The sequence below is a fragment of the Juglans regia genome, chromosome 11, assembly GCF_001411555.2.
Source record: "Juglans regia cultivar Chandler chromosome 11, Walnut 2.0, whole genome shotgun sequence".
NCBI classification, from domain to species: Eukaryota; Viridiplantae; Streptophyta; class Magnoliopsida; order Fagales; family Juglandaceae; genus Juglans; species Juglans regia.
The window spans coordinates 26,649,950-26,719,425 of NC_049911.1; the positions used below are offsets into that span (position 1 = coordinate 26,649,950).

Below are 69,476 nucleotides of genomic sequence, written 5' to 3' on the forward strand. Positions count from 1 at the left end.
CTGAGAATTAATGACTTTTTTTTTTTTTCTTTTTAATTCTTTCAACTCAAGTACTGTAGTACTTGTTGTGAAGAGAGAATTAAGCAGTAAAACTTAACAAGTCAGGATGAATGAAGCATCCCAAGTATGCATCCATTGTGCCCAGAAAAAAATAGTTTTGCTGACTTCGGATGCAAGCATGGGTTGTTCTCAGATGGATTAGTGAAAATACCCCACCATTCTTGCAAGAGACATTAATTCTCAGAGTTTTGATTAGACATATGCAACGCAGCTTGTTACCATTCCTTCTCATCTTTTTATACAGACAACTCCCTCTCTCTCTCTCTCCTCTAAAAGAAAAAAAGAAAAGAAAAAACTATACTGAAAAAAGTACCTTCTTAATTGAGTGTGACTTTTCTCTCTGGGGGGCTACTTCTTAGTTCTTATATATTAATTCAACTCCCTTTCTCAGCTGCTACTTCATTTTCTCAACCTCCCTGTCACCTCTCTCTCTCTCTCTCTCTCACTACATCTTTTCTACCAAAGCTCCCCTACAAATCCATTCAGAGCCACCTCCAGCCGTTGCTGACAGTTCACCTAGGATTCAACAAACTTGCTGTTTAAGGGTAGGATATCCCTCATAGCAGGTGGGACTTGCTCCAAAATGGGAAGGCACTCTTGCTGTTATAAGCAGAAGCTAAGGAAAGGCCTTTGGTCACCTGAGGAGGATGAAAAGCTTCTGAGGCATATTACCAAGTACGGCCATGGGTGTTGGAGCTCTGTCCCTAAGCAAGCTGGTAGCCTAATTTTTACTCTTCCCCTGTGTTTTCTTATTCTCAAACTAAACCTCTCTGCAATGTTCTGAACAAGAGAAATTTCTAATCGTCCATCTCCATGTGATGAATTGGCAGGTCTGCAAAGGTGCGGGAAGAGCTGCAGATTGAGGTGGATCAATTACTTGAGGCCTGATTTGAAGAGAGGCACATTCTCACAGGAGGAGGAGAACCTTATAATTGAACTTCATGCAGTTCTCGGGAATAGGTAAATTCTTACTCTTCTCCTCGTCTAAACATTTTCCCTATGGTTGGGGCAATCATTAATGTTGTTGAACATTCTTGGAATTCTGTGGCTTCCCCAGGTGGTCTCAGATTGCAGCACAATTGCCTGGAAGAACCGACAACGAAATAAAAAATCTCTGGAACTCTTGCTTAAAGAAGAAGCTCAGGCAGAGAGGCATTGACCCCGTCACCCACAAACCACTTTCCGAGGTTGAAAATGGAGAAGACAAAGATACAGCAGGCAAAAGCCGAGACAAAATGTCGGTGGTGTCTAATGAACTGAATCTCCTCAAGACAGACAATTCAAAGCAAGAGGCAGCTTTACTTGAGCAGAGACCATCTTCAATTGCAGCAGCACAAGGCTGCTACCCATTGGAAGTTCAGGGTCCTTCCAGCTCCAAGACAACAAACTGCAGGAAGAAAAACAACAATTTGATGACAAACACACCTAGCAAGGACTTCTTCCAAGATAGGTTTGTAACATCCCACCAAGAAAGTTCCACCATCGACTGCCAGGCTTCAGATTTTGTGGGGCATTTTCCGCTTCAGCAATTGAATTATGCATCCAATGCCAGGCTCCCCGCAACCTCAAACCCCATTCAGTGGTTCACCCAAACTGGGAGAACATTTGATATGAATTCCGAGTTCACCTCCAACGCAATATCTGTTCTTTCACCTTCAACCAGCTCATTTCTTCAAACGTCTATTGGTTACAAGCCTCCACCACTTACTTTTCCCTCCGATAATGTATCCATCAACTCTTTCGCAGTGAATGGATCCCGTTACTGGGAACCAAGTGCCACCAACAACAACAGCAATTGCAGCAGTGGAAGTAGTAGCAGCGCTGAGTTGCAAAGCAACAGCTCGTTGTTGGAGAACAGCTTGTTTTCTTGGGGATTGGCCGACTGTAGCACATCAAACAAAGACACCCAAATCCATCTGATGGAAAGCCAACAACCGGAAGACATGAAGTGGTCTGAATATTTTAATAACCCATTATTGATGGCGGCTGCTTTACAAACAACTCAAACTCCACAGTCTTTGTACAGCGAGATAAAATCAGAATCGCATTTGGTAAACGATAGTTTAAGTGCTATGTGGCCTCATAACAAGCAGCAAGGTCCTTTACAATCTTCTGATATATGTGGTAAGGATATCCAAACGCTAACTGCGGCCTTTGGACATACTTAGCAAGCCATTATTAACATGTCGAGCCTCTGGTCAGCGGCGGAAGAACAAAACTGCAGAATTTCAGTTACAAGAGGCTTCAAATCCTAGCCTGTTTTCTTTAGTACAGATGTGTGCCACATATTCTTCTCTTGTATATAGGTCAGAATACAGAACATTTTCTCAGCCTCTGGGTTTGATATATTTGTGAGGAAACATTCTTGCTATTACCTTTTTCTTTCTTCTTTTGTGTGAGGTAGAATTGCAAAACAAGGCTTGGCTTGTACCGGTGTCTTTTACTCTTCTTTTTTGTTTTTCCTCAATGCATATGCTCTCTATAATGTTGCAATTCTTTCTGGTGACCATTTTGGAAAATGTCTGTTAAACTTATTCATCCAGCTTCCAGTTACTCCTTTTACCAGTAATAATGTCAAATCTCTCTGTTAGACCATGGCTCTCTCTCTCTCTCTCTCTCTCTTTCTCTGTCTCTGTCTCTCCCCCCACCTCTCTAGGGCCTAGACAATTGAATATTACATGAATAATCCTCTTAATCCAATTTCTTTTTCAAGATTATGATTCAAATGGTTGCCTATCACTGTCTTCACGGGACGCAAATCTCATTCACCTTCATAACAGTGTTTTCGTTTTCGTCCTCGGACTATTTTGAGAAAATAAAGGAAAAAAATTATCATGACATCTGCAATACGTCTCATTTGCTTGATTTGCGAGACTCCGAGTTCGAGAGCAACTGCTATCTCTTCTCCTCTCTTCTTGTACACACGTGTGCATGCTCCCACACATGCGCGCGCACGAGCGCACACGCACGAGAGCGCGTTATGGGTGTCACCATATAGTCCAGAAGAGGGTGGCTCACAAATGAATTGAGAGTTGTTCACTTTGAAGTCCGTACAAAGAGATGGTGACTCTCAATCTAATAACGGCCATATGTTTTCTCCATGGCTTGTAGCTTCTTCAAGGCAAATAGCATTATCTTAAGGAGCACTTTGGAATAAATAAATAAATAAAAAAGGAAGAAACTTCCAAATGCAGAGGAAAAAAGGGATAAAAAAAAAAAAAAAAAGTCCAATAAGACTACTTATCTACCCAGCTTCTTGGATGCTGCCAAGATGCTTGGTATTAAAGACCAACCCCACTTGGTTGGCACCACCTGGAAAAGGTCTCTTCGAAATGCAAGACCAAATGGCTCGAACGGGAAGTGAGGAAGGGAAGAACACAAACTTTAAGAAGCAAAGGATCTTTATATTGCAAAATTGGTTTGCTTTCTGAAATCCAATGTTACTTTGTCTTGATCATGCAAGTTAGATGCATATTATGTGCTAAACCAGAATACATTGAATACAAGTTCTACAAAGTTATTGCGAATTGAACAAATAGCAACTTCCTTTCTGTCCATTAAAACTGTGGAGTTTCAGTTCAACACTTTGCGAAGATTTTGGGGGTAAAGAACATCCAACATATAACTAAATTTCCATAAGCAGAGCAGAAATTAATACATAATCAGGAAGCTAACTTGTCTAGGAAGACCAGAATGTAAGGTAGCTTCTACACAGGCAAACTTTTACAGTTGCCATCGAGGCATCTGAGTAATATTAAAAGATCACTCTGTTCTGCATATCTGTCTTGTTACTAAAAATTCTAAAATTCTGGTCTGTACTTTTGTTGCTCTACCCTCACTTAAGGTAGAGGGAAAAACCATGTACAAGAAAGAAACAGAAACGAGGCTGCTGTAAAGCAAAGCTATACAGTTTTTATCTACATCTGAAATAAGAGCAACCTAATCTGTTCAAGGCCACTACTTCTCTAGGAATACATCTTCGACCCAAGAAATGACAAGAAGTTCCCCCTCGCATCCCACTTTGCAAAATAATCAGCAACATCATTCACCTCTTTGAAGACATGATACACTTGAAGTGATAAGGAATTCATGATTTCCATAAAGCCTAACCGGTCATTATTGGAAAATGAAGCAGAAGCTAGAAGCAGTAAAACTAACAGTTTTCAGGAGAAATTAGCAGTTCCAGTTTGTTAAGAATTATAATACAAATAATAAAATCTACATATTCCCATTATCTTAAGCTTTTGAGACAAGTGATGATTGTACGAATGAGAAAAATAGCCTGCTAGTATGTATGGCTCGTATTTCATTTATATAGCATTTACAAGATACAAAAACAGAGGACAAAACAAAGGTTTACAGTTGTACAAGAAATAAAAGAAGGAAACTATACAGCTGTGAAAGAATCCTATGGCAATGCTATTTACAGTAGTGCAAGACTAACGTTATGCTTAAAATAAGAAAGAAATCACATCAGCTGTTAAGAGCAGAGATCTGAGGAGAAAATCATGGAGACCAGAGAATCATGGAGTTATGGCTGATATGTCTCTTAAGTGATTTCACACAGTTCTGTAAACTAGTTAAATTGTGGTAAGTTTAGAGACGTCAACTTCCTTCATGATTATCTATTCTTGCAAGACGAATCATGCATACTTTGAAGACTAATATGTAAGTTTCAGAACACCATTATGAAATTTTAATTGGAAAGTAAAAGTCAAACTCCACATTGAATTGCGGGTTTTAATGTCATGCATGATGCATCGCGCTGAAGTTAACAAAGGAATATGGCCTTAGCTGATTGCTCTTAAAAGTTGGGTAAAATACCCAAGCAAACCATACAATAGTCAAAGCAACAAGGAGAGTGCTTTGTCTTTGAAAAGTAACTCCTAGTAGCAGGAATAGGTTGATTTTGGTTTGCTTCTAATTAAAATGAAAATTGGAAATAATACTGATAACTTCTAACAGATCGAACGATATTGGTGTATTACCATAGCAATCAAGAGAACTCAGAAAAAAAAAGTTGATACTACTTTCTATCTCAATCTGATAAACAGTCTTTTCTTTACAAAATAAATATGTAAGACCATACCCATATTGAGTGATAAGAGTAGGTGGTTTATGGAATCCGATATTATTTGAGAAGGAAAAGTTCTTGTTTATAATAGTTTCAATAAAACTCTAATTATATCATTGGCTAGTCTTTTTAGAGTATAAGCTCAGTATTAAGGCACATGTTTCTTCTGCCTCAGATCTCACTGCCTCAAAGGAAGCTTCTCGTGAAATCGACTCCAAATCAAAACAGAAAGGAATAACCGAATCCTCATAGTGGAATGCTGTGAAAGACTGTAGAAATATTCTTTGTAACTGAATGCATTTCATGCATAGGATTTACGCCTGTAATAGTGGCCTGATATCGTCTATAAATACTGAGAAACTATGTACTACTGTAGCAAGGAAAATTCAGTTCAAAAATGAATTTGTGAAAAGGAAAGTCTGATTGAGCTATTTTATCAAGCACCTTTCGTGCACCTATTTTTTCTTTCCTCTTTACTCAGATATGACTTGGACCTCCCTTTACTCATTACACTAAATAAACATGAAACTGACAATAACCAAAGGATGCGAGTAGTGCCACCTTAAAATGTGTTGTCGCCTTGGTTTAGAAAAGTCTGTTGGAATAGTAAGTGCAGAGTAGATCGAGGATGTGAGGAAAGAAAAAAGTTAAAAAGAAAGAGGAAGAGGAGGAGGAGGAGAGAATTTTGGGCTGCCTTTGCTTGAACTTTTGGGCTGCTACAACTTGGCCTCAATACTTTTTTAGCATTTGTGTGGACTTTATTTCTCAGTTTGGATGGCCAATTGGGCCCATTGGGCCCCTTGTTTACTTCTCTACAGATAACCCCAAGTCCTTCCCTTTCTTTGAACTCCACATCCTTGGACCTTGTACCCCACTTCTTCTTTAGGAAAATACTTTAAACACAACAAAATTACACATCAATAAATTTATAAATTGATATAATTTGATGTGTTACATTATTTTATTAAATTATTTTATTGTAAAGTAGATTTAACAGATCTTACAAAACCATATCAGTTTATAAATTTAGTTTGTATAATCTTTATGTATATTGCAATTTTTTTTTTTCTAATTTGATTATTCATTCTTCTTCTATATTTGAATGTTTTAAATAAAAAACTTGATAAGTCTCGTTGCTACTATTGCTTTTCATCCCCATTAAGCAAATGATTTCATTGGCCAAAACAACCCCAACAACTAACAACTCGAGGGGGCGTTGGTCTATTTCTTCCTCATTAGATCAGGGACACGAGGCCATGCATACGTCTGGCATTTCCAGTCGACAAGCACTGATATTTATTATCACCGCAGTCCCAGAAAAACATCATATAAATTCTGCAAAAGGGCCTACGTTCTAATTTGTACCTTCTTTTTTTTTTTCTTTTTTTACGAGCAAAACACACAGAATGCCACTATATTTATTAGTAAAATAACAGTCTCCTTCACCGTCCTTCTATTCCTGAAAACTACATGAGCCTTCTTGATCGTGACTCTTGAGGAGAAGAAGATAATGCATGTGGGTCACCCATATCTTTAATTTGTTTAGAACTTTAATGGAGCCTTAAGAGTCTCAGACCAATATATATATATATATATATATATATATATATATATTGAATGCGAAGATAGCAGGAAAGTAACCTAAATATACTTTGTTTAAAAAATAAAAGAAATAATGCCACCTGTATGTACGTAACTATTTCCTTATTTATTTTAGTGGTTCTCAATCTGATTGAAGCCTCTTGTTGAGCATCGATTGGTAGCTACGTTAATATCAATCTGATCATGATCTTCTCAAGAAAGTAATGGTTGAAGCCTGGAGGGGCTTGCAGCTTTGTGTAAATTATATATTTATATTGCATTCTAGATGCAGCATGCATGGTCAAACTTGAGGAGTTCTTTCTTTCTTTCCTTTTTTTTTTATTATTTAATTTTATTAAGTCCGTTACGCGGTATGTACGCGGTCAATGCATGCTATATATGAAAAAATAGTAGTCTAATTAGGATATGTATTAATAGGGTTTAGACGACTCGGATTTATATATGAAATGATGATGAAGCTGATGAATAATTAAATGATAGAAAGCGATAACACAAAGGTGTACGTGTAGTAGTAGTACTTTATAAGGTGATTGAAAAATTAGGATCAGGATGGAGCTAGCACATAAACTTCTTTCTTGAAATACAAAGAATTTGTAACTTTCAAACTAATTTGTATTTTGCATGGATGGTATTCCTTAATTGGTCAAAAATGATCGTTATCAATGGATGTGATTATCCATCATGCATGACTAGTAGGATGGTTACACCTCTTAATTAATTTGCTGGTGCTATGACTTAATTGGGTTCAAATAGCTTTCAAGCGAGATAAATGGGTACGTATGAGTTAAGATCAGGATCAACTTAATAAGATCTTGAGAAAAATGTTTCATTTATCATGATTGTGAGTGAAGAAGATAATTAATTTACTTGATATATTTAGCTTTATTTCATTTCCCGATAATTAGTTATAAATAATTAGTACATGCGCGCGATTCCATATACACATACATATATATATATGTATGTATGTATATATATACATATATATATATATATATTCTCATCCCTCTGATCCTTGGAATTACCATAGTCTAAAACAAGTCTTGGAATCACCAAGAATTACAAGATATTTCTTAAAAGAGAAAATATATTTGTAACCGTGAATTGTGCAATTACTGGATAATCATTTTGAAAAAAATAAATAAAATATGAGATATAAAAAAAATTAATTTTTTAATAATAGACCTTACTTTTTTTCAAAATAATTACGCGACGTTTATGCATTTCATAATTATATATAGAATTACTTGATTGCACGAGTCCTATATATATATATATAATTCAAGTTGAAATTACTAGATTTACTAAACTACCAAATTTGTTTATTCCAATCTAAAAAAGATTTCATGTTTTATATTAAATAAATACTATTTATTATTTCAAATAAGATACAAAATATAGTATTCTCTGTCGACACTCAATTTATAGATTTCGAAAATAGATTTTGATATGACGTTAATTAATTAATATAATTCAAGGGTCGGTGTTTGCTGCTAATTTATATAGCAATCCCATAAGAGTTTTAGAGTATTTTCCAATAAAAAAACGTCGGCCAGATATTATAATTAGTAGTATAATTAATAATAGAAAAATGCAACATACACCAATATTTTTTTTTTAAGATTTGTATTTCTTTATTTTTTAGTATTATATTTGTTTATTTTTTATTTTATTTTTTAAAAAACATACAAAAAAATATATATTTAAAATATATTTACTCTATCGATATCGAATTCTATACCTTTTTTATCAGCAGCTTCAACACCTCCCTTAATAATATCAACAATCGATTCATTATTTATTTGTTTATTATTAAAAAAAAAAAAACAACAATAGTCGCAGATCAAATGTATGTGAAACATGGTGGACCCATATCTCTCAAATAAGGGCCAGGTGGGCATGTGTGATTGAAGAAGATGGTGCTGGTGAGTGGACCCAAGTGGGCCATGTGGTGTTGCAAATTTTTGTGTATAATAATGAAATAATTAATTGATTGATCAAAGGAGGGTTTAGGAAGACTGAAAACAGGAACAGGTGTCTCATCTTGATCTCCCCATACAGCAAACACGGTTCGTTCACACGTCCTCTGTCGGCGGGAGATAGAAGGGCCCAAAACCATGGATCCTGCTTAATGCACGCTATCTGGTTTCCAATACTTTTTAATTTCAAATACTGTTTTTTTTTTTTTTTTGGTTAGTGTTGCGTATACCTGTAATTTTATACTTAGGTCCTATTTGAATAGTAAAAATATTTTATTTTATTTTATTATTATAATTTTATTAAATTTTTATATAAAATATAATAAATAATTTTATTTTTTTAATTTTTAAAATAATAATAATAATAATAATAATAATAATAATAAATAATACTCAAATAATTTTTTATTCAATTTTCAATTTCCATCTAAATTAAACAGCACCTTTAGAGCATTGGCAATGATTTAGTTATTGACAAGTCTAAAATTTTAAAAGTTGAGGTTTTGATAGCCAAAACCATTGGAAGGGTTAATTCACATTAAACTATCTATTTAAAAGTTAAAATAATAATATAATATTAATTTTTTTAATATTAATTTTTTAATATTTTATAAATACACTTTATATATTAATTAATAATTTAATTTTTACTTAAGATTATTATTTTTCAACTACTTTTTTCATTAACCTAATTATTCAATAGTAGCCATTGGGAGTATTTTTAAAGTAAAATATTATTTTGAAGATAAATAATAGCTAGCTAAATTTGGAAAAAGTGATAGATTTACTGTAGGTCAAAAGTAGAGTCTTGAAGTTTTGACAATTCCAATACAGACAACTTTTAAACTACTTAGCTAAAATTTAGCTAAGCACTGGCCTTAGGCCAATGAAAGTGCTTTTATTTATTGATAGTCTCATTTTATTAGTATTTTTAAAAAAAATTTAAAATTTACACAATTTTTAGCAACTAACGCATCAGTATATATATAGTTATATAAGTAAAATTTATATAAATATAGATAATATTTTCCAATCTTTTTTCCAACACTGAGATTAGAATTGACTTCAATTTTACAAAGTTGTGAGCGATGATATTTCTTGAACAGTGAGTCTTTCATCTCTCCTCCACGTAGAAAATGAAAGGATGAATAATCCTCGAGTATGATCAAGTTCTTAATAAGGTCGATCACCCACAGTACCAGCTAATTAATAGAGCGATCGAGCTAATAGAATATTAGAACTGCAGATCAAGCTTCTACTAACAGATCAGGAAAGATCATTTAAAGCTTAATTAATTAATAATGAGAAAAAAAGGGATTTGAATGATCATGATATGGTTAAAAAGACTATTTATATATGTATTTCATTAATTAATTACCCTTATTGATTGAATATGAATTCAGCACCTAGCCTGCTAGAAATTAAGAACCTGGAAGGAAGTACTAATAAGTGTTAGAATATGTGGAGATGGGGTGCTTGTGGAGTTGGATGATCTTATAGAAGTTAATTAAGGTGTCATTCATACTCATGACGACCAAACCTAAACACAAATTCTATGATTTATATAGATAATTATTATTAAAAAATCCGAAATAAAAATAATTTTATAATCTACTGTATGTAATACAATAAAAAGTCGTGTAATTTAAGGGATTAATATTAATATCGTATGTCCTTATCTAATTCCAACTATATACATACATACATACATATATATATATATATATATATATATATTGGGCGGATTAATCTTTAGTTGAATGGCCAATGGTTTAGGTATTCGTGGTTGCAGGTCGCATTTATCTTCTCTTCTTATGTGCCCATGTTCACATTCAATTCTCAAGTGATATATATTTTGGAGCAATGTCCCACTCAAGACTGATGGTCCTAATATAAATGGTATTATATATATTTGTAATTTCTCATTTTGTCAATTTTATTTTTAAATTTCATAATTTATAACGTATCAATAACTGACATGTAAAGAATTAAGATTTTTATAAATTTTTCTTAAATACAAATAATATTTTTTGTCCTAATATTCCTTCATATAAATATATATAATAATAATAATAATAATAATAATATAGGAAGGGGAGCTACGTGTCTCTTGTCCAATGGTACATATGGGACTCTAGGCCAACATGGTCTCTGTATATATATCGTGAGAATTCCCTACACTATTTTATCTAAAAATACTTTACATGAGTTTGAAGATAGAAAAATAAAATGTAAATTCACCGTATTAAATATTATCGATAAATAATGTAAACATAATTTTTTATTGATGAAAATTAATATTATTTAATATATATAGATCACATCTCTCTATTCGAATTATAAAATGTATATAAATAATTATAGAACGTCAATACCCTAAATTTCCCGTAATATTGGCCAATTATCTGAGCGAGTCCTCTGCAGACCGAAACTATATCATATACAAGTTCTAACTTCTACCCCAACACGTACGTACATAGTTACATGACAACTACTACTGAATCTACGTTTACTCTACACTTATAAGTCGTAACTACACTATCTCCCTATTGTCACATGAGTCGTTTTGGTATGCTCTTTAGGACAAAATAAAAATGTAGTAATTAAACTAAAAAAAAAATGCGATTAGAAGATTTTTTGACCCTCAATTTTCAAAATAATCGAGATTATTAAACACCATCATACATTTATTTGCGCACGTAAATAGTATACGTATCAAACCAATCGAGCGTCAAATATTTCAAATTCTACATTCATTATCAATCATGTTGTGTTTCTACCCACGATCACAAATATGGATCAAATAGAGATAGTAATGAAAAAATATATTCATCATTTTATAATCATGTGACATTAGATGATAGGTTTATAAGTGAAATATAATAAATAGTCTCTAATTATATAATGTTATATAATGAGAGAATGATAAGAATTAAAATGATAAGTAAAATTATATGCAAAATATCAAAATAATTGAATACTTCCTCTTTGAATTTGGAATTTTTAAAATTTTATGTCGTATAATGGGGTTGTATTTGAGACGCTCCACCCCTTGTGCATGTTGTGGACTTATTTAAATAAATGAATGTCTGATTATTATATAAATAAAATATTGTACACATTGAGCACACGAGGTGACACCTAGAATCATTGATAATGGAAGCCACGAAGGCTGGAGGGGTAACTTGGGAAACAGGAGAACTGGTGCTACGGTATAAATAGGGTCGTTAGCTGCAGCTGTCGACTCTACTTCCATTTTCATCCTTTTATTGTCATCATGATTCATCAAGGCAGAAACAAATGATTCACAAAAGCCCAAACGCCACTCTCTCTTTCTACATTTATTATTCGCTCGCTCTCTCTCTCTCTCTCTACTCAGTTTTACTTTGATTCACTCGTAAACGCTTTACCTTCTTCACTTGTTTTCTTTCCAATATCTATTTTTCTGACTCGTGCTTGGTCTGGTGCTAGCACCAATAATTGATCAGACTTTAATTGTTTGGTACCAAGTTGGTATCTGCGTGGAGGAGACTGTTTGAGATGGCTTCAGATGAGACTATGACCATCCACTCTTCAACACAGGAAGATGACTACGATGAAGATATCTATGATGGGTATGATCATGATCAACAACCCCATCCCCTGATCAACCTGTCTAGGCTTTCCGTCTGTACGAGCAGTTCTAATTTGTACGAGAATGATCATGAAGATGATGATGATGATGATGATGATGATGTTGGCCATGGGAACTACTATCAAGCTGCAGAAGGAGACAATGGCATGAGGATGTTCATGTCACGCTTGTCCATTGAAAGCTTTGATGCAGACGAGGAATACTCCGATGAAAAAGAAGGCAAAGAACTAACGGGGTTGTCACCTGATTCCGACAGCGAACAGGGTTGTTTTTCACTCCCGGCGACACCACGTCGTAGGAACCGGGGTCACGGGCTGCTGAATCAGAATCATCAGCAGCTGATAGGGGTCAAAGAGTATGCGAGCGAGAATGAAGCTCAAAAGGGTCTTCTAGCAAGAAAGAAGACGAGGAACAATGTGAGGAGAAGGAAAATCATCAGGGAGAGACGTCCGTTGGAAAAAGCAGGTTGGGAAAACTTTGACTGCAACAAGATGAGTAAGAACAACATGATGATGGACATGGGCGGGATGGATGCCGCGGGGGTTAATAATTCCAATTGCCAAAGCGTCAGTGGGGAAAGCGACCAGGGCAGTGCGGGTGGCGGTGCTGGCGGCTGTAGTGGCGCAGGGGTGATGGTGATAACCAGGCCAAAGGGAGGCAGGAGGTCTCTGTGCATGGACTTGGAGGAAGTGAAGGCTTGCAGAGATCTTGGGTTTGAGTTGGAACACGAGCGCATGCTGGAGATGCCCTCTGGCCTCTCTATTTCCGGTTCACCGCTTGACACCAGCAGTGGCGGCAATTCCCCCATTGCCAACTGGCGCATCTCCAGCCCAGGTTAGTGCTCATTGCCACTCTCACATACGTGAACGCAAACACACAACAGGAGAACAATTATAATATGAAAAGACATTGTAGCTAGCTAGGCAATATGTTCGATTCGTACGTCTTGTGCACGCTTACATGCAATGCCTTCTTCTATCCATGTAACATTTCATTGTGTATGAATTTTCAACTGAAATTAGGATAATTAATTATGTTACATTCCTCCATAATTTAATCCCATACAAACTTAACGACAAATTTGATGATGGTGTTCATTGGTATAGCTAGCATGCGTGCCTAGCATGCGTGCTGTGGTGTGTGCATTTGAACCATTAATTCTTGATTGGCTTGAGTGAAAAGAAAGATATCATAGATTGCATATATCACGACTAATCGAGTGCTGAACGTACTGTGACTTAGGTGATGATCCACGAGACGTCAAGGCTCGGCTCAAGGTGTGGGCACAGGCTGTGGCGCTCGTATCAACATCTCGACAGGGAAGCTGACTACTTTTCTAACTTACATATATCCAACTTTTTTTTTTGTTATTTCTATTTTTTTTTTTTTTTCGAGCCTGTGTTTTAGTGGGACGAAGAATGTTGTTTCTTCATCTCTCTTTCGATATTGAAAGAGTGGTCCTTTTTTGCAGCGTTTCTTCAATTTTTTTCCTGGGATTGTTGGTATTTCATGAGGTGCAGTTTTCTATTTGGTTGCGCACTGCTTTTCAATTCATATGTAAATCTCCTCACTGTATATATAGCACTATAGCCAGATTGAGGATGGAACAGTACTGATGATAGACTATAAACACAGTTGATCAATACTAGTTAGATTTTCTGAAATTGTTTAGCTTTAGCATCTTGATTGACTCGATTACTTACTGCTTTGCTTGGGATCGCGTTAGAGTATAATTTCAACAATTAAATTTAACTGTGTCCGTCAGCCTAAGATTTCAAGACAAGTAGTGCTGTACATGTACACAACTCAAAACTCTTACTATAGACAATAATATTGTGAGTCAAGATGTATTGGCAAAGAAAATGCGCATCAGCTAGCAAGTAACCAAAAGTTGATGTGAGATAAAAAGGTGATGGATTAGACACAACTGCACAAAGGAAAATACCGTAAGTGATGCTATGTTTAATCTCAGTTTGAGGGTACTTTTATCGCATCATTCAATTTTCGAAACCCCAAAGGCGATTTCTGAACAGGCACCAAGGTGGTGCCATAGTAGTTTTTATTTCATTCATTGTAGTGAATGCGAACACCTGGGTACCGCTCAATTCAACACCAATGGTACACTTAAAAAGAGGAAACTGCGGGTGCAAATTTAGTTAGGCCTTGTGCTCTGCTAGTAATGAGTTAAAAAAATGAATGGATTTAAGCACCTTATGATATATAGCTCATGCAAAAACCGCCCCAAAAGTACAAAAGGTTGCCACTAACACTCATTATAGGCATTTAAACAACATGCTTAACCCAACATCCAACCTTTGGGATTCGAGGAATCACTTTCCCTACATCCACATCCATTACTACCAACATTAAATATCACAATTTCATATAAAAACGTAAAGAGAAATGTGGCTTGATTTGAAGATTTTGTGATGGTGTCAATGAAATCCATGATCTCTCTAAATGGAGATAGCATCAATCATATTCGACTCCCACGGGGCTAATTGGACCCCATGCGGGTACTGAATTAGGAACATGTTATGGGCATCAAGAAGACACTTAACAGATATAGGTGGGTAGAAGTAATCCTTGTGGATTGGGAATATGTCATGGTGGCTATAGCATCACTGCAGAAGAAGGCACTAATCTTAGTTTCTAACACCAAAATTGGGAGGAGAATTGAAAGGGTCTATCTAAGATATTGAAAGCCAAGAAACTCCGAAGACCATGAGCGTGTGATCTGTGTCTAATAACAAAGAAACTTCCTTTAGACAGACCGCACATGACGAATGACAACAAATTCGGTACTTTCTAGACTAAAGAAGGGTGGGTAACAGGAAACTCAATCACCTAGAAGATTGGTGCTTCAGAAATGGTAGGATGGGTACTTTTCTTTAGCATCATCAAATGCAAATCAATTCAATGGGAGAAACATGATACCACTTTGGTTTTCCTCAAGCCTTAAATTCTGACGTCCAATGTTTCTTCTCAAAATAACGGTTCAAAATTTTCATTTGCTGTCATTTAAAATCGGGCCACTTACAAATTACTTACAAGACCTTTGCTTCAGAACTACTTTGTTTTTTAGGTTCATGGAAGTTAGAAAGTCCCCCAGTATGGAAACCTAATTATCAGAAGTTGAAATCTCCTAATGGCACGTTCCATCATAAGTTTGACAGCTAATTGGTTGTTCTGGATTTGCATCTCTTAATTTAGGCAAACCCAGTTGGGTTTCTATGAAATAATACTATAATAGGATGCAATAGGTAATGCCTAGCCTAGGAGTTGGTGGGAGATTGGTCCTGTACGGTTTGGGAATTAAAGATTAACAATCGTGTAAACTCAAAGATTTTGAGGTCCTGTAAACTAATTTGGAATGAAATAATTCAATTGTCTCCAGTATAAGATTGTGAGGAGTGCTGAACTATGCTATGTTTGGGTCTGTGAGTTGCATCATTTCTGGACATTTGAGCCTGGGGAACCTTCAACTTCTGCTGAGACAACAGAACCTCATTCATAAATATATGCAAAAGAGATGAGCAAGAATGTGCTGGCTCTTATAGTTACACTCCTTGGCAAGCATGAATTTATCATTTCAAATTTCAATGAAATGAATTTTACAATTTCACAATTGAGAAATAGGACGCAGGGAAAATTAAGAAGATGTGAACAGAAATTGAATAATCTCGCACTCACTTGAAAACTAGATTGTGGCATGTGTTGTCACAGGGGTATGCACAGTCAATAGCTTTCACACCCACTCGATCAAAATACCAGTTTCCAACAGACTCTGCAATCCCCTGATAAATAAATAATGTAATTATAACATACAGTTCACACTAATAAAGCTTTTTCTTTTCTCAAGTACCAAAAACATACCTATATGTGTGCACGTGTGGAAAAGGAAAGCATATGTATGCATCAAGAGTGTTGTAAACATATTAATCAATTGAGCAGAGTCCACCCTAAATTTCAGAACTAAAATGTCGGTTACAATATATAGCAAATATTGCAGTCTGTCTCTATTCTCAACCCCGCCCCCTCTCCTTTTCTTTTTCTCTCGGGGGGAGGTTGTTCCGGTTTTGCTCTCTTGCTTTTTTTTAGTTGTTTTTCCAACTGATTTCATATTGGTGCAGCAACAATGGTTCCAAGCTTTGCAATATACCTAGTTGTGGATGTTCTTAAACATCCTACTTTTCTCCTGTAGCTTGTTCAGATCTCATTTACACATCACATGATACAAAAGTATGCTTACCAACCCTCAATTCTAAACCTACGGCCTCTTTCTACATGACCAGAAAATAAACGACGTAAAATTGCATATATATGATTTTTGTGATATCATCATGACAGTACAGTGACAGATTGCAATGGATATCAATATAGTGCAAACCTTATTTGCATTTTTTTTTATAATTAAGCATACCTTATTTGCAATTAGGGGAGAGTTGTCAGCGAACCATGTGTCCTGCCTCTCAGACTGGCAATGAGCAAAACAGGAATTTATGAATAATCCATTTTGACGGGACCTTGAGAAACCTCTAACGGCATTGAGCATTTGATTTCTAAACCCTGCTTTATAGAAGCAAAAAAGAGTGAAAAATAGCTTAATATGCCAAAATAAACATCTACATCCACGATTGATGCAATAAAGGAAACAAAACCAAAACAAAGTTATAAATTAAAGATTACCTTGGAGAAAATAGATCTGTGATGAACTACAAAGTGCATGGTTTAATTTGCAGTTATTCCAATAGCCACGAGGATCAGCTGAACGTGGAGCTAAGCTCTCTTGGAGCTATTGAAAACAAATAACATGAGATCTAATCATAGTAATTGCAGGTTATATTGGTTAGCAGAAACCATTTTAAGTAAGAGTATGATGATAGCACAAATGCACAAAGGGATCCAAACAATGATTGGATTGCTTGCCTCAGAGGTATTATTTTAAGCTTATCGGAAATCTACTGACTCTACCAAACTATAAGAAAAATACTCTGCTTTAGCAGTGCATTCATGCTAAGAGCCAGTACAGGGGACAGCTCAAAAGATGAATTTTCTAATACAAAGTAGCATTTGCAACTTGTGGGCAGTTCAGGAGGCATAGATAACTCATTCTCAATCCTCACCACTGATGTGGGAAGCATAGATAACTCTATCAATCATCACCACTGACATATAATTGGATGTAACTATAAATTGTTGGAAAGCAAAATAGAGCATAGAATTAAGCTCCCATCAAAAAAAAAAAAAGAGAGAGAAGGATAAAAAGGGTTACCTGCCATGCATCATAGGCTGCATTTAGAATAAATAATGGTGTCTTAACATTCGCAATCAAGTTCTGAGGAAAGAAGCACTAAGAGAGAGAGGGAGAGAGAGAATTCAAATATGTCAGATTCTCGGATTTTCTCTCTTAATAAAATTCACTCATGAAATTTCATTACAATCAAGAGAAGAGAGAATCACCAATGTTGGATCCAGGTGGTTGGTACAAGTATTCGGCAGATTCTTTTGCACTCCCTAAAAATTTATACAGATATCCATAAATGAAAGGTCAGACATACAAGGCAAGTGAAAATTTATTCAGAACCCATAAGATTTATATTGCTTCAATCAAAGGAAAAAAATCAAGAAGATGATTATTTGCGATTATAATACAATACTTCGGCAACTGAGTTTTACTATGTAAAAGGTAAATGCCACAGATATAGCTTGAAAATTTTCAGAAAAGAGCACTCAAGAAGTTAAATTCAAGTTTACAATCAAACCTATCAAAAATCACATGAAAAAAATTGTCTTAAGACTCTGAACTGGGTTTGACAACAATGGAAATGAAAAAATGATCATTACCTGTAAGTTAACCACACCTCCATACATATTCCTTAAAGTTCGCCCACCAGATACATCAACTCTATATGGTCAAATGAAATCATCAGTATACATTTTCCTATCAACAACTTGCATGCTAATAGAAGTTGTAAAAGATTTCCAAGTATTATAGCTGATTACGCATCAAGGAACAATCCAGCATCACTTAGACATTTCACTTTGGTAGTTCGTGGAAACAAGTCCCGAAACTCGTCACAGTGTAGTATGGAAGCTAGGCCCCCAGCAGAGCATCCAGAAAGAAGAGCCTGAAGATATATTTGGACAAAAAATAACCATTAAGATCAAATCTGAGTAAAAATAAAGAATTCAATGTTAAACAGTAAACCTGGTTAGCATTCTGCATTCCCTTGGACATTAACTCTTCCATAGCAGCTAACCAAATCCGCTGTCCTCGAAAATTGAGTTGTGCAGCCTAAAAATTGATAGTGGCACAGGTAGAAAGACCTTGTCAAACAATGTTGTATGATAATTGACATTGGAATGAAACTACACCTATTTTGGGGGTTATTATTTTGTAAATGACTGCATCTCACCTCGTAAATTAAGTGATAAAAAGAACAAAATACTCTGAAGGTCCAATTCATGAAACTGATGCCATGTATATATAAACGCAGTAGAAAAAAAAAATGTATCTAATGTTTCAGGAAAAAGTGTGAGGGCAGATTTTGTTCCAACCAACCTCATCCCGACTATCCCCATTGAAAGATGCCCCATCACAGTAACGTAGCTTGACTCTGTTCCAGTTGAAAAAATCTGCAAGCATAAGAAGCCCTCTGTAGGTAAATGCTCAGGAAAACAGAAAACAAGAACAGAGGGGAATAAATGAACCAAAGAAAATTGTTTGTGTTGAGAGAAAGTATCAAGGCTTTGAAAATAAACCGGGATTTTCTTCTGCTTTATTGCTCAATATTCCCGTGAATGGTATCAGTTTTTCCATAAATTTTGATGACCCGCGGCGAGTAGTTTTGCGGTAAACACAGCTTCTTATTGTATTACACCATCCCCCTCCCTACATCAACACATAATGACGTAAAGCCAGAAGCATTGGCCAAAACAAAGCATTCAAGGAATAGAGGGCAAGACAACTTTTAGTAACCACTTGAAACTACACAGAACCCATGACAAACAAGCAAACAAACACAGCCTTTAAAAATCAAACATGAATAGATATTCGAACCACCGTTCTTCAGAATATGAGAATTCCAACAGTTAAACAGGGTGCCACAGACCTCTAATTGAATGAGCCAACTGTTTGCACCAGATCCGCGACCACGATGCAGATGGTAACCAGGCAGCGTCCCATCCAAGCAAACTGTTGCAATAGAAGACAGCAAACAGAGAACTTATTTCCCACACAAGATTAAGAAGTTAATTAAATTTAGCAGCTAATCGGCACGTCAAACAATCGTGAAAACTTGAAACATGTAATTTCCTTCTTAACCAATGAACAGCTGGAATAGAAGGAAGGCCCCAGTTCGATTTTACTACATGAGATTTGATGCAGCATGTTGATGAGTGCAGCCACAAGTAGCGTGAAAACATTAAGCAGGACGGGGGAAAATTTTAGCATCAAAGCAACAAAGACATTGAGGCAGTGAATTAACAAGTTGATTGGATGATGATCCGAACCAACTTCAGTGCTGATAGCAATTAAAATTAATAAAACAATTAGAGCTGCTATGGCTCGCAAGAAAAGGAAATTGCTGTCCACAATCCCAAACCCGAATGTAAAACACGAAAAGTTATAAAAAAAAAAAACCAAAAAGAAGAAAGATTTTAGCTAGAAAGCAAGGGGTATGAACTATGAACGATGACAAGAATGACAGAATGACATGCACTTAAATATAATGAATATAAATTGCTTCCGAGTGAAGCCAATGTGCAAGACACGCAATACAAAAGTGTACATAAACAACTAGGCGCACGCACAGGAGAGAGAGAGAGAGAGAGAGGGAGAGAGAGAGAGAGAGACCGGCTCCTTTAGAAGCAGCTCCATAAATAAGAGTCAAGGGGACCATGAGGGGTTTGGGCAAGGAAGGTGATGCAGCTGCGGCATCATTCTCCAACAAAGAAAGCAGACCCTCCTTCTCTGTCTCTATTTCCAACTCTGTGACATTGAAGTCCTCAAAAGAACCACGTTCAGATCCGCTCAACACGAACCCAACAAAGCAAAAGGCATACCCCAGCACTGTCAGAATCTGAATCACCCTCATTCTTCTTCTCCTCTTCCTCTTCCTCCGTTTGTTGTAATTATCCAACCCCCGTCCTCACTACCCCTCACTCACTCCGTCATTCTTTACCACATGTTTACTATTATGTAAAGTAGAGCATAAACAAATGTATGCGAAATGCAACACAGGCCACCCTTTTTCAGTTTTTTGTCCTTGGAAATTTCACTCCCGCTGCCCCGCCCGCAATGAAATGCAAGCTGTTGGGAATAAATTAATTTGTTGGTGTTAAGTATTCGCAGGGAAACATAATCAAAAGGGTCCAAAAAAGAAAAGAAGAAAAAGAGTGACAGTCTGTTTGCTCAATGAAACAAAAATAAATAAAAGGAAGACCTTTGCCTGTCCCTCTCTCTCTCTCTACTCTATGATCTATCAATGGACTGTATGTAGAGCTGTAAAGCCACGTCTCAATCAATGCAGTTTTTACGTTTTTCTTTTGGTGTGTTTGCTTTTGGGTTTTGAATTTATTATTGTTTTCTGTATCCATCAACGGCCGTCGGCAGTATCCTCTTGCATCCACCATTGTTATTTGTCGCTCTCGTGCTCTAAAGAATGGCTACCGACACGGTAACATGGACTCTCGTCAATAATTCGCACTAGCATTTCGTCATTTTGTTTTATTATTATAATTTTTTTTAATTTTTATATAAAATATAATAAATAATTTAATTTTTTTAAATCTTAAAATAATAATAATATTTTTTTTTAATTTTTATCTTTTATTTAAAACCATCTAATTTCATCTCTAATTTAAATAAGCTCTTATCACTTGAATTTTCTTTATATGGAATAGGCATCCACATGGAAGATGGTGTGTAACTGAAACTTTTGGCAATTAATTAAAAGCTCTTGTTCTCTCTGTCCACATCCATGTGCATGCTTCTGTTGTGTGTTGTGATATTGATGTTTTTTGCTACCATTTTACAGTTATTTTGAGAGAAGAATATTTGCTATAGGTTATAAAGTAGGGAACTTTTTTATGCAAAAGCAACATCTTTTACAAAAGTGGAGAAGTTTTTTATAACAAAAACTATGACTCTTGAATAGTGAATTTTTTTAAATTTTTATATAAAATATAATAAATAATTTAATTTTTTTAAAATTTAAAATAATATTAATAATAAAAAATAATATTTTATTTTATTTTTATTTTATCTTCACTCACTGGCCAAAAGGCACCTATGACTCTTATAAGTGGTGTCCTGTGTTATTTTGCTATCCTTTTTTCTTGTTGGTTCTCGATACTTTGTTGTTGGTTTTTGGCTATGGAGTTTAAGGTCCTTTTTATACTTGGGTTTTGAGTGTTCCTTGTAGCTCCCAAGTATTTTTTTTTTGTGGTTCTACGGTTTTCTTTCACCATTTGTGAGGGTCCTTTATATAAAATTTGAGAGGGGTCCTTCAGACATGTGGCATAACTTCTTTCTAAAAAAAAAAATAATAATAGAGAAATCTTTATGATCAACAACATAAGGTTGTCGTGTTACAAAGTGGTAAAATTTTATAGCTCCACAATTTTTCTAGAAAAAAATAAATAAAATGAGAGGTGTGAGTAGCAGATGGAATTTTAGACGAGCACTATCATAGAATTTTAGATATTAATACGAGATTTGAAAAAAATGATAATCATTGAAAATAGTTTTAAAAAAAAAAATAGTTATAATTAAAACTAACGGAAAAACAGTTATATTATTAAATATATAAAAATTTTAATTATAAATTATGATAATGAAATAAAAAATAATAATATTAGAGAAATTATGAGGAATGAAATAGCGAAGCTGAAGCTGGTCATGTGCTCTCAAACCTACTTTGGATCAATTCAGCCATTTCCTTTTCTTTTCTGTGCCATTAATTATAGGCGTCTGATGAAGGGCAATTAGCGAGCAAACTGATGAGGCCCAGCAGAAATCCACGATAATTTCTTTCCTTCTTCAAGTTTATTTTGACAGAAACCTTGATTGATTGTTATTCTATTTTCTTACTTGAAATACTCTGCTATTAAGTCATTTTCTCATTAGAATGAGACTTTCCTTTTTATTGTCCTACAAGTAATCTGTGAGTAGGAAGAGAAGGGGTTGTTAATTGTTGAAGAAGACACAGCTCTTCTTGTTTTATTTTCTTTTTCGTCTTCCGCTATGCCACCAGCCTCCAAAGTATTCCATTTTGTATTTGATTATTTATTGTCTTCACCCTTTTCCTTTCCTTCATATCTACTCCCTACTCATTGCTGGAGTCTCATAAAATAAAAACAAAAACAAAAACATCATCGTTTCAACTTAATTTGTTGTTTCTTGCACTTCCATGTGCTATATCGATTCCATTCACCATCGTGAGAATATATATATATATATATATTGCTGAGTATTTAAATTAAAATTTGTAATTTATTAGAATTTAAAAAACGATGCATCAGATTAGTCATTTGTCAGTCTTGCGTAATAAATCATTATTTTGAAAAAAATATAAATTGCCTGAAATAAGTTTTTTTTTTTTTTTTTTTTAATATTATTAAAGTCTAGAGTTAATAACTCACTCTATTATACCTTTCAAACTTGGGGCTTACGTTAGAAGAGAGTCGAGACAACATCAATTCAATTATCAACTACAAATTGACAAGAGTCACTCGACACCACAAAAATGAGCACAATCATTTTGTTGATAAACAGCCAATCATTTTCAAAACTATCTTTAACAATCATATTTTAAATGAAGACCATTTTTATAAAATGATGATACCTTTTAAAATTATTTTATAAAAATGTATTTCATTTCAAACATAATTGTGATTCTTTGTAAAAAAAAAAAAAAGAATTGTGAAAATAGTTGTTTCTTGTGTACTAAATAAACAGTGTTTTGTTAAATTAAATTTAAACCCCAATAAAACAAATAATAATAAAAAAAATTGTTATTTGTAATGGATCCAATGCTTCCCCCAAAAACCCATAAAAATCTCTCTAATGATTTTCTCAAAAAGTTGTAGTTTTTTCTTTTTTTAATCTTGCTTCCATAGGTCCCAGACAAGACTCTAAAGTCTAAACGAGAAACCCGTGAAAGAAGCAGCTTCTTGAGGACCTGAATGAATTAAAGATCGCTTTTCAAGAAAAAGAATATGAAGAAAGAAATATTCCTTGTGAAAAGAAACAAATGAATCCGCATGAAATGCTTTCATAATGAGCCGTATATTTTTATGATATGCGGGTGGATCCCTCATCTGTGCGTCCCCATTGGCAAAATACGAATGGTCACTTTTAGACTGCATAAGCCTGGACAATGAATCCACATGGTCTGCCTCTCTCTCTCTCTACATTTTTGGAACAACAACAAAAATGTTCTATGATTGCCAAGATGAATAATTGCATACAAGAATTATTACACATGTAAGATAATTCAATTTGAAATAATTAAGAATACAGACATATATAAAAGCATTCAATGACTGCATCTTGTTGACATCTCAATGACGGCATCTCTATCACCATTTGCACATGCAATCACCTGATCAAACATATATAAAAGTATTCAGGAACATGGATCTCCGTCTAAAAAAGGTATATTGCTGTGATTCACAGTTAAAATACAAAGTTAGCCGCATTAATCCAAGTATCTAGCATAAACTTCATGGATTCTATTATAGTCAATCAAGAACTGAAGTTATCTATCATACACTGTCAACTTGATTCACCCTACTCTGAATTAATGTCAAAATCCACAGAGCCAAGTTCAGGTACTAGAGGAGTTTTGCAATTGCCATGACTGCAGGCCAAATATAATTATAGCGTGTGAACCTATCTTATTAATTTTCACTTTAAACTCATACAACCAACCTAGAATATTCACAGTTTCTTTGGGCTCTAGAAAAGGGCATTGTCATGGAGGTAGAGAAACACAGATTATTATAGAGAACTATATACATGTCCAACCCATTAGATATTGTCATTACATATAAGTAATGTCCAAGCTACTTGTGAGAATTCCACTTTTTAAGTATATAATAAAACACTATATTATTGCTACTTGGAAGTGTTCCAGAAAATAGGGCAGGTGAGTCACCTCGGCACCTCATATGAACACATGCAACCAAAAAAGAATGGTGACATCCTTGACATTTAAAGGAGAAAAGAGAATGATCGGTGCTCTGTTAGCTTCAACAGATTTCTTTGCAGTGAAGCACACGAGTATGCTTATTATTGTTTCCCTACTCCCTCTATTATGCCATATTTATAGATATATAGACGAAAATGTTATAGATGTGAACCACAAACTTTCAAAGGGGAGAGAGAGAGAGAGAGACCAAAAACCAAAACTTTGAACCTCAATAAGCTAAATGTAGAAAAAAAACTCACCATTCTTAGGTAGTCATCAACAAAAATTTTAGGGTAATCCTGAGTGGCTCCGAATTCAATAAGATTTGATTACTTTTGTTGCCTCCTCGAACAAGAAATTACTCCAATTAGGATCAGTCTGCACTTTGATCGAAGACAAAAATACACCATAGTTAGGGGGAAAATCAGCACAAGTGTCAACAAACATTAGCAGAGAAATCATGAATTAACAACCATATCAACCATAAAAAACCATGCATGTCAAGTAAAACAGATGCTTTCACTCTTGATATTACTAAGCGACTGAGTCAGAAACTATCAAAAATATAAATTGGACTAGATCACCGCTTGGGGCACTCCGCTAAACTGTAAGCTTCTAGTACACATAATCCATTCTTGTTCTAAGCAGGTCTGATTTGACTAGGGCTCCAAACGCAAAGAATCCATATCACCCAAAATATAAAACATTTTCTCATTTTATTCAGGGTAGACACCCATTTATGAGAATTATCTAGCCACCAACATTTGGTTGAACTGGATTATCCCAACATTTTCAGACCCATTCAGGCATTTAGTTTTGACTTCCCATCAGATGAGGTCTTGACACTTTTTGTCAAGCAAAACCTCCTAAATACTTTCCTCCATGCCTCTGTGATATCTTTCCCACCTTCCCAACTAAATGGTTTTCTCAACCAAACATCTTGTCTAGCTTTGTTACTCCAAGAAGCACTGCCTACACCTCTAATTACAATGTTCTAGCATGTCAACCACCCACAACTATCAGTGGATTGAAAGAATTATAAAGGGCATTTCTATTCCAGAGCATTATCATCATCAGTCATACTAGTTACTTTATAGCAGCAAATTTGATAATCAAACATGCCGTGCATCACAAGTGGATTTTTCTCCTAGCCTTGTCCTAAAACTTAATTACAATACCTGATCCAAAAACTCCAAAAAATTTCAAGTTCAGATGACTGACTTTATAATGATGCGTGTATAAATTTTCTATTAAAATGTGACTTTACTAAACAAGCGAGAAAAGCCCTTTCTAGCATATTGGTAAAGCAACAAGCAAGGGACTGAGCTTCAGGAAGCCGCTCATATTAACCACTGTAGGTATGAACAGCCCCAGTCATTGATAACAAATGCCTGAGCCACTCCTAAGGCAATAGAAAATGAACCATGTACAGGAAAAAGTTAAAGAAACTATGACAGAATACAAGACAAAAAATAAGAACGACTACACATAAACTAAAAAAACTTCATTATACACAAAGAAAAGAGTATGCCTGCATGAAACGGAATGCAAATAACTCCTTGAACGTGAGCTCCAGCAACTTTTTGCCAATATAATTACGAGTTTCCTAGTCTAGGAATGCCACTTTACTAATTGGAATTCCTGTAACAGGAGAAAATTGATCCCATGTATTCGAACACCAGTAATCATAGAACAGATTCTCTCTTGCTTAATTTTTCATCTCCATTAAATGATAAAATTATTAGTGCTGGCATCATATCAATATGAAATCTCCAAAAGAGAATATTATTTTAATTGCAGACAAGGAGAAACCAGGAAGAGAGTTGTTCATTATCTCTGTGAACCACAGCAGGAAATATTGAAGGCATTTTTAAACAAAACATTGGCTCAACATGAGGGGGCCTCCAAAAACACCAGCTGCCACAAATTTTATTGCGGCATTAAATTAAAGCAATCATATATTTTGATGCTTTTAATAATAAAAGCCAATCTGACTAAACAGCAATTGCAGTTGATGATCTCAACTACTTGAAACAAGAAGGTGACTTTCTGGCAGTCATAAATTATGTTTTATGCATTTTAATAGATAAGCAGGTCTCTATGTGACTAATGCCCTTTTTTTGTCTTAATGAAACTGTAAGATTTTGCCCTTGTACTTCTCTGTTTGGAAGCTTAAGGAGCATTTAAAAAGCTTTGGTTCGGATTGCACATGCGTCGTAATTGAAGCAAAGTATAGGCTGTAGTGCCATTACCAGAAACAAGTTCTGTAGTTAAGACTTTTTTGCCAGAAAGATTGTCCACAACCAATGGAACATAAAACCCCTCGGTGCCAGAAAGAATATTAAGGAAGCCCTTTTGATTTGCTGACTCCAATTCATAGTCACATTCTCGAGCTAATTCTTCTCTTGCCACCTATGAAAATTCCAAGAAGCAATTAAGCATGCATTTCAAACAGTTCAATACATATAACCCTACATCTTTCTTAGCTTCAGCCAGCATCCTCCATGAATTAATCTCCATACCTAATCATACAAAAGAGAACTAAGGCCTCGTTTGGTTACACAAACCATCTCATCTAATCATTACAACTTTCACAAACTCCCACACAAAATACAATAAACAATTCAATTTTTTCAAATCTCAAAACAAAAACAATATTAAAAATTTATATTCTAACAATATTTTTACAACTTTCAACTCTTATCTCATCTCATCTGTGTAACCAAACAAGGCCTATGTGTCCAAATCATGTGGCAAAAGAGAGTGATATGAGCAAAGACTGAAACCTGTACTGACAACTGGTATAGAAGAGTGGCACGAGTTTGTTGGAGGATCAAAGAACAATAATTCACCAAGAATTTCATTGGTGACTTTAAAGACAGAAGGAGGTTGGCATGAAAAGTTGAGATAACTGGGCTTTGTGAATAACAATAAGCTGCTGGGTATCTTGGAGATTGCATGCGGATAAATATGGTGTTGAAGACTAACCAATACTAGGATTAAAATAATCAATGCAGATAAATATCAATGTACGACGCATTTTTTAATGTACTTACCTTTATAGCTCTGTCAAGATAAAGTCCTTCTGGTATTAGGTTTGTATAATCTCAAAGAAGTCTCACATTCTCTATGTCACTTTCAATACTATCTGCAACACCAGGGTACTGAACTTTCATTGCCACTTGCGTTCCATCCTTTGTGACAGCTCGGTAAACCTATAATTGTTCTAGAACTGTGAGGCTAACAGAGAAAACAAAATCTGAAAAATATCACATCTTCTGATACCCATCATCTACCATCTTTACTCTTATTTTTACATTTTTTTAAAGATGATTGGATAACATTAAATATAGGATGAGCTTCAGATTCAGGGGGAGGGGTGGGGGTTTGGTGGGACTAGCATTCAGGGAACAGATTGTACCGAATAATGTAGCAATGTCTTATCACCTGGCCTATGCTTGCAGCAGCTATTGGTTCATAATCAAAGCTAGTCAACTTCGATGTCCAGTCAGGACCCAATTCAGCATCTAAAACTTGATTAATCTGGCTCCTTGGTATCACATCTGCACCTTGAAGGACAATATCCAGAGCAGCCAATATCTACATTGAATCAAAATATGTCAAAAATATTGTAGCACGTATATATGTATATAGCATACATATAGCTTAATCCGTTCAAATGAGATTTCTTAATATTCTTTTTCTATTAGAAAAGCTTCTCAATGCTTGATGTGGTTGCCTGTGGGAAAGGAATGAGTGGTGTTTTGATGATAGAAAACGATTGTTGGTAGAATTCAGAGAGTTTTTCTTCTGAACTCTGTCTTTGGGCGAAAGTTCTTGTATTGAATGGGGATAACATGAATGTTTTTCCTTTAGCTTTTCTTAGCTCTTAGCTCCTAGTTCCTAGCTTGCATTTAGGTGTTTCAGCTTGTATACTTCCTGTGTATTTGGCCTACGCCTATTTACTTGCTTTAATAAAATCTCTTAATTTCTTATCTAAAAAAAAAAAAGGTTTCTCAATATTCTATACTCTAAGCGTATAAAGCAACAGAGAAAATGAAAAGATCAGAATCGCCATTTTCCTAGATTCCCCATAGCCTAGACTAAATTACAACTATAGACAAACAATGCCACGGAACCAGGCATTCATCTTACAAGATGACAGTTAGTGATCACTGTTTTCAGCAACTCTCTTTAGATTATATTATCATAGCACTGCAAATTTAAAAGCCATGCAACAGAATTTATTGCATTACAGTTTGTGGAACATACAGAAAGCTTGAAAATGTATTGGATCTCGATGTTTTCAACCCCAACCTCGGCTCAAAAATCCTGACACTATGTAATTGATTCTCATGAGTATGCGAGAAGTTGGAACAATTATCATTATAAAAATGAACCTCTTCATTTGACTATACCGAGCAATCAAATTAAATTGCACAAAGGAAAATAACTAGAATACCGGAGGAGGCACAAGCGATTCATCCTGTATACTCAACGTCTGGCCTATCTTGAGCGCTGCTCCACGCATTCTGCAAAGTGCAGGGGCCAGACGTTGTGCAGTTTGTTCAGAGAGGAATGGAGAGACCGCAGATTGCTTGTCTTGTGATCGTGGCGAACCAAAGACAAGCCTCCTGGCAGAGTCCTGAACAGTTCCCCATGCAAGCCCCGCTCCAAGGCCAGAAAACCTTAAAGAAAAGTCGGAGAATTTTGAGTCAGTAATTGATAAGCAAAATTTGACATTGATATACAATACTACCATCATAGAATAGCAAGTCATATCATAAAGCACGAAGGAGGCTACAATAAAATTGGAACGAATAGATGCAGAAAAGAGCACTGACCCAAGCGCTCTGGAAAATGGGGTCGAAGGAACTCGCCTCTCCCTCGGCTTCCTCCTCTTCAATACCACTTGAGCATTGTCTTTCTAGTTTCTCCTCCAAATCCTGGGGCTCACCTTCTTTGACCGATCCAAACGCCTCTCGAGTATCCAAACTCTCCGCCGCATAAGTAGAAGACGAAGAAGAAGCAGCTTCTGCTATATTAGTAAGAGTGTCATTGTCATCATTAGATGATGATGGGTGTTGTTGTTGTTGAAAAGCTACAGACTCCTCCGAGGACGAGGAGGAATCGTTAGCAGTGGTGGTTGAGAAGTGAACAACGGAATCGGGGTTGGAGGAGCTAGGGTCCGAGAGGCGGCGGACGTTGCCCTTGGTGGGGACGGAGAGATCAGTGGCTGATACAATGGCTTTCTTGATTAGGTGTGGGAGATCCCCATTCTTGGCGGCTTCCAAGGCTTGGGAACTTATCACGAACTCCTTGGCGATTAACGATAGCCCATTCACGAGCCTTCCCAACTCCTTCAACGAACCCATAAAAGACGTTAACTATCTGACCAACTTCTTTTGCGTTTGCATTTGCTGCTGAAGTTTCCCTTTAAAAAGTGAACAGATACAGACATGGTCCATGGACGCCCACGGAGGAGAAACTAGAAAGCAAAATCTGATCAACTTCATGAACAGGCCCACCCTGGGCTTTGCTCGAGTTTTTTTTATTTGAGCAAAAATCTGAAAATAGTCGGAGTCGGAGTCGAGTTGTCAACTCGACTCCGACTCCGACTCCGGCTCCGAATTCAAGTTCAAGATTGTATGTGTGTATATATATATATATATATATATATATATATATATATATATTATAAAAATATGTATTTATTTATGTATTTATCATATATAGTATTGTAATTATATAGCTATATAACTAGAATTTATATAATTAAATTTAATAATATACTAGTATGAATTAATTATTATAAAATAATTTACTTATACTATAATATAAATAGACTAATGATATTTTAGTATATATAAATATTATAATATTATTACCATACTATAATCAAGTATAGAAATAAGTTAGATACTAACATTTAAATAAGTCTAGTATAATAAGTTAATAATACATAATATTACTTTACTAAAGTATAATAATATGTAATTAGACACAATAAAATCTAATATATAATTGAGTTAAAAATAAGTTAGACATTAGTATAATAACATGTAATTAGACATTATAGTATATGTCTTGTATAGAAATAAATTAAACACTGGTATATAAATAACTAATAAGTCTAGTCTAATAAGTTAATAACATAGAATATCAATTTACTAAAGTATAATAAAATGTAATTAGACAGTAAAAATAATATGTAATACTATAGTATGATAGCGTGCAATTAGACACTGTAGTATATGTCTAGTATAAAAATAAGTTATATATTAGTATAAAAGTAAATTATCAATGAATAATTTAGTTTTAATTTTTAATTTTTTTGAAAAATTGATTTTTTTAAGAAGATGACGGTACCCCAATTTTATTGAATACCCTCACTTATGACGGAGAAAAATCGTGATTACAACTAGATACCTAAAAGATACAAATAATCATAAAAGGCCAAAACTCATGCATCAAAAATCTAAAACACCCAACCAAAATACAAAATACTAATGAATTTCAAGGTAAACACAAAAATCAAATCTAGACAAAGAAGACAACGAACTCTAGACAAAAGCAGATAAAAACCTGCAAGAAAAAGGCACATGAAATTAAGAGTAACAAAGCAAATAAACCAAAAACATCTTACCAGGGAGAATACTACGAGATCCACAAGTAAAGAAGATCAATTATATCCATATACGAAGAATACCATTTAACTTTCTGGGCAACATATCATTATCATAAGATCAATCAGAATTTAAACTCTCAACTTCTCACTTGGCAAGAAAATCAGTCATAATATTTCTTTCACGAAAAATATAACTCACTTTATACTCCATGAAAGCCTACAAAATATTATTTTTTAAATAGGTTAAATATGAAACTAAAAAAATAGAAATTCAAAGTTAAAAATTTAAATCCGACTCAACTCCAATAAGTCGGAGTTAGAGTTAGAGTCAGAATTCAAATTTTAACTCCAACTAAATTGGTGTTCAGCATTACTTTTCAAGGCCATATTTTTTACCGTCAGTTTCTTAAGAGGTAAGAGAATGGAAAATGATAAACCTATTGATTTTTGTTTTTTATTATTTCCTGGTCAAAGAAGTGTTTTTTAATAAATTTTTATTTTTTTTTTAAATATTTATAGGTTTAAAAATTGTTTGAAAAAAATTGTACTATCGGTTACTTTTCTTGAGACCCACTATCGATGGGTATAGCAGTCTCGTAGGAGAATATATTGTCCTGAATATCGGAGGGAGTAAACTTCTTACCAATAACCCATTTTCCCTAAAATATTGGAAAATGATACTATATTTCGTGATTTTATTTTTTCATTTTGATAGTATATGTATTTAATTTTTTTAATAATTAAAAAAATAACTATTGATATATTGATATTTTTTTTATTTTTAAAAATATGAAAAATAAAAATAAAAATAGATAACATTCGGCATAAGGGCACGCTGATGGCTGGACGACATAGTAGCAGTCCCTCAAAGATTAGGGGTAGACTAGGGGTGCCCAGGGTGGGTCGGATGGGGGTGTTGTTGTTCTGCCCAATGACCCTTTCACACATATAAGCACTCTCATTGGATTAGTCAAAATTAAATGACAGTTTTGATGAATATAAGATAAATTTGACTTTTGACTATTCCATTTACATAAATCTCCACATTAAAATAGTTATTTTTTTATTATATAATAATAAAATAATATAAGATGAATTTAGTTTTAATTATTCACATCAAATCTCCACAATAGATTATACATTTATTCATTATATGGTAATGAATAACTAATAATTTCAAAAATATTTAATTTTTTTAATTATTAATTTATTTAATTTTATCATATTTTACTATTCTACTTATTATATGTTAATTAATAATCATGTTCTTATTAAATTAATATATCACTAAGTCAAATTAATATATTAATTGTAATAAAATATGTGATAGAAAGAAATTGAGAGATAAATAATTAATAAAATATATATTTAATGTATGTACAGTAACCTTCAAATTTGAAAAAATTTTTGAAAGTCATTATAGATAAATTTCAAATATTTGAAATTTGACTAATCTAATGTGATCATATTTTACTCTTTAATAGCTAAATACTTATTGAATTTAGTTTTTAGCTAATCCAATGAGAGTGCACTAAGCTGTTTATTTTATGAAGTTTCACTAAAATAATTCTACGAAGCTCGAGTAATTCCAAGTTGTAATTTTGGCGAATGTTACAAGAGAAATGATATTTTTAACGTTAAGAATTTTTGCGGACGTTTTAAGAGAAATAATATTTACAGTTTTAGAGTATGTAATTTTTACATATATATATATTTTTTAAAATAAACATAAAATTCATATGAAAAAAATAATTTTTTAAATAGTGGATCCAACTTTTTTTAAAATGAATATACAAAACTTACACACCTTAAAATTATGAGTAATGATATTCTTACATCTCATTTACTATTAGTTTACTACTTAGCTATTTTTTTCATTTTGCTATTTGAATATAGATTAAAAATTCTAAAACATGACCTTCTTACATAATCTAGAAGAAAATAAATTCAATCAACTAACTTAATCATGTAATTTAATTAAAAATAAATTTAATTTTATAAAAATTGATTCAAAGAGTAAAAGAATGTTAATTTTTATAAAATTGAATTTATTTTTAATTAAATTACATAATTACATTGATTGATTGAGTTTATTTTCATTAAAATTATTCAAGAATGTCATCTTCTTGAATTTTTAGTCTAGATTTAAATAGAAAAAAGAAAAAAAATAATCAAATAGTAAAACAATTATAAATGAGGTATAAGGATATCTTTATCATAAAATTATATAGAATATTACTCTGATATTGCAAGAGTGCAATTCTTAGCGGATCAACCCAATCGTGGATTATAGGACTTCGTTTGGAATCTAAATTCATCTCAACTTATAATTATAATTTTTTTAAATCTCAATATAAAATATAATAAATAATTTAATTTTTTTAAATCCTAAAATAATAATAATAATAACAATATTTTATCATCTCAACTCAACTCAACTCAATTTAACATCCAAACACACTCTAAATCCAGAACCTAACGCAAGCCCATGTTGCAACTAGGGAAGGGAACGCGTGGGCTGAGTCGAGTACAGAAGTTACTCATGATCAAAAACAGAATAAATTATATGTTTACTCGCTAATTTGAATTTAGCAAAACTCCTTGCACACTATTTGCATGGCTAACATTCTATCATCAAACATGTTAAAGAACTATACATAACAAGCAATTTAATTGGCTTCTAAGAGGTCAAGATCACGAGAGAAATCATTACGAGTTGCCTCGGTGATAAATTTGTTACAAGTTGGTGAAGAAACAGAAACTAGCTTATAGGGGTGTAGAACCAGGCCGGATTTTTTTTCAGTCTGGTTTAAAATCTGGAATCTGAGTGTATCCAAGCGGTTATCCTCTTAGATTACATCTGGGCAGTTAAGAGAAATCCGAATCTGGTTATGCATCCAGTTTTATGACCCGATTATCCGTAACCAGGTCCATTTAAAAAAAAATGCTATAAAAATATTTTTTAAAGTTTAAACAGATTTTTTTTTAATTATTAATAAATCCATATTAAATTCGGTTACAATCTGGATATTTAGATTTATAGCAAAAAAAAAGAAAAAAAATCTAGATATCCAATCCGGATATTGGATATGGTTATCCGCTCGGATTAATCCGGACGGATAACAGCCCGATTTGTAGATTTTGGATCCGAATCCCGTTATGGCCGAATATCCGGATTCGGGTCCGGTCACACCCCTACTTGCTTGCAGGATCAATTTTACCCAAATTTATTATCTTGAATGATAAAGCAAGGAGAAAAAAGATAGGTATTATAGCACAAATTGTTGGTACATAAGGAGCTGCAAAATAAAAAATAGTGAAAGAAAAGTTTGTTTCAAGGCGCGTTATGAATGTCACTTTCCTTAAGACAATATTAGCTCTCATCAATAATGGTATGCCACGAGTTACAAATAAATTTGCCTCAAAGATACAATGAAACTCAGAACAAATATGTTTATCTAACTGCGTTATGTACACGAAATTAGATTTCGAATACCATCAGATTTTGCTATTCAACCAAGAGATTAGAAATATATTCTCTGCAAAATAAATAGATCATAATAACAAGTTTTGAAGAAATAGAAACTTTTAGGAGAGAGAAAATTTTGAAATTGCGTTCCTGAACTCTATCATTCTATGTTTAAATTCGTAGGCCAATGAGTCTATTTATAAAGGACCAAAGGATGTGAATGAAAAGCTGTAACTTTTCATTTTTATGTAATCTAATACGAACATGTATATTTATCCTGACTGTTACCAACTGACATAATTGTTGGACTCAATCCAACGGTCACATTACTTCCCTCCATCCAACTTACCCAAGTTCAAGACCCAACTGCTGCTCCACCTTTTGCATTTTATTTTGCAACCTGTGCGCCAAGTGCTGACAGTGCCTTGGGATCCATCCTCTTAATAAATCAATAAAAATCTCATTTGTAAAAGGGGTGATTCGAACCCTCACCATGAGGATCAATATCATTGAGTCATTGGCTGCTTAATGTCTTTGTGTAAACCCAATTTATTATAAGCATAATCATAGCTTATAAACTTTCCATAAATTCTCTATTTTCAAAATAATTCATTACTTCGAAAAATAAATCCCAACATATTATTAATAATAAATATTATTTTAAAAATATTTCAAACAATCCCTCACTATTTTCAAAATACATCATGGTTAGAATATGAAAACTTATACATAAATGAATGTACCTTTTGGACTTAAACCTTCACATAGTGAGAATACATCAAAACTAACTAAAATGACATAGTAGACATATTTTGAACTAGCGATTCTATACGATTAGCCGGATATATCTCACATATAAATTTTCTTCTCTTTGGGTAGTTCATAAAAGTTGACACGTGGATTGACCTTGTGTCTATATCTTGATTTCATGAGCGCTCTAGAGACAAAACCTATTTTGTAGAGGAGGAGGCACCACCCCCGACACTCATAGGTAAACTTATCGAAAGTGTCATGTAATTAAACAGTTTAACATAACCATGCTATAAGTCTATTAAGAGCTTATTGCTCAGCATCTCATTTTCATTACAATACCAAGCACTTAAAACTTTGGGATGATAAATTAGTTTGAAAAACTAATTTTAATATGACAGTGCTTGCAAACCACGAACATATAATGTACTTTGCTCATTGAACTTAAGTCATGATTTGTTCAAGAGTTTAGTTGAGTTTTCATTATTGGTATTTTATTGTTTTGGCTTTAAACACATCCATTTAATGTCCCACATCAAATTTCTTGCAAGTTCTTTAGTTAATGGATATGCCGTTCTAGCAATATCTTATAAAATCAATCGTAATCACTCTATCTGTGAGTAATTGCCTTAATATACCTAGACTTGCCATTATATATATGGCTTAGGCTCGTGACAATATAGTCTGACTGTCACAATGTAAAGACATTGGTGGCATTGACTTTTGCCAAATCCGATATCTCTATCAATAATTTATTAGCCACTCTATCTCTTTGTTACAAGAAGCCAATGCTATAAACTTAATCGTCATGGTTGAGTAAGTTATGCATGCTTGTTTCTTTTATTTTAGGAGATCTATCCTCCACCAAGGGTAAATATCCACCCACTAATTGATTCGATCATCATGCTCAGTTCCCAACTGGCATCTATATTCCTTCTACAATCGAAGGAAACCTCATTCTATAACCGAATGAAACTCGATGTACTCAATGCCATAATCTATTATATTTCTCAAATACCATAAAATGTTTTGTACATTTATTTAATTAACTTGGTTCTTTGAATGCATTATATAAACATAACAATGTATATAAAAAAATCATATATATAAGTCACAATTTTTTTTATTTGTTTGTATGCATATTCATAAATTAAATCATATCATTTCTAGGCTTCTAGCATTAATGTGTTCTAAATAACAATGCCGTAAATAATATAAATTAAGTAAAATATTAATTTAATTATTAATATCAAATTTGAACATGCAATCACTTAGATATCCCTTCCCCATGAAATTGTTATTTTTGGTCAGCACAAATTTATCTGATGCAAAAATCAATTTAAACTCATACTTATTTAGAATACTACTAGATATAAGATTTTTTGTCTCTTCTGGTACATGGTACACGTCTTTGAGAGTAAGAACTTTTCTGGAGGTAAACTCCATTTTTATTGTCTCTTTGCCTTTAACTACAGTAGGTTATGAGTTCCCATGTATAAAACATGGCAATCTTCTGTTGGCTTGTACCTCTTGAACAAGCTCCTGTCTTTACAAACATGTCTTATCTCCTTCAAGAGTGTTAGTCTCATGGCCTCAGAATTTTTTCTAGAACCAGAGTTATGTCATTTCTTTGTAATGACCCTATTTACCAAAATGGAAGCAACTTACTCCCAGATTCTTCTGATTCTCATTTTGAAAGTGACTTTGTTTTCTTCCAAAATTATTCTTTTTCTTCTGGTTTTCATATCCAGATTCATTGGGTTGTCCAGGTTTGAATCTTTCCTCTACCATGTGCATTTGGAAGTCAAAGAGTCACGCTCTTCATTATTGTCTCTAAGCCTTATCTCTTCTTCTATACGAAGATGTTGGCCTAATTCTTCTAGTAACATTTCCTCTATTTTATGTATCAAACTTCTTTTACAGTTTTTTCATGATTGAGGAAGTTTATCAATAATGAAAGAAACCGATATGGATTCATCCATTTTCATCTCATGTTGAGAGAATTGATTAAGAATATGCATAATTTCATTGAATTGTTCAACAACAGGCCTAGAATCTACCATAGTATAATTGAAAAATTGTGTAGCCAGAAATTTCTTACTTGTAGCATTTTTCTAAAAGATACTTAGCCTCAAGTACCTCTCATAGATCCTAGGCGGTTGCTTTGTTTTGGTACGTATCAAACAATGTGTCAAACATTGCATTGCAAATATGTCCCTTACAAATGTAGTCATCTAGTTCCCATTTAACCATTGCCTGATTTTGAGCGATTATCTCATCTTCACTTACAGACGGCCTAGGAGTGGTTAGAACATATAGCACTTTGAGACTGACCAAAAAGAAGTGCCTTAAAACGTTCGAGTTTTACAAAATCTGAAGCAAACTCTCTTAAACTATTTGCCATTAATAATCAAATATTGTCTTAAGATTGTTGGTACATAAAGGGTTGCAAAACAAAAAATAGTGAAAGAAAAGTTTGCTTCAAGGCGCGTTACGAATGTTGCTTTCCTTAAGACAATATTCACCCCTACCAATAACGGTATGCACACGGGTTACAAGTGAGTTTGCCTTTAAGATACAATGAAGCCCAGAACAAGTCTGTTTGTCTAAACGCGATATGCAAATACAGAATTAGACTCTGAATACCCTCAGATTTTGTTATTCAACCAAGAAATTAGAAATATGTTCTTTGCAAAATAAACAGATTCTAATAACAAGTTTTGAAGAAATGGAACTTTTGGGAGATAGAGAATTTTGAAATTGCCTTCTTGAACTCTATCATTTTTCTGTAATCTGATATGAGTATATTTATCCTGATTGTTACCAAGTGACACAATTGTTGGACCTAGTCCAACGATCACGTTGCTTCCCTCCATCCGGCTTGCCTAAGTTCGAGTCACAACTGCTGCACCTTTTGCATTTTATTTTGCAACCTGTGCGCCAAGCGATGGCAGCGCCTTAAGGTCCATCCTCTTAATAAATCACTAAAATTTCTATTTGTAAAAGGGGTGATTCGAACCCACACCATGAGGATTAATGGTGTTAATCAATATCATACCATGAGGATTAATGGTGTTAATCAATATCATTGAGCCATTGACTGCTTAATGTCCTTGTGTAGACCCGATTTATTATCTACTTAATTATATAGAAGTTAAGTTTTCAATTGCTGACTTGACATTCATACCATAAAATATGGGATGAAGGGTGCAAAGAGAGACTTGCACCAAGTGAAAAGATTCAATTGCTGACTTGGCATTCATACCATAAAATACGGGAATGAAATGGTGCAAAAGAGAGACTTGCACTAAGTGAAAAGAGAATGTGGCCAAGCGGTGAGTCCATAGGGGTTAAGTGAAGCGGCAAATGCTATGCCCCAGTCAATCTATTTTTGAAGTAAAGATATTTCGATGATTTCACATGTCAAAGGTTAAAACATGCTCCCAAAACTCAATTCCCGTGATATATAGAGGCACAAGGAAAGGATGCTCCCCGAATCAATAATATCTATATTGTTTAAGCCCCACGTGGTGCTCTTTTTGTCATTGATGGGGCCAATTATTGATAGAGAATAATATATACGAGCCTATAACCCACGCAATGCGTGAATTGTTGTGTATGTTGTGTATAAGGGAGAAATATTTAGAAAGAGATAAGGTTTTATAGTGGAAAAATTAGAAACGATTTACATGGTGGTTTATTTGACGAAATAATATAAAAGTTAAAATAGTGTCTTTGGGGGAAAAGTTGAATCAGTTTATATCTTTATATGTAAGAAAAAAAATAAAACTTAAAAGTTACAATAGTTCATACTGAAACATTACTTTTGAAAAGATTATCGCTCCATAAACATAACATTTCAAGTTTAATGAGTAGAATGTCACTTTAAACCGATTAACGTTTCATTATGAACTGTTATAATTTTTAAATTTTATTTATTTTCATATATATAAAGATATAAACCGATTTAAGACTCTACTCAAAGACACTATCTCAACCTATATATTGTTTCGTCAAAATAAATCGCCATATAAACCGTTTCGAGTTTCTCCACTATAAAATCTTGTCCCTCTCTAGATCTCTCTCCCTCATTTTCTTTCGTTTGTTCCATCAAAACAAATATGCATCCACTACAAATTAGAATAATTCATTCTCGCTTCTTTCTCCTCAATTTATATTTTGTTTGAAAACTCATATAATGCAAGCTAGGCATGCACCGCATTGTATATTAATTTTTCAATATTATAAACGTCTGACCATGAATTAATTTATCGGTAAAGTAAATTCATTTTATATAGATGTAAACTTTTTAGTCCATTTTTTTATGTATTTATATATTGATCAATTATTAATTAGTTTTAAATTGTTGTAATAGTGATTATATATAATGCATGTATAAATATAAATCTATAAAATTCAATATACACAACAATCTATGCATTGTGCAGGTTACGGGCTCGTAAGCATAATTCATAGCTTAAAAATTTTTCATAAATTCTCTATTTTTAAAATAATTCATAACTTTTAAAAATAAATCTCAATATATTATTAATAAAAAATATAATATATATTATTTTAAAAATATTTCCAAACACAAATGAATATTACGAGCAATATATATTTAACGCTGATAATCGAGTTGATCTTCTCTGGGCTTTCAATTCATTCACTACAAATGTACGTGTCGATGAGAATGCGACGAAAGAGTAGTATCGACTGTACTTTTGTGAAATTCAAGTTCCGTGACAAAAGGTAGGCTCGAGTGGCTCTATGGCACCGCTTCCAGTCTTGCTTGGAGCTATTAATAGTATAAAATATTATATTTTTTTATTTTTATTTTTTATATATATATTTTTTTTGACATTATAAAATATTTAAAAATAAATAAAAAATTATAATATTATTAAAAAAATATTTATTTAATCACTAAGTAAAAAAATTTTAAAAAAATATAGTGGGATAAAAAATATTTAAAAAATTAAAAAAAAAATATAACAGTATCGGTAGCGATGAGAGTAGCTTTTTCGGAATGATATTAAGAAGGCGTGCAAATAGAATTATGCTTAATTTCTAAATTATGCTTAATTAAGACGCCTTAATTTCGAATCTTTGCTGTTGCCAGCACTGTCCAATATTGTAAAGAGCATCTTGTTCCGGCGAAACGAATTTTGTCGTTCTAACATCAACTTTCCACCTTAAGTACACTTGCCAACCTGCAACTGAATGGATGGTCAGGATTCGACTTTGGAGTTGATGCAAGCTCTGGTTCATGGCCACGTTAAAAGGGCAACATATATATGCAATGCAGCCGACTTGAATATTGCAAAAGACAGGATATCTTAAGAGGTCCGATGCTATATATATGTATATTATTATGCAGAATGCATGTTATCATGTCCTCTATCAGAATATAACATATATATATATATAGCTATTTGATAGTTTTATGTTCCATTATGCCTTAGAAAAAAGAATAATCCTCATCTTTAATACCCCACTTATAGGTAATATCTCACCCACATATCCATGATTCCAAGATACCCCACCAGGCTGAAAGTATTCGCATGCAGTCCTTTCACTAACATATACAACTCCGTATCTTTTTGTTATATATGGATATGCCTTAGAAAATTAAACCAACTCATGATCCATGTATGAGTGTGTTGTGATGAGAGAGATCTCTCATATCAAGCATATATATATATAAATGACGATCGAAAATGATGGGTAACAGAAAGCAACATGACTCTCATACAATGTATACCAAAGAATTAAAGATAAATATGCTTAACACCTCAGACAAGATCGCATGCGTCACTTCTCGCATTCCTCATTCAGATCGGTGGGGCATCATATACTGTACATATGTATAAATAAGCCCCTCTTTGTCACTATTGAATAACGTGTGATCAGAGCAGTTATATCTTTATACTATTTGAAGGTACCAAAGATATATTATGCTTTCTATTCTTAAGGCCGAGGAAAATATCTTACTATTATTTTTTATTAATTATTATTATTATTATTTAATATTTTTTCATTATTTTTTTATTACTATTCACAAAATACATATTTCACTACCTCAGGATATTTATTAGTGTATGTATAAATATATATGTACATATTTGTTTTCTTCTATGTATGCAGTAGTAATTTAAGAGTATTTCTGTGTTTGTGGTTAACATTGATGGATTTGCATTGCTTTCATCATAATTTCCATGAAATTTGCTGAATATGTTGTCCTAATTTCAAATCTGGGCTGATTAGATTATCAATTATTTATATTGGAAGCTTTGAGCCTTGAACCTATTATATGCTCTTTCATTGCATTTCTTGAAAGGTTCATCAGGTATTTCTTTCTCTTCTCCTCATCAAATTTGGTTTGTTTCCTTCCGAAATGGTTTTTAATCATAGATCTCTTCCCCATCTTCTCCTTTCTTGTCATAGTTGTTTGATTTGATGAATCTTATCGTGGACTAGATCAAAATTAAGTTCATGATTCTCGAATATATGAGATAATAAACGTAAATAACTAAATGATGGATATAATTTTTAGATGGCCGCATGTTCATCACTGCAAGCTAGGATTGGTAGATGTTTATATGATAAGAGACTGTTTTCCCTTACCTTCAGAGTTTATGTGAGGGAAAGACATGAGCTTTATAGAGTAGGATTTTCTAAACAGATTCCTCTAATCAGTCTTCTGCAATCTTATGAAATGGAACATTCTTGCAGATACAGTCTTGAAGATGGATTCGGTTCGGAGGTCCAATGCAGCTAAATATGAGTGCTTGCTCTTTGGTATGGAAACTTTCTAGTCAATTTAATTATGTTCTATCATTGCTTTAATGGATGTCTCCCATTTGTGTGTGTAAGCAAATTTTAATGTTTGATCAACCAAATTGGATAAGAGATTGGAAAATTTGAAATAAAAGTGCATCCATCACCATTTAAAGTGGACAAAAAATCCTTTAAGATGATGAAGTTTGCATGGAAATTTTAATAACTAGTGGATACCAAACATGTTCTGCAGATATGGATGATACTCTGTACCCCATGAGCTCAGGTATCAACTTGGCTTGCCGCAAGAACATAGAAGGTATGACTGTCAACAGATATTATGATGATGGTGGTGGTGTTATCATTACAAAGATAATAAAATTGAGCTTTTAAAATTGCAGAGTTCATGCTGCAGCATTTGCACATGGAAGAAACTGAAGTACCAAGGTTGTGCTTGGAGTTGTACAAGGAATACGGGACAACAATGGCGGGTCTAAAGGTAAAAATACAATAGACATGGATTTGTCCAAAGTTTTTTCTGTCAATATCTCAAGGATTTTCCTGAACTAATTCGAAGTTGTTCATGGTCGATATATTCATAAGTTTTAGTCTTTCCTAACCAGCAGGCTCTTGGTTACGAGTTTGACAACGATGAGTTTCATGCTTATGTCCATGGAAGACTACCCTACGATGTCCTCAAGCCCGATCCAACTTTAAGGAACCTTCTACTTTCTATGCCACAGCGCAAAGTAGTACGTAAAAATCATATCTGTTCATGAAAAATACTGCAAGAAATTGGTGATTCTACGGCTATTTTCTGCTGGTTTTCAGATATTCACTAATGCGGACAAAGCGCATGCAGATCAAGTTCTGAGCAGGTTGGGTTTGGAAGATTGTTTTGAAGGCATCATATGCTTTGAAACTCTTAACCCTCCCCTTGAACCAGTTTCTCATTGCATGGACGTGCCAGATGGTGATGATGATGATGATGCTGAACTCACAGCAGGCGCCGAGGCCAATGTTCCTGATTGTGCAAAGCTCAGCTCTTGTTCACGTGTTCTCTGCAAACCCTCTGTGGAAGCCATTGAAGCTGCTATTCAAATTGCAAATTTTGACCCCAATAGAACTGTAATATGCGAAGCACATCTCATTTCTTTGAAAGCTATTGATCTTACTTGGTGATTTAAACATCGTCGGAGTGAGTGATGGAGGTCATTTTTCTTTTCTTTTCTCAGATTTTCTTCGATGACAGTGCTCGAAACATTTTGAGTGGGAAAGCAGCCGGACTTCATACTGTTATCGTAAGCCCTATGTTTGGTTTTTATTTGTAAAATACTACTGTTAAAATATAAAATAAATAATAAAATCTACATATTTTCACTAGTTTAAACTTTTAAGATAAATAATAATTTGACATAATATCAGAATAGAGGTCATGAGTTTGAACTCTGACTCTACACTCTATCATATTTAATTAAATATTCTACGTGTTAGGCCACTCATTAAGGAGAGGTCTAGCCCGTACACGAAGGAGAGTGTTAAGATATAAAATAAAAATAAAATCTACATTTTCTTATTAGCTTAAACATTTGAGACAAAGAGTTTCACACATATCATACCTTTGAAAGTCTTAAACAAGGATAACATGATATATATACGTTCTTCAATTCTTTTACGACTATTTTATAACTTTATTTAAAATAAAAAGTACTCAAGTAAAATTAAAATTACTTTTAATAAAGTGACACAATTATATTGACTGATTATGAGTTATAAATATAGTTATAAAAGAGTTTAGTTGTACCATTACTCATGAGAAATAGAATAAACATTTTTCGTATTTAATGAAAGCAAGATTATTGATACAGGTGGGGAGCTCGACACTGGTCCCTGGTGCAGATCATGCCTTGACTAGCATCCACAATATCAAAGAAGCACTACTACCTGAGATACGGGAAGGTGAAGAAGAACAGATTGAGCAAGTTATTCAGCCCAGTGCTGTTCCAACCGTTGTCCTGGCATAGTTTTCACCTCAGCCACACATTTATGTATACCTTCTCATAAAAAATTGTAGAATAAAGTACTGTATCCGGAATGCCTATGTTAAGCTTATTAAATTATCATTAAAGGATAAAGATTACAAAAATCGTAGTCCCCGAGTTGCTTTTCTTTTTGAGCAAGCCATATTCTCCAACTGGGCATTCCCAGAATGGCCTGTGAACTGCCTCCTCCAATGCTAGCTCATCGAAAATCGTCTGAATTTTCCTCACCAAAAACTAACAATATCTGATGTACAGGATTGTTGGCTAAATCATTTGCACAATAAACAGAAAAGGTGACAACTAGGAAAAAGAGAGAAAGAAACCAAGGGACAAATCAATTAACAGCTGAATCAACCATCTATAGGCAGCTCTCCGCAATTGACATTGTGCATGGCACCCAAGAAGTATATGACCTGCTTGTCTCCTGGGATTCCAGTTTTCTCACAACATCTATTCCATCAATAAGATGTCCAAACATGACATGTCGAATCGTCGATTGTCCAACCATGGAATCTACATAAAGAAAATTCAGGACATTATCAATTAGGTGTTTTAGCCATAGAGAACCAACATAAACTACCACAGGATTCTGTATAACTATTTATATTTCCACTGAAACATGCAAGTTATAAATGGGCCAGCAGACCTGATCAGCACTGTAAACATCTGCCTATAAAAAGGCTATGGATTCGGTTAAAAGCCCATACCTTTTGACCTGAAATGAACACAGTTAAAAGATAATAAATAAAACTCATGAAACTTTTCTAATATCTCGACTGTCTTATTCAGGTGTAATGTTGGTTGAGTTCAGGCCACAACCCTCTGCTTCCACCTTTTCCAATTTGGATACAAGAAGTGTTTCATCTCATCTCATCTTAACTTATTTTATCATTACAACTTTTTCAAATTCTCACACAAAATATAATAAACAATTCAATTTTTTTAAATCCCAAAACAATAATAATATTAAAAAATAATATTCTAACAATATTTTATTCAACTTTCAACTTCTATCTCAACTCACTATCCAAATGGCACCTAGTATTTTGATATGTGCAAGTAAGGATCATGCGTCCTGAGAAGTCTCAAGGAGAAATGCCAATGTTCAACCTTTAGCTGGTGATTAATGCCTATTCTTTTATATTGGTATGTTACACATGCATCCAATGGGTCTTAAACCTACAATCTCACCTTCACCCATAAGAGTGGGTAGGGGAGACACTATTTGAGTATATTTTCATTTTCCAGTGGTTCATTAGCTAATTTGTAAAGCACCATGCCACCACATTAACGTTGCCATAGGATGTCAATTAGGGGTCAAAAACATTTCCAGGTTACCAAAAGACTTTCTCATCTTCAAATATTTTGGGAACAACATCTCCAGATAGGCCAATTACAATTCAACCTACAGGTTCAAGACGATTTCTACATCAAAGAAGCACTTTGTTGTCACTTTGGCCTGCAGCTCTAGATCCTAAAGTAACATACCCAATATAAGATAGTGAAACCAGATTACCCACTACAACTATAATAGCTACAAGGATTATGGTAAATATTCCTTAACACAAAATGCCATAGAATGGGTTAAAGAGTTTTAATTTAATGATTAGATTCGTTTGTTCCAGTATACATTAACCTTTTGGATAATTGATGATTTAACATGTATCAAAGCTTTTACCCCCGCTTCAATTAACTATTCCAGGAAACGGGCTGAGACCACACAGGAAGGTGAGCATTAAGATATTAATGAAATTGATTAGTAAGAAGATAGTATTTATAATGCATATGCTCATCAGCGGACATGTGTCTCTCTCATGAGAATTTTGGCCTCTGTTGAAGGAAACTCCGTCTTCCATTTTTGAAGACAGCAATCGAGACTCTCATTAGCAATTACCGCAAGCATAGTGACAATAACGCACTTACAGTTGCCATTGAGTTGCAAACCATTCTTTGAAACTTAATTGAAGGTGTTCTTGCAATTCGAATGACAAGAAAACTTGAGGTATAGCAAGACCTTGATGTAAATGCTCTTGCAGAGCAGTTTAAAGTAGGAACTTGAGAGTGTGAAATCATCATTTGTTCTAAAAGCTTAAGCTGATAGAAAGAGATAGATTTTATTATTTATTTTATATCTTAACATTCTCCCTCACGTGTGGGTTAGACTCTCCCTCAATGTATAGTCCAACACGTAAAATATTTAATTAAATGGGATAAAGTGTAGAATTAGGATTCAAATTTAGGATCTATGCTCTGATACTAAGTGAAATCATCACTTATTCCAAAAGTTTAAACTAATGGAAAGAGATAGATTTTATTATTTATTTTATATCTGGAGTAGCCTTACTGCAAACGAGTAGGGCCCGTATAAAATGTGGCATACGCACATTAGACAAGCCTTGGCTATGAATACCCTGAAAACTCAGACAATGCCCGGTTTAGTCACAGAGAGAACAAAGATGATTAATGGTAAGAGCCCTTACCTTGTATGCACTGTCTGTGGAAATTGAAATAAAAGGAATTAAAAAAGGCAAGGAATTGGATTTAACATGGCATGATTGAATATTGGTTAGTAGTTATAAATACCAAAACTTCAATGCGATGTTAGTTGATTTGAAACAGTTGGTGGGCAATACGGGCATGCGAAAAACAACCCAGTTCCAAGTTAGAAGTGCATTTCGTGTCCCTGTATCAAATCAAACAATCTTTGCAACGAATGCAGAGGTTGATTGATTGTTTCTCCGAACCACTCAAAAATTAAACATGGTTCAGAGTGCAAAGAAACAGTAAAGCGTATCTAAAGAGCCATCAATAATAATTCCATAATATTGACTGCAAATCTAAAGCACACTTGGGTTTGAGTTGGTCGGGTTTGATTTAGTAATAAAGCTGAGAGGATTGAGATTTTGAAACGAGATGAAAGTAGTAAGAACCTGAAAAATAGAAGAGTGCTGTGACAAACATCCTTTGCATTGGGACTGCAGAAGCCATGGACTCTGGTTTTTAGTCACAGCGGGATATAGGATGAATAAAAGAGAAGAGAAGCAAGTTAGAGGAGGGGTTCCCTTCCTTGTTACGAGTCGTGTGCCGATACGTGGGAAATGGGGTTGGGAGGCATTTCTCGTTTTGGTTATTTTGGTGGTGGCGCGGGAATGGATCTGCACTACGGCCCGAAATGAACATCGATTCTTCAGACAGGGGGAGGGGGGGTCTTCGAATTCTTCGCAACAGGCCACAGCCCACAGAAAGGCTAATGAATATAATTTCATGAATAATCCTCGAGGAATATTCTAAGAACAACAGTACATTGGCCACATCCATGTAGTGTAAATAGTATTATATTACAATTGTATGCATTTAAGAACTTGTCTAACACGTTTACTTTTTGTCATTAACTTGAGAGTAATTCTACATATAAGTATAAAGTATGTGAACGTCGTATAATCGTTCTGAAAAAGAGTGGGATTCACTATTAAAAAATTAATTTTTTTCCTTGTGGATCTCATGTTTTATTCTTTTTTTTTTAAATAATTATGCGCCAGTTGTACAATTTACAATTATAAATACCATTTCTCTTAACTTGATTTATTTTTTAATGTAATGGATTTTTATTTTTTCTCAAAATAAAAAAAACTAGACCAAAATATTATGTGGCCTTGTCATGGGGCGGCGCCTTAGGCAATGACCTAAGTGGCCTTACCTTTAGGCCGGTTGACCTTCTTTATAATACATGGTTAGTTGATACTCCTATGATCTATATTATCTTATAGTATTATGCAATCTACAACTAGTTGATTTTATCCATAGAGGAATAATTTTCTTTATTTTTATATTTTTTCATCTTCAATCATACTTAAAACTGATCAATAAAAACAATCACTTTAAAATGTGACATGTTAATTTATCTCACTAAAAATGATAAGATGTAAGGTGAAAAATAGAAATGATTTTTTTCACTTTTCTTGTGTATGCTGCCAACTATGATTAGTCCAAAGCAGCACAATAGTGTCTAGACGCGCGCTAAAAAAAATGAGCATTTGTGACAGATTATTTACTATGAGAGTGATCATTTGAGACAAAAATAGATTTATTTTAATAAAAAATAATCATTTTCATAGAAAATAATTGACTGTAAATAAACAATTTTCTTGTAACTAGCTTCAATCAGAAACTTTCGTTTTCTTGGGAGATATGAAATACCTAAATGGAGCAAACTCATGTTGTGAATTTTATATAATTCCATCATTTCTTTAGACATAATAAGAGGCAATCATGATGTCATAGCACATTATAGTCAAAACCTATCAACTTTTGGCAAGTAATCAACCCAAACATCTTTTAGTGGATCTGCAACCGAAAAAAAAAAGTTTGATTAACCTTGGATTAATGTATTTTTTAATAATTTTTTAGGGAAAAAAAAAACATATATTTTTAGTCACCACTTTGGGTGTAATCATGGTCCATCCATACCTCTTCTTAATTCTCCTCCCTTCCTTAAGAAGTAGACTTTGCTTTCCTTTCTTTTCTGCCTAGGAAAAAAGCGTCCTATTTAGTGGATAAGTGGCTTGGAACGATTGCAAACCAGTAAAAATTAAAGATTCATGAATAAATTCCACTATATCTTATAAATTACTAATTTCTTTTTAGTGCACGTCCACAAACTTTTAATTTAATGATAAGTTGAATGAAAGCGTACATTTGGCTGATAACTTGTATTATCATGTCGAGTTCAAATTGTGTTAAGTCAAATTTGTATTTTAAATAAATTAATTTAATTCGACATATTTATTGATTGCGTTTGGATGTTGAACTGAGTTGAGATGATAAAATATTGTTAAAATATTATTTTTTAATATTATTATTATTATTTTGATATATAAAAAAGTTGAATTGTTTATTATATTTTATATTAAAATTTAAAAAAATTATAATAATGAGCTGAGATTAGTTTATGAACCAAACGAAAAGTTAAACTTGTCAAACCTTTTAATTTAATCTTAAGCAGAATTAAATTTGTGTGAGATTTACGAGTTGTAACAAAATTATCAATTCTAAATATCATGTATTTAGTTTAGCTCATTTTAAATGAACTCAAATGGCTTATAATTTTGACTTATTTTAGGTCATAACCCTTAACTCTAATTTGTTAATATTATAATGTTGGATTAATGTCAAACTTACTAATTAGGTAAAAAGCTACTAATCCTAGGGTCTCGTTTGGAATTTGGACTGAATTGAGATCAATTTAATTCAATCTAATTTTAAGTTGAGTCTAACATCGAAACATCCAACTCTCAAATCACTAAACTCATCTAAATTCAAAACTTCTAAACTCATTTTAACATCTAAACACATCTAAACTCATCTTAGGTAGGTCTCACAAAACTCAATAATCCACCATCTCAACTTATTATTATTCATAAAGAATTCAACTCAACATCCAAACGGAACCTAAAGTAAACTTAAGTGAAAGTGTCAAAGAGACAATGGTTAATTTATGATTATTTGTACGAATGTGAGTGACAAATTAAGAGGTAATTATAATCTATAAGAAAAATAAATATTTTCAATAATTTCTTACTGTTTATTTTGAAGCTTCGTTTTCAATGTACGTGGATAGGTTGATGGATGAGCTTTCCGCTACGTACCTAAGTCCAAATAATTCAAAATATTATAGGTTAGACTTTGGTTCATGAAGATGCCCACTTCCACCAACTTTCCTACGCAATGTCTTTATTCTATTGGGGTTTATATATTAAACTATTACGCTCATAAATCTTGGAAAATCTAATACTATAATTATTATTAAAAAAACATTAGTATATGAAAACAATATTTTTGGTCTGAGCAAAGAGATTTATATTCTAATGGCGTTGAAAAGAGTACAAGTGGGGACAGGTTCGACTTTGCTTCTTTGTCGCCATCATCTAGTGGGTTTGGTCAACAATGTGAGAGGAGTGGGTGCTTGTGGAGTCGGTCCTTGCGTATTAGGCGGCAGCAGCGGCAGCAACAGCATCAGCTGCATCACTTTTATTATTCCCTTTTCTTCTGACTTTTTTTTTTCTCTCTCTCTTTTTTACATTATTATTGGATGAAGCTTTGCAGTTACACTTAATTTATTCAAATTGCACTTAATTTTGCTTACCTAGTGGAACCAAAATTTAGTCCACCACCCTCACAAAGTAGGAAATCGGAATATATATATATACATATAAAAATAATTTTACAATATGATATATCATATTAAGATATATCACTTTGTAAATTTATATATCAAGCCATGATTTATATCATCACTTGTAATAAAAAGTTGCGATTGATGAAAGATGATAATTTAATTGACTATCATTTAATATGCACTTAGGATTGGATCAAAATTTATGATTATTTTGGTCTGAATTTTAAGAAAGAGTAAGAGAAAGATAAATACATGAAGATAAATATTTTAGCTATAAAAAAATTACACAAAACTAAATTCATAAAATGACGTGATTTGATATCGTAAGTTAGATTGTAGAATTATTTTTATATTAAAATAGATTTAACGGATCATATAAATCAACGTCATTTTAAGAATTTAATTTTATGTAATTCCTTCTATATAAAACTTTTAATGAAATTTTATCGTGCTTAAAGCATTCGCACATGTAACAATAAATACTATACATGCACGTTCGTGATTACATGGTTGTACATCAATCATTCAGGCCACTGATCAAGGAGGTGGCATACATCGAGCTCAAAGTGGCATATACGCACGTACATATGGTTTAAGTGCATTATAGTTTCTTACAACAAGATCATTGTTCTGCATCTGGGCGTATCCTCCATATATGTATGCTTGCCACTGAACTCAGATCAGACAATAATGCTGCAGTCTTTGGATGTCTTTTTTTTTTACCCATATTTAATTTAAAAATTATATTTACAGTCACTTTTATATATTTTTTATACACTATACTATTGTAATTGGCTGCATTAATTTTTTTAATATAAAATAATTATTCTGACTAATCACATTAATATCATGTATAATATATAAAAATGAGTTTATGTAACATAACTCAATTTAATTTGCAGCTTGTTTTGTTTTTCTTGGATCAAAATCTCGATGCATATATGGATGGCAATGTCAGGAAATCTCGTGCGTTGAATTATTGAATTCAAAAGTACCCTTCTATTCGCAGAATGCCACCAGAAATTGAAGAACAGCAACTATAATTAAACCATTTAAAAGCTTCGTCTAAGTTGTATTTAATGTCCCACGTTTCCCATGACTCCATTTTGATATGGGTTTCTAAAAAAGAAAAAATAAATAAAAGCTTCTTGTTGTTTTTGGGTTTTGAATCTGAGATGTGGCAGTCAAACCTTCCATCTAATCAGAAAATTATTTATTGTAAGTGTAGAAAATAAATTGATTAGTATATAAAAATAATTAATATTTACAGTGTTAGAATTTTAAGAGTCGTGTATTTTTTTTAAAAAATTTAAAAAAATTTAAAATTTACATAAAAAAATTATTTTTTAATAATAAATCTTACTTTTATTTTAAAAAATGCGTGAAATTTATATATTTTAGAAGTGTATCTAATATTACTGAAAAAAAAAATATTGATAGCCTCACGGGTAAGAATTCATAGACTTTTTACGAGGGTGTTTATTTATTTTTACTGTTCACGACCCAGTTAACGTGAGTTTTAAAAATTAAAATGAGAAAAATAGATAAATTAGGTGATTCTATAACGTCTATTATTGTCTCATTGACATATTTAAATTAAAAAGAAAAAGGATAGTTGTACACATAAACTTCAAATATGTATTGGTAAAAATAATGTTGAGTTCTAATAATAGATTTTTGGTGTAAAGGGATTTTTCCTTCACTTATAAGCTCATTAGGTGCTCGACTCAGAGTCATGAACCTCGCCTTGATACCCGGCCCCAGGGCCTAAATTTGCCCGTAAAGCAACTCATCTGTAAGGAAAAGTAAGCAATTATGGTTGATGGGATAGACAAGACTGACGCCACTCGGCCGCATCCAATTCATAGGGATTCGTACATGGCAGAATGGGAAAAATTGAGAACCTTTAATCTTCTGATAAGGGAACATTGATGAAAGGCCAACATGGCTTGTAGAATAAAACGATTAGGAAGTCATGTCGCATTAATAATATCACTATTAGAGCAACACGCTACATTAATGACGCTATCATAGAGTCACGCCGCATTAAATGATCTTGACAAATGGAACAGTAGTGAGAACATAGGTCTCATGGGGGAAGGCACGATCTGTCTCCTATACTCTTGGTATAAATAATAATTTTCAGGTATGAAAACTCTATGATCTCTAAACTTTTTAATTATTTACAAATTTTTAAAATACTCTACTGATTTTGACATCGGAGACTCTCTGATTCCAATGCCGTCCTCTCTTAGCTGCTTTCTTTTTCGTTTTTTCAGGCCTAACTTTGAATATATGAGTTGCTAGAATTTGGTTTAAAGATATACAAAACACGACGTTATGGCATGGAGTTTGATGATATGAGATAATTGAGAAAGCTACTTGGAAAGTGGGGGAAAATCGACTACGAAATTTGTGTATATATAATATTATTGGTAGCAATCGAAAGCTAGAGAAGTAAAAGGAGGGATTTAAGGAGAAATTTTAGGAGATAATTAGTAGGATATTTGTGAAGTATGTTGACTTTTTGGAGACATATAATTAGGAAATAATTGATTGAAATAGGAGATTCGGTGGCTGACTAAGGTATTCATTCACGCACCATCTTCAGGACATAGGATTCACGAGGCCAAAAATAAAAAGACATGACAATGTTAGGGACGCATTTTTTCTTTACTATAAAAGTCACTTTGTAAATTGAAGTTATAATTTTTCTTGTGACATGATAAGTATCCCATTATTCCAAAATAAATTATTAAAATAATATAAAAAAAATTATTCAGTAATCAGTAAGTTTTAAACCAGGAAAATACTATAATTATAAAAAAATTATACAAAAATAATCTCATAAACTGATATTACTTGATATGAATTTTTAGATTATAAATTTATTTTTATTATAAGATAGATCTAATAGATCAGATTAATTTATAGAATTACTTTTATGTAATTTTTTTTTTTAATAAATGTAACAATACTATTTAAACAATTGTACAAGAAATTTGAAGGTTAAAGAGGCATCCATGTGGGATGGTTGGATCCAATTGACGACCAGGCTAGAGTATCCCAAGAATTAGCCACCTAACGGTGGTGGCTGGCTCTCAAACCATCTAATGATTCGATGAAATGCTTAAATTATGAGAATCACTTGATTCACTAGTCAAGTAGTCAATTTCATTATAAAGGAGTGGTCAACCACCCCCATCCATCATCATTTTCTAATTTTTTCTTTTAGAGTATTTATATTGGGTTCTTTTTAATTTTTTTTTATAATTTAATTAAAAAGTACATTTTTTAAAGTTTTTCTCTAAATTTTACTTATCTTTAAAAAACTTTCTACATCTCATTTCCTATTCTATTAAAATAATATTTCTCTACTATTTCTTTATTACTTTTTTCTCGCTTCTATTTACAAATTTAACTAAATATTTTTTCTTATGTTTTGAACTATTACTCTAGTGAATATTTTAAATAAAAAATTAAATTATTTTTAATATTTGTTAATATTTTTTTATATTTCCGTAGCTATTTAAATTATTTTTAAAATTATTATTTAAAACTATAACAAATATGAGTATAAGAGAAAGTATAGATGATTGGAAGAATAATTAATTTAATTGAAATGAATAAAGTATTAATAAAAGTGATTTAGGAAATGACCACTATTTATTTCTTAAATTTTATTTTTAAAATAGGGATTGGGATAGAGGGAGGTTTTGAAAATATTTTCTAAAATTTTCCTCAAATTATAGAAAAAAAAAGTTACGAGGAAACTAATGAAAATGCTGTTAGTGGGCAGTCTTCAATCACCAAAGAGAGTCCTTAACAACCTAATGGCTGGTGTGGTTGACTTGACCGAGTTTTTTCTATTTTATTTAAATTTTAGAATTAAATTGATGGATAATGTTTTTTGAACCGACGCTTTTGATCTCCATTTTGTATTTTTTTTTTGTATTTTTATTAATCTTTTTTTTTTAAATATTAAAAACACAGAATTACAAAAAAAAAAAAAAAGAAAAAAAAGAAAAGGAAGTGATCGGTACAGTCTACCGATCGAGATGGTCGGTCTCATCCTAAATTTGATACTCGAAAATTAAAGTGACCACGTGGAGTCGTGGACTATGCAAGATTGTAAATCTCTATAGTAAAAAGTTTATAATATTGATATTTCTTTAAGAAAACATATCTTAGTTATGGAGATCTCAGGGACATACTTCATGCTCTCTTGAGTTTGTCCAATGAGTCATTGAGGCGATTTATTTGTTCATCTTTTAGAGAAATGAAACGAATAACAGATTGGTGCAGTTGGAATTTACTAGTGAAAAAAATATATTTATGAAATAATAAATTGGCATTCATTTTCATTAAGCGAAATGGGAAATTAAATTCAAAATAGAAACTAAATTATTTTGGAGAAATTACATTTACAATTTTAGAATATACAAGTACTACATATTTTTTTTGAAAAAAATGAGCAAATATAATATTTATATAAAAAAATTATTTTTTTAATAATATTATTACTTTAAAAAAAAAAACACGACTTACACATTTTAAAATTATATCAAATAAAAAAAAATCCTCATATTTTTCTCATTTTTCAAATTTTGGTGACAAGATAAGCAGAAAAGAAAAGATGGGTAAGATTTTTTTCCCCTCACTAATTTTGGTGGGGACAGGAACCTCTGGTCCCCCCTACATTCATCCCTGGCAGTGCTCTCTCGGAGAAGTATCACCACCTCCTTCTCACCGAGTCAATTCAATCCTCTCCCACCATAACTATTTACTGAGTATTTGTGAATTGTACTGGTTTTATAGCATTGGAATTTTGTTGACTAAAATTCAGTTTCATTTCTTTTATCCTTCAATGAAATTACGGTAAAACAAAAATGGTGGCGTCCCCACCTATCCAATTTCATTGATGAGAATGATGATGGGGTTAGTGGTTATTTATTGACTCCAACACCACCAATACACAGCCCAATCATTCGCTGAAAAATCTTATAGAATTAAAGGCAGAGAAATGAACAGTTCCTCCTTCTCAATGTAATTATAATATTATATACTTTTGTGGTTTTTATCTTTTGATTTTTGTATTAATTGTTTTTGGGTTGGAGTGGGTTTTTATTTTATAGTATTTACCCTCCCAAACCATTTGAAAACCCCGAGACAGAGACTCTGCTTGGTGAACTCAACTTTGATTCTTCATCATCATCAGACCAAATCCCTATTTTTTTATGTATATTTTCTCGACTATAAATATGTTTCAACCGATACCCACATTTTCTCTTCTCCTCTCTGCCCTGCTCTGTTCTGCTCTTCCCCATTTAGTCAAAATACGTACTCCAGCTTTCAATCTTTGATTTCTCGCGATAAAACTATTTGCTGTAGGCTTTTTTTTTTTGTTTTTTCCTTTTTAAATTCCCTTGCAACGCTGTGTTAGCGTTTTTCTCCTATTGTCCGCAATCTGCATGATTCAATCATATGGGGTGTATTGCTTTTTCTTATTTGGATATTTGTCAGATTCCACAAAGATAATCTGAAATGGGTTTGTGTCTTTGTTTGTTTCTGATGTGTTCCATTCATTGATTCACAGTCCTTTGTCGCTCCTAGATCTGTTTGCGGCTCTGCTCGATCCACTGCTTTATTCTTGCTTTACCACTATCCACAAGGTCAGATCATGGGATTTTACCGTTTGTAGTTGTTGATTTGTTTCGATATTTTCTGCCTGCTATTCTAATTGACGAGAGAAATTTGCTGGTTTGCACTAACTGGCACACAAAAGGTTGGGTCTATGTTAAATGCAAAACACTAGGCTTTGAGTCAGAGACTGATGATGCGTAGGCACCAAAATAATAGCAAGGTGGTTCTGGGCTTTATTGGGTTTTTGCCAATTCGGCTGATTTCTTTTCTTCTATACTTGTTCATGGTGCATAGTTACATAAACCCTCCTTCTCAGAGGTATCTCTTTTAAGTTCTAAAAGTAATTAATGGGTAACGGCACTTCTCGTGTTGTCGGCTGTTTTGTGCCTTTCAGTGAGAAAAATGGCGTTGATTTAGAGTTCTTAGACCCATTAGATGAAGGATTAGGCCATTCCTTTTGTTACGTTAGGCCCTCGATTTTTGAATCTCCTGCCATTACCCCATCAAACTCTGAAAGGTATACTGTTGATTCGAGCACCCTTGATTCTGAAACTTTAAGTGGGTCATTTAGACATGACCTGATAGATGATCCCTCTGGGTTACACAGACCAAGTAAGACCATCCCGGAAACAACATTTAGAACCATCTCAGGGGCTTCTGTCAGTGCCAATGTTTCTACGGCGAGAACTGGTAACCAGAGTGCATTGTTTGCCAGCGATGTCCAAGAGCCTGCTGCATCGTTTGAAAGTACCTCCTCATTTGCTGCAATCCCTTTGCAGCCTGTTCCTCATTGCTCCGGGCCATTGAACGGATTCATGTCTGGACCTCTTGAAAGAGGCTTTGCTTCAGGTCCTTTGGAAAGAGGAGGTGGTTTCATGTCCGGGCCGATCGAGAAGGGTGTGATGTCTGGTCCACTTGATGCTACTGATAAATCTAACTTCTCTGCACCACTTGCACGAGTTCGTCAAAGAGCAGGTCTCCACCGTCTCATGAGGAGTGTGAGTGGACCGATGAGGAGCACTTTCTCCCGGACATTCTCAAAACATTCTGGGGGACATGGATGGATGCAACGGTTTTTCTTCAATCCTGTGTCTCAATTGGCCTGGCATTCTAAGGAGCCAAAGTTTCGACCAGATGCCTCACGAAACTTTCTTGATGGGGTGCCATCGGAAGGGGAATATAGATGTACTCACAATTTGCAATGGGCTCATGGCAAGGCTGGTGAAGATAGGGTACAGGTTGTGCTTTCTGAAGAACAGGGATGGTTATTTATTGGAATATATGATGGTTTTAGTGGGCCAGATGCGCCAGACTTTCTGATGAGCCATCTCTACAAAGCTATAGACAGAGAACTGGAAGGACTGCTTTGGGATTATGAAGATAAACCTATTAATGATCAATTAAAACCCAAACTCCATGAGACTGGAAAAACAGAAGCAACATCAGAGTCCAGGAAGGAGGACCAGCCGAAACCTCATTCGAGTAAAGTGATTTCTTGTAGTTTAGAGGATTCATGTAGGCCTGTAATTATCAGAGGTCAATCTTCTAACTGTGAAATAGTAGAGGAAAATGAAGAAGTTAGGAATGGTGTCGAAACCAATGGTGAGAAGCCCAGCATTTCTGGATGTGCAGCCATTTCAGTTGCAACCGCAAACTTGACTGGTCACAGCAGGAAAAGCATGCGTCTTTATGAGCTACTTCAGATGGAGCCTTGGGATGGACAGGGTTCTATGCTAGTCTCAGAGGTCGGGAACCAAAGAAAGGTTTCATGGGATTTTCAATTGAGTCGAGAAACCTCACAAGAAGATCAGGAAATATCTTGCTCATTAAACCCCAAAATCGATAGTTGTAGCCATCGGGGTGAAGATCCGACCACATCAGGTGAAGATGTTGGGGTTGGGGTTGAATCCATTAATCAAGGTGCAACTGCTCTTTGTGTTTCAAGGGAAAGACAGAATACTAGAAAGTCATTAATTGGTTCAAAGATTAGAAAAATGTATCGGAAGCAAAAGTCCTTGCGAAAGAAACTTTTTCCTTGGAATTATGATTGGCACAGAGAGGAGACTTGTGTTGAAGAGAGAATGGTGGAACCCTCAGGACCTATTAGGAGATGCAAATCTGGTGTTGTTGATCATGATACAGTTTTAAGGGCGATGGCTCGAGCTCTTGAAAGGACTGAAGAGGATTACATGGAAATGGTGGAAAAAGCTCTTGACAAAAACCCAGAGCTTGCTTTGATGGGGTCATGTGTTCTAGTGATGTTAATGAAGGATCAGGATGTGTATGTCATGAACCTTGGGGATAGCCGTGTGATCTTGGCTCAGGAAAGGCCAAATGACCGTTATCCTAATCCAAATTTTTTGAAAGATGATATGAAGTATCGAAACAGATCTAGAGAGTCATTAGTGCGTATGGAACTGGACAGAATATCTGAAGATTCTCCTATGCATAATCAGAACAGTCAGATTAACAAAATAAATAAAAACCGGGAGATTTCGTTATGCAGATTAAAGATGAGAGCTGTTCAGCTTTCCACCGATCACAGTACAAGTGTTGAAGAGGTGACATTTCTATAACAAATCTATATCATCTTGCTTTTTGGATCTGTCTTTGGCATTTCTCAATCATCTTTGGTTAAAATACACCTAGATACCATGTTGCTTGATGCAGCTCCATTAACATCCCTCAGGTTTATATTTTTATAATCATGCTCCTATGGTATCCAATTATTCAATTAAACTAGTTTCCTTTGAAACCATTAAAAAAAATTTGTCGCGGGAGAACAATTGTATATCCCAATAGATGTGATCAGAGAGAGATGTGGGTAGTGAGTGTATGGGAATCTGGGATTATGTTCATCTTATATGACTAATTTATATTGATGATTTTAACATAAAGTGAAAATGAAATTAATTGATCAGGACTACTGGATACAAAAAGGAGTATGATTAAAAAAATTTGAAATTGAGGGGAAGGCAATAAAACCACACTAAACCACAGGGGTGTAGGTGCATTTTTACCCTTGCCCTTTTCGTGATTTTGTAAATTGCTGTCCTTTTTTTTTTTGATAAGTAGCCTTCACCCCTGTCCTTGTCTGTTCATGCATATGGAAGTCATATTTATAGCAGTGATTGACTATGGCTACGGTCTGTCCTCCGCATTTTAGAATCAGCCTTTTGGTTCAGTTATACTGAGAAAACAAGAACGTATTTCTTCTAAATTACAGCCTCTTTGTTGTATATTTTTAATTTAATTTGTGGCTTTTATGTACCAAACACGTGGTTAGGAACTATTTGTGGGAAAGGCCTTGGGCTGGAGGTATGCTCCCTCCAAGTCTAAGGTTCGAATCTTACTGGGTGCAAACAATCTCTAGGGACTATCGCCTATCGGACTGGGGGATTTTCCCCTTGAATTACCCATAGTACACTTACAGGAAACTCCTTGCCAAGGGCCTGTGCACCCCCGGGATTAGTCGGGACACTGTTCCCCAACACCCGGTGCCAATAAAAAAAAAAAAACTATTTCTCATTGCACTGGAACCGTAATTAATTATTTGCTCAAGCAACAAGTAATCATCTTCCTGGTCCTGTTAATTAAATCTGAATGTCAGAATTAGTTGCCATATCCATGCCTTCTAGTGGTTTAACCAATGAGTTGCCTGAAGTTTTTGTTCATTGATTAAGTTAGACTTCATAATGAACTGCCTTCATTTAGGATTATAAAGAAATCAAACTATATTGTTTTAAATTCATTTGCCTGAAACTAGAAATGGATTAAGGAAATTAGCAAAAGAGAAATAGATGAAGGAAGAGAAAATTATGATGAAATTTTGGGATTATGTGCCAACAATTTGTGTTATTTTATTTTCTGTTGCAGGAAGTTTTCAGAATTCGGGCAGAACATCCTGATGATAACCAGGCTGTGTTTAATGATCGAGTTAAGGGTCAACTGAAAGTCACCAGAGCGTTCGGTGCTGGGTTCCTGAAGAAGGTTAGTTGCTTTTGTATTTGTTGTTTCTTAGCTGCACAACATTTCATTGAATGTTTCAGCTCAATTGCATCCATAAGATGTACATGTTATGTCTGTGTAGAAACATGCCTTTGTGCTCTGCAGTAGGCATAACTACAATGTTACTAGAGAAAAGAGGACTACATGCCACCAAGGGAACATGATGCATACTTTGTTGCTCAAGAATAGGATTTTTTTTTTTCTGAGTGCAACTATTTCTCTTCCCCTTAATCCATTAGCTGTTCCTAAAAGACAGAAGACCTCTCTCTCTCTCTCTCACACACACGCACACATACAAAACTGATCTCCCAGAACCCTTTTATATCTTTTTTTTCTCTTGTATCGATATTATTTGGTATAAATGCACAAAGCCTCCTCAAACTACTACCCAATTTGCAGTCTAAGCAATATTCATAACATTTTGCTTCAGAAAATGTGAATCGTGCAGTTCTTTAACCAGGCCCAAAGTTGAGGTGACCCATCCTTGAGCAGTAGGCATTAAAAATATATATATTTTTTTATAAGTAAAATAAGTATTATTAACAAAGATGGGCAACAACTGCCAGTTACAAAAAAGTATGCTCTATTTACGAAGGCACGCTAGAAACTAAGAAATCATGAAGTTCCATGCCATTAAAGTTCACAGCAATGGCCCAAGTACAAAGAGTCATAAAAAGGAAAATTTTTAGCTCCTCCATCGATCTCTCCTTCTCTTCAAACGTCCTCTCATTTTACTCCTGCCACAAGCACCACATGATACAAATAGGAATCATCTTCCAAATCTCTTTGATTTGGTGCACACCTCGGATAAATGTCCAACACGCCAATATATCCACCACAGATTTCGGCATAACCCATGCTAGATCCATCCTTTTAAACACCTCATTCCAGAGCGTCCTGGCTATCTCACAATGTAAGAGTAAATGATTCATCGACTCACCCCCTCTTTTACACATACAACACTAGTCTACGATGATTATCTTCTTCTTTCTCAGATTATCTGTAGTAAGAATCTTGCCTAATGCTGCCGTCCACACAAAAAAAGAAGCTTTGGGAGGGGCCTTGTGTCGCCAGAGCCTTCTCCAGGGAAACTGTGCCTCAGGCACTTGTGCAAAGACCTCATAATAGGAACGAACAGTGAAAATCCCTTTTCTTGCAGGAATTCACCAGAGACTATCTTCATGCTGAATATTTGGACGATAAGAGTACAGAAAACTATAAAAATCTGCAAAAACCTCCATCTCCCAATCCTGTGCCGCCCGGTTGAAATTGATATTCCAGTGAATACCCCCTCTTGAGATTCTCATAACTTCCGCCATTGTAGCATCTTGGGCACTTGCTATCAGGAATAGAATAGGAAACAACTCTTGGAGGGCACTGTTACCACACCATGCATCCTTCCAAAATCTGATCTTGGCACCTGATCCCACCTGAAATCTAGTGTGTCGGTAAAAAACCTCCCACCCTTTTCTAATGTACTTCCATAGCCCCCTTCCATGTGCCCCTCTAACTTATCTAGTACACCAACCCTCTCCTAAACCACCATATTTATAGCATTGTGAGGAAAAATATTAAAAATATTAAGCAGTAAGGAAAAGAAAACAATTTTTAGCACTGTGAGGAAAAAGTTGGTTTGGTTGTATCTATGATTGCTGTTTTAAACTTTCTGTTAGCGTGATTGTTACCTGGTTTGATTCCAAGTCTTTACTCTTCACTTTCTCCAAACATACAACCATGATCTTGCCATTTCTCTTTCAGCTGTCAGTCACTGCAGCTGTGTACTTAATGTTGGGTCACATTCAGTGGGATTTGGGAGCAAAAGCAGTTTAACTGATGGGGGTATATCTAAATAGTTTGCTTTGGAGATTGTGAATCATGCAGTTCTTTAGCTAGGACCAAAGTTGGGTTGTCCATAGGAGCTTTTCTGAATAGAAGTTGATCATGATTTTCTCACACCATGTAATCATGGACCACTTAGGGCTCTGTCATGGACAGGGCAGATAGCTGTAAAGTGTGACCTTAAGAGATAGATCGTATAATAATCACTCATTTTTTGGAGCATTAGACACATTTCATGGGATACACTATCAATGGTGTGATCGTCTGGATTTAAGCTCCATGTTAGGCAGTTTACTCTTGTTCCTTCAATCCGGTTATGATTCTTCCAAGAGTTACTTGGCTTGTAATGCATCTTAAGGCATAGTGTGGGACTACAATGAAGTTCAGATCATGCAACTCAAGAGGTTAATTAAGACCACTTTGCATCCTTTCATTTACTTGAAAGGGGTATCATTGATGTCTACTTTTGCAGACCCTCCATTTAATCCATCTCTCATGTATTTTTTGTGTCATTGCATTTCAACATTTTTTTAATTTCACTTGTTGGGTGCAGCCAACTTGTAATGAAGCTCTGCTGGGGATGTTTCGGATTGATTATGTGGGAAATGTTCCTTATGTCAGCTGCATTCCTTTCCTTCTTCACCACCGACTTTCCTCGAGCGATCGATTCCTAGTACTCTCCTCTGATGGACTTTACCAGTACTTTAGCAACGAGGAGGTAGTTGCCCATGTCACTTGGTTCATAGAAAATGTTCCTGAAGGTGATCCTGCCCAATACCTTATTGCAGAGCTTCTCTTTCGTGCTGCCAAAAAGAATGGTAAATTGATTAACTTACTAGTCTTTTTCATTTGGAAAGGAAAAAGAAATGAGTTAGGTGGGCAGACAAGAGTAGAATGTCTCCTCTTTCAGTTTAATATGCATGGATGACAACGTGTTGCTTTTGTATGTTCCATTAAGAACATTTCTTGCTCAAGTAGTGGGTAATTTCTGATGATGATATAATCTGTAGACTTTCTGAAAAGTTTTTGAAAGCCAGTATAGAGCTATTAGAGAGGGTTGATACCACTGGGTATGCTATTCTGCTTTATTATTAGATATAATCTCTTGCTTGAACTTTGCTTTCCTAGTCTTACACACTAAAGGTCCCCAGTTCGATCCTGGGCTGTAACATCCCTCGTATGTTTATTTAGCAAAAAAAAAAAACTTTGCTTTCCTGAATTAGAGACTAATTAGGACAAAAGACCATGAAAGAGAACCCTAATGATGGATGGCAGTAAAAATGATCTGCTTGTATTTGCTTTGTCATTCTTATGAGTGCTTCCGGATGATTTTTTGCAGGAATGGATTTTCATGAGTTGCTGGATATTCCACATGGGGATAGACGCAAATATCATGATGATGTTTCTGTTATGGTGGTTTCACTGGAGGGAAGGATCTGGAGATCATCTGGATAGTTGCTTCACGTCAACTCTTTTATTCTTCTTCTATTTTGGGGGGTTCCCCCCTCTTTCTCTCTCGGCTAGCTTTGTTCGCATTTGCACATAGCCTCAACAATGTCACAGTTTTCAGGCAAGGTGTAAAACATTTATGAATTTCAGAACTTGGAATTATACTCTGGACATTTTTGGAAATAGAAGTTCATTTATTCCTTCTATCCTTCGTTATGTTTAATGTTTGTAAGGCTGGAGGATCTGACACAAAGCAAGGAATCATGATCGAAAATTTATGAGATTAATTCATCTCATAAAATCAATTTTACAAGAGATGATTGCTCATTTTTTATAAACATATCCAAGATCTTGTCCACAGATAATATGAGATTATTTCTCAACACCCTCATTCACTTGCAGACCAGTATCTTTCTTGGTCCATGTCATGAGATAAGTAGTGTGAGCTTCCATTTATCCTGCAATAGTCTTTGATATCATGAAGAAATTTATAGACTTAACTTATCTTATAAAATCGATTCTATAAGAGATGATTGTTCATTCCTTATAAACATGTCCAATATATCATCCATAAACAATGTGACATTATTACTCAATAGTACCTAGCTTCCCCATGTGCACTTCTGTTCTTTGGAGTTTTGGAACTACAATAGTCCTTATATCATCAATCTGTCTAAGACTTCTTGTGAGATTGTACTTAACTCAATTTAATTGGTCAATTAAAACAGTCGGGGACAAGGCCATAAGCAGAAAAGCCTTAATTATCACCTTCTGAATACCAATTATTTTTGTAGAAATTGAGGTCGAGTTAGTAAAAAGGGTATCATAGATGGACTCTCTCTCTCTCTCTCTCTCTCTCACAGAAAGAATCTCTCGACCTGCCGAATACATTTTTCTTAGATGGGTGTTTTTTCTCATATTATTCATCGTTTTCTCGCGCATAAATATTTATATCCTCAGGAACTATGATGCAATATCCACTTTTTAGCTACTCTGCTAGCGTGATTGATTATACACAAAGTTAATTTTGTTTTGTTAGGGAAAGTGGGAAAATAAACACGTAGTGCAGCAAAAGTAAAGGCATAATAAAGCAAGTGGTCGTGTTGTCCCATCTGACTGGCCCATTCTTCAGCGCGATGAGTTGTTGAGTTCGGTAAATGATGCTTTGTGTTTACTGCCCTTTCTTGGGTAAATTTTCAGACAGATTGTTAATTTCTGCGTCCTCTTTTTTTTGACTGTACGGATAAAGTTGCTATTTATCCTTATCATGTCTCACCAACCACGCTTCTTTGAGTTGGCCTGCCCGTTGTGATTGGTTTAAAGTTATAAAAAATCTACTCATATATTAAATATATATATATATGTATTTTTTTTTAATTATCATCTTATCATCTTATAATATGATATTAAATAATAAATTCATTAAAAAAATATAATAAATAATTTCTAATTATCTAATATCACATAATAAAATAATAAAAAGATGATAAAAATTAAAATGATAAGTAACATTACTTTTAAAAGTTATATCACTTCTAAAGTTCTCTCTTAATTGGCAAGTTTGCTCCAAAAAGAAAGAAAAGCAGCAGTTAGGTATGTTTTTCCAGCGCCATTAATTTCGTTTTTGAAGTTTAAGCAACACATTCAAATCTAAATAGTGCATCAGAAAAAAGGGTAACACAGATGTATATGGTTTTCTTCTTCATAATTAAATATTTAATTTCTTTGCTTTGGATTTAAGTTGAAATCATATTCTCTGCTTGGGCATCACATCAGAACCTCTCCCTATCTATCTGTTTCTTATATCTGTATATAAATGAAGCAGTTGGCTGTTCTTTCTCCATATTCAAACCAAGCACATTCCAGTACCCTTTTCTTGGTTGAACTAAATATAGCAATCTCTTTCTAGTTATCTCAAAACATGATGGCAGACGTTCTTGCATGTCTGGTCATCTTTACTACTGCAATCTTCAGCTCTGCTGTCGCATCCGATCCTGACTCCCTTCAGGATCTCTGCGTTGCTGCTCCCACTTCAGGTATATGATACGATATAATATTTATTTGAATGCTCAGGGTAGATATATATAATTTTGTTGGGTTGAATGTACTTTCTCATATACGTACGCGGTACGTACTCATTCATGTAACAGATAAAAAGGTGAACGGATTTTTATGCAAGGACGAGGCAAATGTAACGGCAGCTGATTTCACCTTCGACGGTCTGGCTAAGCCAGGACTTGTTAACAACTCGTTTGGTTCAGTTGCAAAGCCGGCCAACGTGAATCAGATTCCAGGTCTCAACACCCTGGGGGTGTCGATGGCACGAATCGACTATGCCCCCGGTGGGCTTAACCCTCCTCACACCCACCCGCGTGGCACTGAGATCGTGTTCGTGCTGGAAGGCGAGCTGGATGTGGGCTTCATCACCACAGCAAACAAGCTAATCGCCAAGACCATTAAGAAAGGTGAAATCTTTCTGTTTCCCAAGGGACTCGTCCATTTTCAGAAGAACAACGGCGACAAGCCCGCTTCTGTGATCGCGGCCTTCAATAGCCAATTCCCCGGCACCCAAGCCATTGCTCCGACACTTTTCACGGCAACACCACCCGTGCCAGACGATGTGTTGGCTATAGCCTTTCAGGTTGGTAGCAAAGACATTGACAAAATCAAAGGAAAGCTGGCTCCCAAGAAGTAGTACAAAAGTACAAGTACTACTAGGGATCATTTACCTTACAAATTCTTTTCATCCCTATTATATATATACACATGTAAGCCTTAATATGGCCAATATTGGAGGACTGTTTTTGAATAAAATTGGATATCTGCAATGATGTGTGTGAAAGAGTAATTTATAATTTAAAGCAAAAGAGAATATTACATTCAGTAGTTATATGAGGCATGATATGCATTAATCAGACATTAATGGTACTTGTCCTTCAGCACTTGTGACATGATCTATCAATGGGTAGAGGAGTTCAGAGATGCTTATTAGGAATTAAATTCCCTTCATCCGTGCAAGGCAGTCATGTTGTTGGTAATCAGGGGTTGAGACATCCATTTCATGGTAGGTAAAAGTGGACCAGCAAGCTAGCATTAATGCCATGCATAAGTACTATATGTTAATGCGTGCAGCTAATTAAACCACTGAAATTCTACTCCTTTGATTCTATATTATTTCGGCTGCTATTGGTGCTTCTAAAGTTGAGTTATATATTATTATAATTTGAAAATATCTAAACCGTCAAATTATAATAATTCTTACATTTAATTAAAGTTGGACTGTTAAAATCCACAAAAATAAAAGCATGTGACACAATCTTTAATAAAGGCAGGATCTTAATTTTTATATATAGTACTTTTCAAAATCGAATATTTTATACTCTGAATTATCGGCTTTATTACATATTATATATATATATATATATATATAGACTTTGTATCACCAAACTAAAAGTTAAAATAAAAAATAATTTAAATTAATATTTATTACGTACGTACATGCATTAATTAGCTAACGATGCTGCACTACTAATTGCATGAAGTTTGTAAAGTTTTTAGAATAAAATTTGTAGTAATTTTAGTATATATATCATGTATTTATTTCACGAAAAATATTGGTAATTTTTTTTAATCAGTAATTAAGAGTTTTATTAAAATAGAAGAAGCCAAATACACATGATATATATATATATACAAGAGCAACACCTCATGAGGCAAATTGTCACAAATTATAAGCCAAATTCATCTAATACATGCATGTCCCACACCCGCCACATGATCCTTTATGGTTAATTTGACAAATCTCATCTTTCATATTTGAAAACGGCACCCAGCTTGTACACTTGAAATTTATATTTAGTAGATGATCAGCATCTTATTTTTCATGGCTCAAAAGTCTTTACTAAAAAACCTAAGTTACACCCAACTTTTAACAATTGTAGAAACATGGTAATGGAACAAGTAGACGATGCAGCTTATTGGTAGCCTTGGTACTGATCTTTGGCCAGAAAGCTGGTACCTTGGTTGTTATTAGTCATCATCATCTCCAAGCTCCAAAGCTACATCATGAGGATCAGCTGAAGGAATTAATTAAGCCCCTCTGATCTTAGATTGAATAATTTGTGTTCTCACTTCTATCATCATCCCTCTGTCAATGGCCATATATATGTTCTCTGTTCTGGAATAAATTCCGAACAGGTGTCTAAAGCCAAAAAAACATGATCAATATACGCGAAAGCATTTTAAACTAGCACAAAATTAATGGCCCGATCGAGCATAACATATATATATATATATATATATATATATATATATACCACCTAGACAATGGCGAACTGTGTTGCCATAGGTAATTAAAAGAATGCATCTAGCAATATACAAGTAAAGTGTTAATGCAATTGTTACCATTTGTAAGATTTCCCACATGTCACATGTACGTCTAGGTTATGTACAGAAGAAGAAAATTGTGAATATGAAGCCTGGAGTGATGATTGCAATGCAAGGTTGGATACTTACAAGCAGCACATTCCTGCACGTATGTCTCTCAACCCTCTCTCATCACAAGAAAAACTTTTTTTTTTTTTTTTATTCTATAAGAGGAACAACGGGGCCGGAGATTTGAACCCATTCTTCCCCTCTTCCCTTACCTCCATTAATCCTTCAAGAACAGAAACCAAAAATAAGTGTAAAAGAATCAAAACTCAAGAGTATTGGCTGCTCTCCTCTGAAGGAAACCCAACCCAAAACACAGGAGGATGACACAGGATCAGTCGAAAGAAGAGGAATAGCTGGTCATCGGTGATCTCCTTTCACGGCCATGAATATGTCCAAAGCTTTATTCAATCATCTAACGCTGGGTTGGAGCTTCAAGATGCATGGCTATGGCCTTTGTTCTCTTGTTGGGTTTGTGGAGTCTGGTTCATTCTCGTAGCAGTCCGATTTGATAACCAAACTCCAACAATGATTTGTTACCTTTTTTTTTTTTTTTTTTTAGTTTCGACGAGGCTTAGGCCATGGAGCAAAATCTTGAATCCGGTTTGTGACTCAAGAAATGCCAAACAAAAAGGTTCACGCATGAACTTGCTCAAGCGAAACTTAGATAGAGAGTTCATGCACTAGAGCGAATAACGAGATAATCTTGAAATTAGGACTTCCTCCTTGTAACCTTATAAAGATGTTTATTTTGAACCGTATGACCATTCTAAAACATTAATGTATTTCGCCCCAAGTTTAATTTGATATTCTTTATGATAATAAAATCTTCTACAATTCCGTGAACGTGGGCACGTTATTGAACCACGTAAATTTTTGTGTTATGTGATTGATTTCTTACTTTGTTTTACTTTTTTTGCATCGTTTTTCACAACATCTCTGGCCTGCTTGGAGCTTTGAGCTAGATCCAATGCCATGGTTGTTGGTCATGGCATTGGAGATCGATCTGGCCTTGGATCATCGAGACCCATGACCATGGCCTTCGATCCTTAAAGCTTCACGCTGTGGGTCGGTTTTGGTGAGAAAGCGAGGGAGTGATAGGAGAGGCCAAGAATTAGGTGGTTTGAGAAAGTTAGACTTGAGAGCGCAAAGTAGTTTTGAGATCTGGAGCATCAAATAATTTTAGAGTCAATCGAATAATCATCGTTAAAGGCAAGTTTTTCATTCGCTGGAAATATGACTTTTGGCCTGGGTTAGAGCATTGGCAATGGTCTTGGCAAGTCCAAAGTTTTGCTAGAATTTTAACTTTTGGTTAGGGGATCCACATTGAACTAGCTATCTTAAAGTCAAAATAATAATATAATATTATATATTTTAATAATATTTGATTTTTTATTTATTTTACAAATACACCATATATTTCCTAGTTCTGCATGCCATGCATGTTTTACCATTCAAAGTTCCAAAAATCAAAGTAGTATTGAATAAATATTAACAACACAGTCCATATAAATAACGACACAGTCCACAAAAATACCAACATAGTCCATACAAATATCAATACAGTATACAAAATACCAACAATATCAATACAGTCCACAAAAATACCAACACAGTCCATACAAATTACCAATATAGTCCACAAAATACCAACACAGTCCGTATAAATACCAACACAGTCCATATAAATGCCACCTTCAGCAGGTTCAAGTATGC

The 69,476-nt window shown here is 34.2% G+C and overlaps 6 protein-coding genes, 1 long non-coding RNA gene and 1 pseudogene across 12 annotated transcripts; 5 read left to right on the forward strand and 3 right to left on the reverse strand.

The window, feature by feature from the left end:
* Positions 1-422: 422 nt before the first annotated feature.
* LOC109007769 (transcription factor MYB61-like) lies at positions 423-2,553 on the forward strand. The gene is made up of 3 exons (XM_018987599.2): positions 423-776; positions 891-1,020; positions 1,118-2,553. The coding sequence occupies exons 1-3, from the start codon at positions 644-646 to the stop codon at positions 2,226-2,228; spliced, it is 1,374 nt and encodes a 457-aa protein (XP_018843144.1). The 5' UTR covers positions 423-643; the 3' UTR covers positions 2,229-2,553.
* Positions 2,554-11,854: 9,301 nt separating this feature from the next.
* LOC109007768 lies at positions 11,855-14,001 on the forward strand. Its single transcript, XM_018987598.2, has 2 exons — positions 11,855-13,183; positions 13,592-14,001. Exons 1-2 carry the CDS (start codon positions 12,256-12,258, stop codon positions 13,675-13,677), a joined length of 1,014 nt encoding a protein of 337 aa, XP_018843143.2. The 5' UTR covers positions 11,855-12,255; the 3' UTR covers positions 13,678-14,001.
* Positions 14,002-15,824: 1,823 nt separating this feature from the next.
* Positions 15,825-20,693, reverse strand: LOC109007767 (pectin acetylesterase 12-like). Its single transcript, XM_018987597.2, has 12 exons — positions 20,208-20,693; positions 19,465-19,547; positions 19,115-19,244; positions 18,915-18,988; positions 18,561-18,647; positions 18,356-18,480; positions 18,197-18,257; positions 17,813-17,866; positions 17,625-17,702; positions 17,039-17,144; positions 16,773-16,918; positions 15,825-16,146 (listed from the first exon to the last, which is right to left on the reverse strand). Exons 1-12 carry the CDS (start codon positions 20,446-20,448, stop codon positions 16,039-16,041), a joined length of 1,293 nt encoding a protein of 430 aa, XP_018843142.1. The 5' UTR covers positions 20,449-20,693; the 3' UTR covers positions 15,825-16,038.
* A 2,930-nt stretch (positions 20,694-23,623) lies between these two features.
* Positions 23,624-29,921, reverse strand: LOC109007704 (annotated as a pseudogene).
* An 11,394-nt stretch (positions 29,922-41,315) lies between these two features.
* On the forward strand, positions 41,316-44,319 carry LOC109007765 (uncharacterized protein C24B11.05-like). Of its 5 annotated transcripts, none has more exons than XM_018987596.2 (8): positions 41,316-41,334; positions 42,129-42,194; positions 42,427-42,492; positions 42,575-42,672; positions 42,797-42,925; positions 43,005-43,301; positions 43,409-43,474; positions 44,042-44,316. In XM_018987596.2, exons 2-8 carry the CDS (start codon positions 42,143-42,145, stop codon positions 44,195-44,197), a joined length of 864 nt encoding a protein of 287 aa, XP_018843141.1. In that variant the 5' UTR covers positions 41,316-41,334; positions 42,129-42,142; the 3' UTR covers positions 44,198-44,316. The 5 variants fall into 5 exon arrangements, with proteins under 5 accessions (XP_018843141.1, XP_035551416.1, XP_018843140.1 ...); XM_035695523.1 differs by lacking the exon at positions 41,316-41,334 and adding an exon at positions 41,531-41,742 and having other exon boundaries at positions 42,800-42,925; XM_018987595.2 differs by lacking the exon at positions 41,316-41,334 and adding an exon at positions 41,549-41,742 and having other exon boundaries at positions 44,042-44,319.
* A 339-nt stretch (positions 44,320-44,658) lies between these two features.
* Positions 44,659-47,339, reverse strand: LOC109007766. Its single transcript, XR_001998856.2, has 3 exons — positions 47,146-47,339; positions 44,862-44,930; positions 44,659-44,728 (listed from the first exon to the last, which is right to left on the reverse strand). It is a non-coding gene; the product is annotated as an uncharacterized LOC109007766 (long non-coding RNA).
* An 8,025-nt stretch (positions 47,340-55,364) lies between these two features.
* On the forward strand, positions 55,365-63,533 carry LOC109007763 (protein phosphatase 2C 32-like). 2 transcript variants are annotated; one of them, XM_018987590.2, is made up of 5 exons: positions 55,365-55,436; positions 55,987-58,594; positions 59,910-60,023; positions 62,434-62,698; positions 63,220-63,533. In XM_018987590.2, exons 2-5 carry the CDS (start codon positions 56,381-56,383, stop codon positions 63,333-63,335), a joined length of 2,709 nt encoding a protein of 902 aa, XP_018843135.1. In that variant the 5' UTR covers positions 55,365-55,436; positions 55,987-56,380; the 3' UTR covers positions 63,336-63,533. The 2 variants fall into 2 exon arrangements, with proteins under 2 accessions (XP_018843135.1, XP_018843134.1); XM_018987589.2 differs by lacking the exon at positions 55,365-55,436 and having other exon boundaries at positions 55,526-58,594.
* Positions 63,534-64,927: 1,394 nt separating this feature from the next.
* Positions 64,928-66,287, forward strand: LOC109007764 (germin-like protein subfamily 2 member 4). Its single transcript, XM_018987591.2, has 2 exons — positions 64,928-65,365; positions 65,480-66,287. Exons 1-2 carry the CDS (start codon positions 65,251-65,253, stop codon positions 66,022-66,024), a joined length of 660 nt encoding a protein of 219 aa, XP_018843136.1. The 5' UTR covers positions 64,928-65,250; the 3' UTR covers positions 66,025-66,287.
* The last annotated feature ends 3,189 nt before the right edge of the window (positions 66,288-69,476 follow it).

Coding starts and splice junctions, on each gene's coding strand:
- LOC109007769 (XM_018987599.2), top strand. CDS start 644: ATGGGAAGGCACTCTTGCTGTTATAAGCAGAAGCTAAGGAAAGGCCTT. Junction 777..890: donor CTCTGTCCCTAAGCAAGCTG/GTAGCCTAATTT, acceptor ATGAATTGGCAG/GTCTGCAAAGGTGCGGGAAG. Junction 1,021..1,117: donor CATGCAGTTCTCGGGAATAG/GTAAATTCTTAC, acceptor TGGCTTCCCCAG/GTGGTCTCAGATTGCAGCAC.
- LOC109007768 (XM_018987598.2), top strand. CDS start 12,256: ATGGCTTCAGATGAGACTATGACCATCCACTCTTCAACACAGGAAGAT. Junction 13,184..13,591: donor CTGGCGCATCTCCAGCCCAG/GTTAGTGCTCAT, acceptor ACTGTGACTTAG/GTGATGATCCACGAGACGTC.
- LOC109007767 (XM_018987597.2), bottom strand. CDS start 20,448: ATGAGGGTGATTCAGATTCTGACAGTGCTGGGGTATGCCTTTTGCTTT. Junction 19,245..19,464: donor GTTGGCTCATTCAATTAGAG/GTCTGTGGCACC, acceptor GTGTTGATGTAG/GGAGGGGGATGGTGTAATAC. Junction 18,258..18,355: donor GCTGGATTGTTCCTTGATGC/GTAATCAGCTAT, acceptor TTGACCATATAG/AGTTGATGTATCTGGTGGGC.
- LOC109007765 (XM_018987593.2), top strand. CDS start 42,107: ATGAAATGGAACATTCTTGCAGATACAGTCTTGAAGATGGATTCGGTT. Junction 43,302..43,408: donor ATTTTGACCCCAATAGAACT/GTAATATGCGAA, acceptor TTCTTTTCTCAG/ATTTTCTTCGATGACAGTGC. Junction 43,475..44,041: donor CCGGACTTCATACTGTTATC/GTAAGCCCTATG, acceptor TTATTGATACAG/GTGGGGAGCTCGACACTGGT.
- LOC109007763 (XM_018987590.2), top strand. CDS start 56,381: ATGGGTAACGGCACTTCTCGTGTTGTCGGCTGTTTTGTGCCTTTCAGT. Junction 58,595..59,909: donor ACAGTACAAGTGTTGAAGAG/GTGACATTTCTA, acceptor TTTCTGTTGCAG/GAAGTTTTCAGAATTCGGGC. Junction 60,024..62,433: donor GTGCTGGGTTCCTGAAGAAG/GTTAGTTGCTTT, acceptor TGTTGGGTGCAG/CCAACTTGTAATGAAGCTCT.
- LOC109007764 (XM_018987591.2), top strand. CDS start 65,251: ATGATGGCAGACGTTCTTGCATGTCTGGTCATCTTTACTACTGCAATC. Junction 65,366..65,479: donor CGTTGCTGCTCCCACTTCAG/GTATATGATACG, acceptor TTCATGTAACAG/ATAAAAAGGTGAACGGATTT.